General features: G+C 37.9%; 1 long non-coding RNA gene across 1 annotated transcript; it reads right to left on the bottom strand.

Moving 5' to 3' along the window:
• Positions 1–39,182: 39,182 nt before the first annotated feature.
• On the bottom strand, positions 39,183–42,691 carry LOC105443195. Its single transcript, XR_972670.1, has 3 exons — positions 42,649–42,691; positions 42,151–42,214; positions 39,183–39,282 (listed from the first exon to the last, which is right to left on the bottom strand). It is a non-coding gene; the product is annotated as an uncharacterized LOC105443195 (long non-coding RNA).
• Between the last annotated feature and the right edge of the window lie 29,398 nt (positions 42,692–72,089).

Genomic DNA, 72,089 nt, shown 5'->3' on the forward strand with positions numbered 1-72,089 from the left:
ACAGTGCAATTTTTATTAATTCAAAATTGTTTAAAGATAAACATCATATGTCTTTACTTTATGATCCTACCTACCATTAAGGATTAGTGGCAAACTTACCAGTATTCCTCTTTACTATCTCGATCCAAGGTTGGTAAAATTCAATTTGAAGAGGGCTGAAAATAAAAATAAGAAGATCCACCGATTCAGAATTGTTATTATTCACGTGGTGATGATTGAAGGGTTAATGATAATAACATGATTCTGCAACCCACCCCCACCAAAGGCCACCTCAAAGAAGATAACGTGTATGTATTTATTATACCCTACACTTATAATAATTGTTCATTGTGTTCTAACACGTTAACACTATACGCAAACCTTAAGCATATCACAATGAAATTGTTCTCGCTCCGTGGGTACGCTCCATCGAATGTTTGGAGATGCAATGTTTCTCAGCACCGTAAATATTCTGTGTAGTATAGGCATTGGATGAGTGGGCAGGTGCTTCCATTAATCAATGGATGGGGAAATACTTCTTGCGCCTAAATTACAATAAATAATGTTTAGTAAAGCTTCCAGTTATAACAGGTCTGAAATGCAGTTCCACCCTTCTTTCCGTATTGTACTTAAATGGATGCTACGATTCTTTACATTACACACGCACAACAAAAACAACAACAACAACAAAAATGATATGCGTATGTTGCATATAGACCCTGTCTTTCAGAGGCGTTAAATGCAAGGGCCATTATGTTGCCTTTCAGTAACATGATTAAGGGGACGGCTAAATCGTTTCTGCCCTGTTGCAGTATAACGAATATATTTTATTACTGTGAAAATACAACGCTTCAACATGCAATTATCTGACTTTTTGTTTCTTTCTTTCTTTGTTTCAAGTACTAATAATCGATTTCGACCCCTTCAATGAGCACCTTCTCAAGACAGAAAGAAATGTTGTTAAATGACGTAAAATGACGTTGATGTATATAAGACTAATGCCTTTTTTGGCTCTAAAATGTAAAATATTAACATTCTAAATATTCGGTCACTACACTCCCTCGCAAACCAAGTTATATAGTACTGCGTGTACATTATAAACCCTGTCTCAACATTCCTCGAAGTCAAAATTCGGGGCAAGTGCTAATCTTTACAAAACGAGGTAGGAACTTGTTTTTCTCGTACCCTTTTTTTTTACTTGTGTGGAATCTACTCTTATATAATATACGCTCGTACACCAAAAAATATTTATATATATAAACTGTTGTTTTATGAAAAATGTGGAATAAATAAAACTTCAAAAACTTCAAGACAGGACAATTACACTCACTATTAGGTAAGATGCTAGAATGTTGAAATTCCTTTTAAATGGTTAACCTTATTTGTGTACACTCCTGCGTCTAATTTGAAAAGAGCCTAATTAAACACATTTTCAATTAGAGCAAAGCGATTAGAATTAATGTGGACCCCTTCGTATGGACTATGCTATGTTGGGGCGCAAAACTACACGATCCCGAATCGGCATGATTATACGATAGATAAACACGACCATGATTTTGAAAACTAATTTGTTTTAAAACTTCAACAAGTCTTTTTCCAGTGCACTGTTTGCTTTGTACTTTGGTGCCTATTCTTATTCCGGAAAATCTTTTTTTCTACTTTTCTTCTCTTTCTTACCTTTTTACCTCCCTGCATCTTTTGCCTCTCCCGTATATAGCCTACACCATTGTTGATAAATGATTAAAACAAAAGTGAGTTCATTTCCTTTCGTTCTTTTTTCTTTCCTTTTTAATGCAACATGTTGTGTAACTTTAAATAACTTCGTCGTTCCAAAAAAAATTATCTTCGAGATTCCCGAAAATTACCTGCTTTTCTGGACCGGTTCTCGGGATCGCGCCATCACTCGGCTTAATGCGTATAGTCGTCGAATAAAACAGTCAATGAAAAGGGTCCAGAACTAGACTAAGCGTAAATTGGCGTGGGGTCTATAAGAGGCGGAGCCCCGGAAGCTCAGGGATTTTAGGCATTCATAACGGTTAGATGTATGGGCGGCCAAAGGGGCCAATATCAACAGTCACAAAAACAAACAAAGATGCATACAAACAAACAAAGAAGCATACAAACAAACAAAGGACAGAGCAAAATAGACAAAGTACCCAGAAGAAAGGACCAATTCACAAGAATAAATCAAAGGTCAGAGCAAAATAGACAAAGTACAGGTCAGAAGAAACAGAGGGCGTTATGGTTTACGGTAAGCAAATAGACATCAGGCACGAAAACGAGAAAGGACAAACTCAAACAGACATCACATCATCTACGAACTGACCCTCAAAGGACAACAGAGGGCGTTTTGGTTTACGGTAAGCAAATAGACATCAAGCACGAAAAACGAGAAAGGACAAACTCAAAAGGACATCACATCATCTACGAACTGACCCTCAAAGGACAACAGAGGGCGTTTTGGTTTACGGTAAGCAAATAGACATCAAGCACGAAAACGAGAAAGGACAAACTCAAAAGGACATCACATCATCTACGAACTGACCCTCAAAGGACAACAGAGGGCGTTTTGGTTTACGGTAAGCAAATAGACATCAAGCACGAAAACGAGAAAGGACAAACTCAAAAGGACATCACATCATCTACGAACTGACCCTCAAAGGACAACAGAGGGCGTTTTGGTTTACGGTAAGCAAATAGACATCAAGCACGAAAACGAGAAAGGACAAACTCAAAAGGACATCACATCATCTACGAACTGACCCTCAAAGGACAACAGAGGGCGTTTTGGTTTACGGTAAGCAAATAGACATCAGGAACGAAAACGAGAAAGGATAAACTCAAACAGACATCACATCATCGTACGAACTGACCCTCAAAGGACAACAGAGGGCTTAGGCTCGCAAGTAATAACAGATGCGTATGTATTTCATTTAAAGACCGTCAATACTGGGCCAGAAGGGATTAGACCACACAGCGATAACGAGGTCACTGACAGGTGGCTATCTCTTTAACTCAGCTCTCAACTAACATAAGAAAAAGAGGGTGGGGGACAAAAAGGCACCGATTGGGGAAGTTTTCTATATAGAGGAACAGTGGCGTACGCAGGATTTTTTCAAGGGGGGGGGGGGTTGGTAACAAATACACATATAATACACACATAACAAAAACTCAAGGGGGGGGTTAAACCCCCAAACACCCCCCCCCCCCCCCTCCCCCGCGTACGCGCCTGTAGAGGGAGTAAGTAGCTACAACATTACAAGTAGGACAGTGGGGCTTTAATCAATGATTATCCATCCAATTGCATAGACCATTTTGCCCAATTAAGACTGGGGCCAAAATGCCCTGCTGATTAATCATTATCGCTTTGTCTTCGATTATCTTTTTTTATTGTGAATGTCAGTCACTTGTTTTTTTTTTTTTTTTTTTTTTTTGGGGGGGGGGGTCATTTGCCGGCGCTAATTCAGTAAGGTATCCAAAATATAGCCTACTAAAACAGACCCCAAATTTCGGTGAATAAATAATCAAATGTCCAAATAAAGATAACGATTTAAAAGGCGTTATGTTCCTTACCTGTTTCGTGTCAATTTTGTTGTATTTGGGGGAGTATTTTTCGGAAAAACATTGATTTTAGTATGCACTTTTTCAAAAGTTTCACGCCAAACCGCCGCACATAACAAATGCATCATGATGGTGGATTGCGTGCGGGCGCGCGCCTGTGTGAAGTTATCTACCGTAATGAGGATCTCGGACAGAAGATAATAGTTGCCAATTTAAGTATATTTAAGTATAAAAGAGGGAAACGGGGGCGAAGGGCTCTTGCCTCCTCCTCCCCCCCCCCCCGTCAAAAATTAAATGAGAGAGAGAGAGAGAAGGGAAAGAGAATATTAAAATGAAAGAAAGAAGAGGAAGAAGAATAAGAAGAAAAGAGGGAAACGGGTGGGGGGCAAAGGGCTCTTGCCTCCCCCCCCCCCCCCCGCCCCATAAACAAAAATAGGAGAAAAGGAAGGAAATGGAAAGAAAAAAGGAAAAGAGCAGATAAAGGGTAGTAAAAATAGAGGAAGAAGAAAAGAAAAGAAGGGGGATATCAATTGCAATTTCCTGCCAACAAGTTGTGGATCGGGGGGGGGGGGGGGGAAATGGCCCTTGCACCCAGGCGCGGATCTACGGGGGGGGGGTTTAGGGGGTTTAAACCCCCCCCCCCCTTGGGCGGCCCAAAAAAAAAAGAAAAAAAGAAAAAAGAACGCACTCTGGAGAGGAACCCTTTCAAGTGCAAATATTGTGAGAAGATATTCAACTCATCTGGTAACTTAACCAAACACATGATAACTCTGGATATAACTGTGTATTAAACTGTTACTTGATTTAAAAAGACGTTTTCATGCACTGCTTTTTATGGTCTCCATTGTGTTAATAGATGCCAGGAAAAGATCACTTACGGGGTTCAAATAAACACCCCCCAAAAAATCGGATCGCCGCTTCGCGGCTCGTGCACGATGCTCCGCATCGTCATTATTTTGGTCAACCCCCCCCCCCTTAGCAAAAAGCTAGATCCGCCCCTGGCACCCCCTATCACCCCCCTTTCAGGATATTGCCGGTAAAATTGCGCTGCCGTCGGGAAAAAAGAGAAAAGGGGAGGGAAAAAAAGAGAGGGAAAGGAAAGAAAAGGGAATGAAAAGAAAGAAAGAAAAAGAAAGGAAAAGAATAGTTTAACTGCCAGAGTCACAAAATAATGAGGTATCAAAAAATGCTCATTTGACCGTGATTAAAAAAGACTAAAACCCCTCAGCTTCTGGGGGCTCTGCCCTCTTGATTCCGCCTAGGGCCCTGAGGCGGGCCCTTAGATGATCATGTGACCGTCATCAAATGCCTAAAAACCCTGAGCTTCCGGGGCGGTGGGGGCGGTTCCCCCAAAACGCCGGCCAAAAAAAGGAGCAGATAAAGAACACTTTTGAAATTCAGACAAGTATTACGAATCGCCTTCTTTCTCTGTAATAATTTAATGCAACCTCAAAGCTTCCGCACTTCGCGCGGGAGGGAGGGAGGGGGGCAACTGAATTCAGACTAAGATTAAGAGTCTAGAACGGTACCTGGAGTTGTCTTCTTTTCTAATAATTATTCTATGAAACATCAAAGCTTTCGCGCGGGAGGGGGGGGGGGGGGGAGAGAAATGAATTTAATCAAATATTAAGAGTCGAGAACGGTACAACGAATCGTCTTCTTATTCTCATTATTTAATGAAACTTAAAAGCTTCAACGCTTCGAGCGGGAGGGGGGAAACTCAATTCAGACAAGAATTAACAGTCGAGAACGGCACAATGATCGTCTTCTTTCTCATTAATTAAATTAAATGTCTAAGCTTCGGGGGGGGGGCCAAATTTGAAATTATGCGAGCCAAATATTGACTAGCAGTGACGTAATAGGGGGGTGGGTGCAGGGAGGGGCGAGTTTTTCCCCTCCCTCCTCCGCAAAGCGCGAAAGCTTTGACGTTTCATAGAATTATTAGAGAAAGAAGACAATCCGACGTACCGTTCTCGACTCTTTATCCTAGTCTGAATTCAGTTGCCCCCCCCCCTTACCTCCCGTGCGGAAGCTTTGAGGTTTCATTAAATTATTAAAGAGAAAGAAGACGATTCGTGATACTGTCTTGTCTGAATTTCAAAAATTCTCTTCGTCTGCTCCTTTTGTTTCCTACGTCCTCTTCCTTTTTTCTCCTCTCTTTTTTGTTTTTTGTTTTTGGCCCGCGTTTCTGGGGGGGGGGGATCGCCCCCACCACCCCCCACCCCCTCCCCCCCCCCCCCCCCCCAATTCCAAACTGCTTCCGGTGCGCCTGCCCTGGGCAGCATTCCAGCCAGGCGTTACATGACGCTTAAAAACTGTATGACCAACAATGACTGTCGCATCCTACCTGGTACCCATTTAACACCGGGGTGGAGAGTAGCAAGTGCAGGTTAATATCTTGCCAAAGGATATAGTGCCGCGTCGGGATACGAACCCTCGACTTTTTCATCTCCAAGTCAAGCAGGGGATGTCTCTATAAAATTATCAAAGATAGAAGGTATAATATACCTACTTAAAAACAAAGACAATTATTCAGGGCCTTGTGTCGCCCCTCCCCTCAGCTACGCCATAGCCGTGGGGGTGTTTTACATCCAATATTTCCCTTTCCATATTATGAATAGCGACCCTCTGCTCCTATTATGAACAGAGACCCTCATTTCGTATTATGAATAAAGGTCCTTATAGTGACCCTCTTCTCCTATAATAAATAGCGGTCCTTGTGAATAGCGAGCAGACCCCCCCCCCCCCTCCCACACCAACATTCTGATAATGAATGAAACCACTCTGTAATCAAAACCAGTCCGTTTTATGTAAAACTTTTCCACCCCCATGCTTTATTTTGTTTTATTGTAATGGCAATCAGTCGAGAACTAATTTTTTTCATTCTCTGTTTTATTCTGTTTTTTAAATATATAATGTGAATAACAGTATCCCTCCCTTTCATTTCCCTCCCTTCTCTCTTCTTTATTTTTGGCGGGGGGGTTCCCTCTTTTCCTCTTATCTTCTTCCTCTTCTTTCTTTCCTTTTATATTCTCTTCCCCTTTTTTCCTTCTCTCTGTCTCCCCCATCAACATAGTAATAACGAATAAGACCACTCTGTAATCAAGACCATTCCATTTTATTTGATACATTTTCGATATACTTAAATTGGCAATTATTTTCTTCTGTCCCACATCCTCATTACGGTAGATAACTTCACACAGGCGCGCGCCCGAACGCAATCCACCATCATTATGCATTTGTATTGTGCAGCAGTTTGGCGTGAAACTTTTGAAAAAGTGCATAGTAAAATCAATGTTTTTCCAAAAAATACTCCCCAAAATACAACAAAATTGACACGAAACAGGTAAGGAACATAACTCCTTTTAAATCATTATCTTTATTTGGACATTTGATTATTTATTCACCGAAATTTGGGGTCTGTTTTAGTAGGCTATATTTTGGATACCTTACTGAATTAGCGCCGGCAAATGCCCCCCCCCCCCCCAAAAAAAAAAAAAAAAAAAAAAAATAGATAAATAAGAAATTTTATCGAACGAAGGGCGATATAAATGGTTTACATTCATCAGTGACATCACGAGTTCGCGGCGGCTTCTCTTCTGTGATGACCCTTAGCGGCATCTTGATAGAAAACAATAACGTGCCGACACCCTTTGAGTCAGCCGCGCGGCTTCTTTCATGTACGCGTATTTATAAAAGGAATGTGCGCAATGTATGTTTCGAATTTATATATGGAATTATTTTAGCCGGGATATATTGGTTCTCACGGTGTTGGCGTGAGAATCCTCATTCACCTTGCAGATTTTTTAGAGGATGGTCATAGACATTATTCGGTGGCAAATTAATTTATTGGACTTTATTGAGGAAACATTGTAGTCGACAACTATTATACTTCGATTCCACATCGGATTTACAGAAGGGAACATTTTAATACAACTTGGTTCTTCAGAGTAATTATATACGGCGACGGGATCTTGAATTGTGTACATTTGGAGTTCATAATTGGTTAACTTTATATTAGCTACATAATTTTGTTAATTGTATCATCGCGTCGGGAATTATAATGCCGAAGGCTAAGCAGAAATCCAGTGACCAGGTGGACAACTGTTGACCGAATTGGGTCCTCACGTCCACGGAGAACTGCAACTGCAACAGCTCCGCCTTCCCAGCCCGTATCAGAGCCTCTCGTCCAGGCACCGCAGCCGAATCCCGGAGTGGAGCAGCGGGGACCGGGTCCATCCGCAAGTGAGTACGTTTCTAGGCCGTTGGTTTGCGCGGGTATTGATACATTAAACTCAATTGGAGGCCCTGAGCAGGCGCAGCAGGTGGGGCTTATGATCAATGCCCCCCCCCCCCCCCCCCCCCCCTTGTTGGCAACTCTTCGGGAGGTGCTGGGGTCAGCTGTTCCTCGCGCATTGCGGGATAGAATCTGGAAAGGCGAGTTTGTTGATTTAGGGGCCTTGCTAAAAAATGTCCCCGTTCCAGACGGCAGCGCACCCACGGTTATTGCCCTGTCGGGGTCGACATTGGAGGTACAACCGCAGCGAGGGGTGCCGCGAATAACCTCAATAGAGCAATGGACCAGCGCATTTTTGGTATTTGCGTCTATATACACCGAGCAGCATATAGTTCGGGCCTTAGAGATGTTTAAGTATATGGACACCGTCCGGACGGCGGCTAGATTTGGCGGCTACGGCTGGCGCACATACGATGCGCAGTTTAGGCTGAGGCAAGTAAGAGAATCCATTAGATCATGGGCTGTCATTGATAGTGAATTGTGGCTCATGACTGCCACAGCACCATGCACGCATTCAACCCCGCCTATTACGGTGATGCAATTCGTGAAAGCGACCCCTTCGGCCAGACAAATTAATAGTGTTTGGTCCTTTTTGGATCTGCCAGTAGCACGATTTACTCACATTTTTTTTTTTTTTTAGAAAAGGCGCGGCCACATCAGCCGCTATGACCGGTTTGAAGCAGGGGAAATTGAGAATACGGGGCGCTGGTCCTCGGACGCGCATAAGAGATATGTTCGTATTAATATGCTACCTGTTGCATAATTCATGATGTATTGTACCATATTATTTCTTTAATCATTTGAGTTGAAGGAAGTGTGTTAAGAAAAATTATCAGTTATTTGGGTAGACTTATATGTTTGAATAGTATGTATAATTGATTCATGTTTATGCACGAGGCAGTTGAAGATTAATAATGTTACAATTTATTGGGGATTTTGAAACGAGTAAATCATCAACAACAATGAGCTGCCGGAAGTTTTTCTTTCATTCCTGCTGTAGGTTGCCAGTCAAGTACGATCCTGCTCATACGCGATTCCATGATCCACTGGCTAGCCGCCTTCGCGCATCGTAAGGGAAAACAAGGTTTGGGGTCGTCAGCCAACGTCGTGTGGAGAGGAAGGAGGGGCCTTAAGCTAGGTCAAGTTATTGGACATGTCCAATGGGTGCTGCCCGGTATCCAGGTTTCCTCTCCGTCGCACATCGTTTTGCACGTGGGGACGAACGACGTCGGGCAAGCTAAAAAAGACGAATTATTCTTGCTTTTGGATACAACACTCGGACAATTGCACGAACATTTCCCCAATGCCCGCATCATTTGGTCGGATATTTTGCCTCGCAGGACCTACAGCGGCTTCAGTAAAGACGAGCAGCCCAAAATTGATCGGACGCGGCGAGCTCTAAACAAGCACGCCAGGCGCATATGCCGCACGATCGGGGGCAGTGCTTTGACTCACCTGGGCATCAGGCACGAGCGGCGCGAGCTGTTTAGGAATGATGGTATTCATCTCTCCGAGACCGGAAATAATATGTTTCTTCATAGCCTTATTAAGGGTTGGAAAACATGGCATAGATTTTCGTGGAGTTTTTTGTTATTCAAGTCATAATGAAACGTAGTAATCACGTTTGTTTCGGGTAATTGGTCTATTTTTATTTAGCTCAAGCTTTGTAATTACAAAACTCGTACGCTATAGCAAAAGAGACTTATCAGGCTAGCGGTTTTTATTAAGATGTTAAGTTGATTTATTTAACGTATAGATATATATATATATATATACAGTATATGTTTCCCCATTTTGATGTTTAAAGGTAGTTATTAGGTTTCGGGTAATTGGTTTATTTAGCTCGAGCTTTAAAAGCATAAAACTTTTATGTAACGCGAAAGAGACTTATTAGGCTAATGGTTACGATTAACATGTTAAGTTTATTACATATATATACCCGGATTTTGATGCTGTGTATTTCAGTCAATGAAAATTACAAAGCTTTCTCATGAGCTTGGTCACAGTTGGGACCATGAACGCGTTTTTCATTGAAGACTGCTTTTGGTTTAAGATGAAAGGTAGTTATCTCGTTATTTTGATTAATTGGTTGATTTAGCTTAAGCTTTGAAATTTCAAAACGTGGGTATTGAAAAGATATGGTAATTGGTTGAATGCATTATGTTCAAGTTCAAGTTCGCGTACTTTGTACATATATATATATAGCCGTTTTGTGGCTTTGTTTTATTTACCGATTATTGCAGAGTGTTTTCATGAGCTTCGTCACAGTCGCGGCCATAAATGTGCTTTTAACTTATAGTTTTTGGTTGGAAACGAAAGGTACATGTAGTTATCACGTTATTTTGGCTAATTGGTTGGATTCAATATGTTCACGTTCAAGTTTGTGTACTTAGTTCATATATATATATAGCCGTTCGTGGCTTTGTTTTACTATACTTACTGTTATCGCGGAGTGCTTTCATGAGCATAGTCACAGTCGAGGTCATTAAGGTATTTAATTTATTGTTTTTGGTTGAAAACGAAAGGTGGTTATCACGTTATTTTGGTTAGTTGGTTGATTTAGCTCAAGCTTCGAAATCGCACAACGTTGGTATTGAAATGAAATTAAGGTAATTGGTTGAATTCAATAGGTTCAAGTTCGTGTTCGCGTTTAAAACGCGTAGTGAAACGAAAGTAACCCATTAGAATTTAGGGTGAAATTACTATGTCAGTTTATATGCGTACATTACGCGATAAAAATATATACGCTCAGTGGCGGCGGGCGGTGCCCGTGTGGCGGAAATTGGCATTTTTGCCTCTTCGCATATATATATGTGTATGTGTATATATGTTAATATATACATATAAAGGTTATTATGTGTATTACACACTGCTGCAGAATACCCCATGGGAAGGTTGTGTTTTGGAGAATATGATTTGGATTATTTTAATTGGCCATTGTATCTTGCAGAGCTCAATATTTATTGGTTTCCGGTAAGGGCCCCGATGATAACAGGTATCCTGTTTATTTATAACATGTACCCGCCTGTAAAGTAGGCATCTGTTCGCCTGTTTAATGCAGTGGAACCGTGTGTCTTCTTTGTATGCAGAGGGGTGTTATACGTATAGCCCACTTTGTGGTACTCACAGTTAAATTCCATATGAGAAGGTAAACTCTGTTCGCCCTCTTTAATGAGGAAACAGTGTCGCCTTTTTACGGGCTGTGGGGGGTTGTACACAAGTTCTCGTCTGTTGACGGCCCTGATGCAGAGAGTACTTTGGATTGGACATGCCGGCTCCATCCAGTTTTTCAGAGCTCAATATTTATGGTTTTCCGGTAAGGGCCCCGATGATAACAGGTATCCTGTTTATTTATTTATAACATGTACCCGCCTGTAAAGTAGGCATCTGTTCGCCTGTTTAATGCAGTGGAACCGTGTGTCTTCTTTGTATGCAGAGGGGTGTTATACGTACAGCCCACTTTGTGGTACTCACAGTTAAATTCCATATGAGAAGGTAAACTCTGTTCGCCCTCTTTAATGAGGAAACAGTGTCGCCTTTTTACGGGCTGTGGGGGGTTGTACACAAGTTCTCGTCTGTTGACGGCCCTGATGCAGAGAGTACTATGGATTGGACATGCCGGCTCCATCCAGTTTTTCATGTGCAGATACTTGTATAAATTGATCAAAAGATTCGAAAATGATACCCGGGTCCTTCCCTGGGGCAGATTGGAGCAGTGTAACGTTTAAGTAAACGTATTTTATATTCAGTTGGGAAAGTTTGTGTCGTAGTTGTTATTATTGTCATGATGTTGATATTCAGGGTAACAAGATTCCATCCTCTATTAAATCTCAAGTACCCGCAAAAACGCATCCCGTTTCATTTGTTACTGTGAATGTAAATAAATAAATAAACGAGTGACTGACAATCACAATAAAAAAAGATAATCGAAGACGAATCGATAATGATTAATCAACAGGGCATTTTGGCCCCAGTCTTAATTGGGCAAAATGGTCTATGCATTAATTAAAGCCCCACTGTCCTACTAGTAATGTTGTAGCTACTTGCTCCAGGCGCGGATCCAGGGGGGGGGGCCGACGGGTCCGGCCCCCCCCCCCTGTTTTTTTTTTTTTTTTTTTGGGGGGGGGTCAAATACCAAAAAAAAATTATGCATACTACCCCTCCCCCCCCCCCCCCCCCCCACTGAGCGAGATATCGGTAGGCTCGATTTTCAAATTTTCGAGGACAAATACGAGAAGAAAAAAATTATGATCACTACCCCCCCCCCCCCCCCCCCCCCCCCCCCCCACTGAGCGAGATTTTGGTCGGCGCGATTTTCACATTTTAGGCCCCCCTACCGGCAAATCCTGGATCCGCCCCTGACTTGCTCCCTCTACAGGCGCGTACGCGGGGGGGGGGGGGGTTAACCCCCCCCCCCCCCTTGAGTTTTTGTTATGTGTGTATTATATGTGTATTTTTTACCACCCCCCCCCCCCCCCCCCACCCCCCCCCTTGAAAAAATCCTGCGTACGCCACTGTTCCTCTATATAGAAAACTTCCCCAATCGGTGCCTTTTGGTCCCCCACCCTCTTTTTCTTATGTTAGTTGAGAGCTGAGTCAAAGAGATAGCCACCTGTCAGTGACCTCGTTATCGCTGTGTGGTCTAATCCCTTCTGGCCCAGTATTGACGGTCTTTAAATGAAATACATACGCATCTGTTATTACTTGCGAGCCTAAGCCCTCTGTTGTCCTTTGAGGGTCAGTTCGTACGATGATGTGATGTCTGTTTGAGTTTATCCTTTCTCGTTTTCGTTCCTGATGTCTATTTGCTTACCGTAAACCAAAACGCCCTCTGTTGTCCTTTGAGGGTCAGTTCGTAGATGATGTGATGTCCTTTTGAGTTTGTCCTTTCTTGTTTTCGTGCTTGATGTCCATTTGCTTACCGTAAACCAAAACGCCCTCTGTTGTCCTTTGAGGGTCAGTTCCCAATAAACAGAACCCCAAAAAGTAACCTCTTTTGGGAGTGTATTTTAAGTGATTTTAAAGTATAGTGCCTTTTGAACTAGATTTAAACGTTATCGACACGTGCCTTCATTTAAACAAAAAGGGTACTCCTGTTCACGTTTTCATCTAACCTAAAAACCACCAGTTTATCACGCGACTGGAGTAACGTGATTCCACTTTACCTCTGTAAATCAAGTGTTTATGACCAAAAAACCACTTGACCAAGCAACAAGTTTTTTGTCAGTTAACCGATGGTGGCGATAAATACGTAATTATTTGGTCTTGTAAGCACTTTTTTTGATTGGTTTCACAGGTTATCCAAGGTTGATGGTAATAATCACGTTACTTACACCGGCTAATCGTCTTATTGTTCTGTCCGTGAATCTCTGGTTATAGTCAACTAGTAATTTTGAGGTGTCTTACACACCTCTTTAAAAGGTTTTAAAGTTACCATACATTTCTTGGTTATGATCACGTGGCTCAAGCTGATTACTAATCTAAGCTGTGAAAACGTGATATGTAGGTGTGAAAATTAGTAATTATTAAGTGTTTTAAAACACCTTTTTAAATGGTAGTCAAAGTTGCCATAAGTTCCGCGGTGATGATCTCGTGACTCAAACGGATTATTGATCTAAGCTTGTCATACGTGACTTTTAGGTGTGAAAAATTAGTCATTATTAGGTGTCTTAAAACACCTATTTAAATGGTTTCAAAGTTACCATAACTTTCTTGGTGATGATCACGTAGTTAAAACTGATTACTAATCTAAGCTGTGAATCCGTGATATTTAGGTGTGAAAAATTAGTCATTATTAGGTGTATTAAAATACCTTTTTAAATGGAAGTCAAAGTTGCCATAAGTTCCGCGGTGATGATCTCGTGACTCAAACGGATTATTAATCTAAGCTGGGCATACGTGACTTTTAGGTGTGAACAATTAGTCATGATTAGGTGTCTTAAAACACCTATTTAAATCGTAGTCAAAGTTGCCAGCAGTTCCGCGGTGATGATCGCGTGACTCAAACGGATTATTAATATAAGCTGGGTATTCCGTGTTTTCCATGTGTGAAAATGAGTTATTCTTGGGTGTCTTGATGGTTTCACAGTTACCATTTAAGTTCCGTGGTGATAATCCCGTGACTGTTGGCATATTTCTATGTTCACCAGTTGATAACTGACTGTTGGCATATTTTCATTGTACCAGTTGATAACTGGAGTGTGCATATTTCCAGTTGCACCAGTTGATGACTGAGCGTTGGCACATTTCGAGTTGACCCAGCTGACACCAATTCATTTGCATATTGAATATGGGGTGCGTGCAGATCTATGTTTTTTAAACAATTTATCTGAATTTACAGCATATTTCTTAATTACTGGTGATTTAGTTATATGCAATTCATTTCGAAAATACTACAAATAGAAATTACCAGTTATTAGGACATTTCGCTACTTCGTATAAATAGTTAAACATGAATAAGGGAAACATTAACTGTGAACTAAAATAATTTCAATAAAGTACAAGTATACGATTTTTTTTCGATTAAATAAATTATGTAAGTCTACTTATTACCAATGCCCTTACATTGGAAATACAGACGTACCAGTATTGAAGTATCGTTGCTGCTCAACTGGTTGGAAGTTTTACCAAATGGTTCTAATGGCTCAGCTAGACCAGTTGAATTATAACTGGCCTGGATCAACTGGATCATTTAGCCCATTTCAATTTCCAGGGTTACCAGTTGGCATTAAATGGTTCATCAACTGGACTAGTTGCAACTAGCTTTCTCTTCTGGGATGTTTGCACCCCCCCCCCCCCACCCAACCCCCTCTAATCCCAAACTGCTTCCGGCGCGCCTGGACGTAATTATGGAAGATCCAAGACACGATGTTCAGAAGCGGGATGAGAACGTCATTATTTTGGTTCATTTATTGTGTAACATTTGCGTAATTATTGGGTTGAACGCGGGTTACAGTAACATACTTCCTCTTCGACGTAAATTTCACGTGAATGAAGAACATGATTCAACTCAAGTCAGCCTCGTAATATTCACGTGAATTTCACGCAGATATTTTGACTAAAACTATCACTAACGCTTCACGTGTTTCTGTGACGCGATAATTTCGTGTATGAAGATGTAATTTCATAACCAAACAAACACGGGAGTATTAGGTTTACAAACCATGGTCTCCAAGGTAGGGATAATCACGTTATTATAATGGTGATATTGCAGTGACAATTGCGTGATTTAGTGTACGTGTGTTTTAAGTTACCTAATGCAAAAAACGTATTAACACATTTACGTAAATGTCCGGTGTTTGAAGAACGTAACTCTCCTCAAGTCGATACCTTGATATTGACGTGATTTTCACGTGATTTTGTTTATTGGGCATGTTCGAAAACTTGTTCCATAGTTTACATACACACGTGTATGCTTATACATAATACCGCCCTGGTAGTCTCTAAACTAAAATTACATCAGGCAGGTCAGGTATATAGTCATAGTCAAACGTACACATCCTCTACCTAATAATTCATTCACAGCTGCCATGTTAAATTATCAACGGCTCAAACATATCTGTTTGTTTTTATTCTATTCTTTAAACAAAAGTTATATACGGCGCTCCATGTGTTTGAAGTGCGCTATGTTATATGAATTCTAAGAGGTTCATTTGTTTACTGTTAAACCAATGACTTTATAAGAGAACGCAAGTGTTCACATGCTTCACCCTTTCAGATGATAGATGTTGGATGATGTCAATAGGCCGCCAGGCGTATATCCTGGTTTATACCTTCAATACACAAACAATTAAAATGCTGAAGACAACTGCAATTTAGCAAACATAATTAAACATTAAAAGCGACTATTCTTATTACATTGTTAGATAGCATATAATTCTGACAAGTTAGTGTAATCTACCAAAGTGAATACAATTTTGAGCACAGTTTGGATAATCTCGCAATTGTACCTAACAGCCATTTTTGGGGGAATTAAAAGACGCAAGTTGCAAGTTGCCTCTGATTTCCCTTATTTTAGGCAATTGGGCATAAGCGCATGTTCAGAAGGCGAAAATGAAGGAAAACATTGTTTTATCCGGCATATGTAGTATGGAGTGTTTTGAATTTCTACACAATACTGGTTTAATGAGGTACAAAGAGCATTGCGTTGTTTTTGTGATACCAAAGACAGAATTTGGTCATGAAATTCACCATTTTACCCTAAACCTATCTCTGATTCAACATACACACAAACAAATTAATCAACATTTGAGTTTCTTTCAATATACAAACCAAAGCAACGTCTCGTGATGACAGATATAGAATCGGTCAGATATTCCTCCTGATCCTCTGTATATGTTTGTCGTTTATCAGCATGCTTGCTCGGCTTTACGTCTCCATGAAGAGTGCGTCTCAGAGCAATAACTATGTCGGACGTAGACGCGAACGGATACATATCAATCATACCAACGACAAGCTTATCAAGAAACACAACTCGTTCCTCATCACAAAATACAGCATTGCCTGGTTTGTACGACAAGATTTCATGTCGTAATTAAGCGATCCTCGTCTTCAAATCCGCGTTTAGAGAAGCCATTTTGAATGACTACCTGCCTACGTATGAATAAGTACAACCCAATGCAGTCAATTAGATCATATATTTTTGCAAGGCAAATGTTTACTATTCAAAATATGCTTTTATAGACTTGTATAGGCTTTTATAGGGTCAATAGGCCTTGCACTTTGTAATTTGTTTCCCGAAAGTATCGCTACATGTGCATTAACAACCCTATAAATGTTATAATCTAATATTTTATATGAGTTTACGATTCGTTCTGGTGGCCTTTGATCCTGATGCATCCTTTAGTTTATTTGATCATATTACATTTACATGTATTTGCATTGATTTGACTCGTGATCACTGAGCTGCACTTTTCCAAGCCACACCCTCCACATCATTGTTTAATGTGTTAAAGCATCAGAGTGAAAACCACACAAACATAATACGTTTAAGGTGATAGGCTGAAACATACTAACTGATTATATGAATGAATATTGAATTTAATTAAAATCGTTTTTTAATAACATTTCATCGGGGCTAAAGGCCGAATTGCGTTTAGAAAAAATACAAAATACAAAATATAAACAATCATAACAAATAGGTACATACACAATAATAACAAAAAACAAATGCGACTGCGTCTCCTTTATGACTCTGCCCTAAATTCAGTTTAGGAAATGGATGAATATTCGTGACATATCACAATGAAAACAAAAAGGCTATTTCATATTTATTCTAATTTCAAGTGGGTCTCATTCCCAGCTTGTCTTATGCCCATTTCGTCTACAATCCATATAGTCTTATAATCATTTAATCATAAAAAAATGATAATCGTCAAGTGATTGTTAGACCTTATGGATCGTAGACGAAATGGGCGTTATACAAACTGGGTATATGACTAACTGGTTAGTAGTATAGCTAAACAATAGACCAAATGGGCATTACTATTAGACTTATTGATGATAAGACAAAATGGTCATTAGACCAATTGGCATTTAGCCTAAATGGTCATTAAACTAAACGATAAGTAGACGAAACGATTATTAGACCACAGGGATAGTAGATGAACCGGTTGTAGACCAGTCGGCAACAAACCGATTCATGCTCCGTAACACAACTTATATAATAGAAGGGAACTTATTAATACAAATTTACTTCAAGATCTTACTTCAATTTCAGAATAAAGCCGATATTACCTTTCCGGTTATTTTTTGCGATTTTTTTCCGATGAGTGAAGATGAAAACCTTTGGTATGTCTGTTTTCGTTGCTATTTTTTGATTTTTTAGGACCAAACATCTCTTCAGTTACCTCACTTTCACTTTTGAATCAGACTAACATTATGTTTACTTATCAATGGCTTGGGATTTGTCACCATTATTGCACGGTTTGGATGTACATAATGATGTTTACCTGATTTCAATGTGCTTTCATGGAGAATGAAATGGTTAAACTGAATTGAACTGAGTGTTTTGTTCCTGGCTTCATAATGTTTGGGCATGATCGTAAGATATTAATACAAAAACTAGCTTCCGCATATTGAAAAGCCATTCACCTTCGCGAAGTTTTTTTTCTTTGCAAATTGAAAAGGGTTGCAATTTCCGCTGCAAACAATTTTAAGTATTGCTACCATTTAGTGTCGCGTCAATTGTAGTTTAATTATTATATAAATCACGTAAGATATGCTAAATTTGCTACTAATACAAACTGATAAGATCTCATTTAGCTGATAGGCTCGTCAGGAGATATGCGTGCGTATTTCTTAATTTCTTGAGCGCATATAACCATAGAATACTGTAATGTGATATTAAACATGTATTTTAATAGTCTTCACGTTTGCATTGCTACTTATCATGCGTGTAGTGCATGTGAATATCAACCTACCAAATAATGCGGAATAACTTCTAATCTAATATTTCATACTCATACATCGTGAGCATTCTTCATTCATTCAAAAAGGTGCACTTTTAAGGGACTCGATCAGACATGGTAAAAATTATATTGACATCTGAATCAAGCGGTTCCATTGTAAGTCCCTAACAGCCAGACTCTCTGGTGAGAGAGAGATCGGAGGTGCATGATGATGATGATGGTGATGATGAGGAGGATGATGATGATGAAAGCCATCTTCACATATCTCGTCTCATGTCTTCTCTATGAGCCTTTTGCAGGGAGTGGAGATGGTGTAGAGGTGTATATATTACAGCGTGCAATCTCTCCTTGCGCGTGGAGGTGTCGCGGTCTAGTGAATACGTCAGCAGATTGTTGATCAAATTATTCTACATTTGTCACAATCGACTCATGTGAAATTATTGGTTTTACCTGAAATGAATTAGTTCTTTGAAACACTTGAGCGCCAAAATAGCAGTTTTACTGGATTTGGGGTAATAACTTTGAAGCGCCAATAGCTTCACGTCTAATATACAAGAGTGATATACAAGAGCCGACCATTGTTATTATTACTAATATTATCATTGTTATTACTTTTTTATATTATATTATTTGTATTACAACTACTGCTACTATTACCACTACTAAACTATTATCATTATTATCTCCTCAGTTAATACCATTAAAAATACAAGTATGATGTACTACTTCATGACCGCTGCCTGGCATAGTTTGTTTGCTATTTCAACATGTGAGTCGAGTAACCGTGTTTACGTGGTCCATACTTTGACTCTTGATACAGCATCACTTCATCTGTTTGAAGCCAGAAGGGTGTTATATCATTCTGTTTAAACCAAAGACGTTTAAATATAATTACTAGACGGAAAGCAGCACGCGCGGAAACCATGCAGACGAATGGGATTAGGCTCCGCCTCTTTTGGATCATTTGAAGACAAAATAAGCACCCGAGGCGGCTTTTTGATTGGATATGAGCCTCATGCACTGGCGTACCTATGGGGGGGGGCAGGGGGGCAGAGTGCCCCCCTGACGGGCTCCAGGGGAAAAAAAGAAAAAGGGGAAAGAAAAGAAAAGAAAGGGAAAGGAAAGAAAAAGAAAAAAGGAAAAGGAAAGAAAGAGAAAAAAGGAAAAAAAGGAAAGAAAAAAGGAAGAAGAAGAGAAAAGGAAGAAAAAGGGAAAAGAAAAGGAAAGGAATTTCAGGGGGACGAGGAAGTGAAAACATTTAATACAAAATAGGCTAGCAAGCAGTTCGCGCCAGCGAAGAGTTTCAAATTTGTTATATCACTTATATTTTCCTATTTTCATTTGTTTTAATTTTTCAGGGCCGTATGCGGAATATTTTTCTGATAGGGGAAGGGGGAAAGATGCGTTAAAAGTTTTCGAAGAATCTCAAAAGCAAAAGGAGTGAAGGGAGTTCGAGCGACCGAACTGGTCATGAGGGTACTTTTGCATTTTCAAAAGTAGAATTGAAGGATTTGGTATAGGCCTACACTACATTTTCAGGAAAAAAAATAAAGAACATGGCCGTAAGCACCAGGGGGGGGGGGGGCAGTTGACCCCAGATATTTTGAAATCGTACAGTTTTTTTCCTGAAAATGTAGTGTAGGCCTATACCAAATCCTTCAATTCTACTTTTGAAAATGCAAAAGTACCCTCATGACCAGTTCGGTCGCTCGAACTCCCTTCACTCCTTTTGCGTTTGAGATTCTTCGAAAACTTTTAACGCATCTTTCCCCCTTCCCCCATCAGAAAAATATTCCGTATACGGCCCTGAAAAATTAAAACAGATGAAAATAGGAAAATATAAGTGATATAACAAATTTGAAACTCTTCGCTGGCGCGAACTGCTTGCTAGCCTATTTTGTATTAAATGTTTTCACTTCCTCGTCCCCCTGAAAAAAGAAAAGGATTAGTATTGCCTAGAATACAATTGTGCCTGCCCCGACGGGCCCCGACCTGCAACCATGGCAACAATAACACACAATATATGTACCAAATGTTACTAAAAGAGACTAATTCATTTTTCTCGCTCGCTACACTCGCTCGCGAATAAAATGAATAGACATTGCCTTGGAAACAATTGTGCCCACCCTTGACCTGCAACAATATCTTTAAAAATGGAAGAGTTTTTTCGCCCTCTCGCCAAAAAGGAATTGAATCGCGTTAAACGCGATTGCGTCCATCCTGACCTTCACCAATAAAAACAAGTTTATTTATTAATTTCTATTAAAAGAGAATTGATTTTTTTTGCTTGCTCGCTATGCTCGCTCGCCAAAATGGAATTGACACCGCTAACGTGCCCGCCCAAACCTGCAACAACCAGTTAATAATTATGAACGAAACGTTATTCAAAGAAGTTTTGGTGTGCTCGTGCTCGCCAAAACGGAATTAACATCACCTTAGACATGATTGTGTAAGCCCTGCCCTGCAACAAAAAAATCTGAAATTATGAACCAATTATCATTACAAAAATTTTGCTCGCTCGCCAAAATAGAAATAACACCGCTTCTAATAATCACGTCCCTGACATGGAACAATTAAACCAAGTTTATATACCATATTTTCCCTATAAAGAGAAGTGATTTTTTTTTGCTCGCTCGCTACGCTCGCTCGCCAAAATAGAATTAACACCGCTTTTAATAATCACGTCCCTGACATGGAACAATGAACCCAAGTTTTATGTACCATATTTTCCCTATAAAAGAAAAGTGATTTTTTTTTCTCGCTCGCTACGCTCGCTAGCTCGTGGAATTATGTGCCCACCACTAACCTGCTACAATATCATTAAAAAGAGAAATGTAGGGGGTTGCCTGCCCGCCAAAATGGGATTGACATTGCCTTAAACACGATTGTGCCCGCCCCCTACCTGCAACAATGAAACAAATTTTATATAGCAATTCATTGAGAGAAAGATGTATTTTCGCTCGCTAGCTAAAATGGGTATAAAATCACCCTAAACACAATATTGTTCCCGCGCCCTGCATGGGACAATTGAACCAAGTTTAAGTGGCAATTAGTTTAAGTAGAATACAATTGTGCCTGCCCCGACGGGCCCCGACCTGCAACCATGGCAACAATAACACACAATATATGTACCAAATGTTACTAAAAGAGACTAATTCATTTTTCTCGCTCGCTACACTCGCTCGCGAATAAAATGAATAGACATTGCCTTGGAAACAATTGTGCCCACCCTTGACCTGCAACAATATCTTTAAAAATGGAAGAGTTTTTTCGCCCTCTCGCCAAAAAGGAATTGAATCGCGTTAAACGCGATTGCGTCCATCCTGACCTTCACCAATAAAAACAAGTTTATTTATTAATTTCTATTAAAAGAGAATTTATTTTTTTTGCTTGCTCGCTATGCTCGCTCGCCAAAATGGAATTGACACCGCTAACGTGCCCGCCCAAACCTGCAACAACCAGTTAATAATTATGAACGAAACGTTATTCAAAGAAGTTTTGGTGTGCTCGTGCTCGCCAAAACGGAATTAACATCACCTTAGACATGATTGTGTAAGCCCTGCCCTGCAACAAAAAAATCTGAAATTTATGAACCAATTATCATTACAAAAATTTTGCTCGCTCGCTACGCTCGCTCGCCAAAATAGAAATAACACCGCTTCTAATAATCACGTCCCTGACATGGAACAATTAAACCAAGTTTATATACCATATTTTCCCTATAAAGAGAAGTGATTTTTTTTTTGCTCGCTCGCTACGCTCGCTCGCCAAAATAGAATTAACACCGCTTTTAATAATCACGTCCCTGACATGGAACAATGAACCCAAGTTTTATGTACCATATTTTCCCTATAAAAGAAAAGTGATTTTTTTTTCTCGCTCGCTACGCTCGCTAGCTCGTGGAATTATGTGCCCACCACTAACCTGCTACAATATCATTAAAAAGAGAAATGTAGGGGGTTGCCTGCCCGCCAAAATGGGATTGACATTGCCTTAAACACGATTGTGCCCGCCCCCTACCTGCAACAATGAAACAAATTTTATATAGCAATTCATTGAGAGAAAGATGTATTTTCGCTCGCTAGCTAAAATGGGTATAAAATCACCCTAAACACAATATTGTTCCCGCGCCCTGCATGGGACAATTGAACCAAGTTTAAGTGGCAATTAGTTTAAGTAGAATACAATTGTGCCTGCCCCGACGGGCCCCGACCTGCAACCATGGCAACAATAACACACAATATATGTACCAAATGTTACTAAAAGAGACTAATTCATTTTTCTCGCTCGCTACACTCGCTCGCGAATAAAATGAATAGACATTGCCTTGGAAACAATTGTGCCCACCCTTGACCTGCAACAATATCTTTAAAAATGGAAGAGTTTTTTCGCCCTCTCGCCAAAAAGGAATTGAATCGCGTTAAACGCGATTGCGTCCATCCTGACCTTCACCAATAAAAACAAGTTTATTTATTAATTTCTATTAAAAGAGAATTTATTTTTTTTGCTTGCTCGCTATGCTCGCTCGCCAAAATGGAATTGACACCGCTAACGTGCCCGCCCAAACCTGCAACAACCAGTTAATAATTATGAACGAAACGTTATTCAAAGAAGTTTTGGTGTGCTCGTGCTCGCCAAAACGGAATTAACATCACCTTAGACATGATTGTGTAAGCCCTGCCCTGCAACAAAAAAATCTGAAATTTATGAACCAATTATCATTACAAAAATTTTGCTCGCTCGCTACGCTCGCTCGCCAAAATAGAAATAACACCGCTTCTAATAATCACGTCCCTGACATGGAACAATTAAACCAAGTTTATATACCATATTTTCCCTATAAAGAGAAGTGATTTTTTTTTGCTCGCTCGCTACGCTCGCTCGCCAAAATAGAATTAACACCGCTTTTAATAATCACGTCCCTGACATGGAACAATGAACCCAAGTTTTATGTACCATATTTTCCCTATAAAAGAAAAGTGATTTTTTTTTCTCGCTCGCTACGCTCGCTAGCTCGTGGAATTATGTGCCCACCACTAACCTGCTACAATATCATTAAAAAGAGAAATGTAGGGGGTTGCCTGCCCGCCAAAATGGGATTGACATTGCCTTAAACACGATTGTGCCCGCCCCCTACCTGCAACAATGAAACAAATTTTATATAGCAATTCATTGAGAGAAAGATGTATTTTCGCTCGCTAGCTAAAATGGGTATAAAATCACCCTAAACACAATATTGTTCCCGCGCCCTGCATGGGACAATTGAACCAAGTTTAAGTGGCAATTATTAAAAAAGAAGTGATTTTTTTTCTTGCTCGCTACACTATAGTTTGCAAAAAAATGAAATTAACGTCGCTAACAAGTGAATGTTCCCACCCCCAACTTGCAACAATACCAGTTTATATACCAAACGTTACTTAAAGATTTTTTTTTGCTCGCTCGCTCGCTCGCCAGAAGTGAAAATTAGCACCGCCTTTTTTGTTTGTTTCGGTCGCTTGCCCCCCCCTGAAGGAGTACCCAAGGTACGCCACTGGCCTCATGAATATGTATTTTATCGATAGTATTGTTTAAGAAACCGGATAATATATTTGACCTCATTGCGTCACTTTAATTATGCAGATTTATGCATGACGCAAGCTACTCGCACAAACTGAGAAGATTTAGTTCATTGAGAATGGGTGAGTAATTGATTGAAACATGAGTAGATTAAGTGAATTTAGTCATCAATTTTGAAAAATCTGCAATAGTCTTCGTGATCTACGGTAATTTCGTTACATTTTGAGACAGTTCTCAACAGATTTTTGGGGAAAAGACTAGGAAAATATTGCTCTTGAAATTGCACTTTGATTTTCATCGTCATGAAGTAGTTTGACTGCGGTTTGCCGTCATTACACCCTAGTATACTCCAGTTAGGGCCCCGGGGTTTCGGCAGGCCTACCCCGGGAAAATTCGGTGCTCATCTTTATCAGATAAGACTTTCTAATCGGGTTTTATTTCAGATTTGATCGTCATCATGAGTATAATTCACCAATCATCGATTGAATTTAAATCTAGATTTAACGTTACACCTTAAAATAATCTATGAAGCATGATCGTTTTGATAATCCAAGTGGATTAATTCTTGTTAACATCTTTAGTAGATGTGGACTCTGAATCTGATGGCTCAGTGCCATCCGTTCGCTCAGTTGCATCATCGGTACGCGGTGCGTGTCAACTTTATTTAGACCAAAATTATATGTGACCATTGATAATCAACTCCAAATCCTATTTCATTTAGATGTAAACCTGGAACTTATTAATACAAATGTTAAAAAACAACAACACTAGGATTTGCTTATTTAATATTTAGATTTTGTGTGGGTCCAGCGTGCTTGTCAAGTTGTCATTAGCATATGGAAACGTTTGCTTGTATTTGTCTCATAAAATAATTTGACAACAAACTGACTCCCACACGGTGTTGAGTGCTCAGGGGTCACAGGCCACTGGCTTCATCGGGCAGGTAGTTCCATTATGTGAATGGGTAAATTAACTATTACAAAATGAGGGGACACATTATAGTGTACAATAGGGACACACATTGTTTTTATTGTGCAGAACATACTCTTTTATTGACTTACTTATTGCATGAAACTATAAAACCAAAATGCATTTTATATTCTAACAATTGGAGTACAAAGAATAATAACAGGTGAATGAAATGCATTAAACATCACAAACACCCGGGGAGGAAGCATTCATAAATTTGAATACATAATAGTTGATAAACGACTCCGATGAAACTATAAAACCAAAATGAAATTTGCGTTCTGGCAATTGGAGTACAAAGATTGATAGCAGGTGAATAAGATGCTTCTACAGCAACACAAACACCTGGGAAGCTAGGAAGCATCCATAAATTTGAATAATTTAGTTGATAAACGACTCCGCATGTGAACGTTTGTTGGAGCAGAAAGCAGTGGATTCTTAAAAGGAAAGTCCACCCCCGAAATAAGTTTGTTTCGATAGAGGCAGAATAATAAGAAAATCAGGTGAGAGAAAGTTTGAGCAAATTCTGAATGAAAATAAGAAAGTTATGAATTATTGAAGTTGTGATCAATCAAATACAAATTGGCAACTCTGTGACTTATTATACGAGCTCTTCTTCATTTGCTTTGTGCATAATATTCCATAAAATCATGTTTTCTTCGTTATTGATGACGGAATATATATTTGTTCCTTGCAGGGGGAGTATAGAAACATATTTGCAATTATTATATTTAGGGTGCATGTATGGTTGAAATTTTTCTTGAGGGAAAATGAAAATTTTAGATTTTTTTAGTACTGAGCAAATGGAATTTGAGCTCGCATGATTCGTCATAGAGTTGCCAATTTGTGTTTGATTGATCACAACTTCAAAAATCCTAACTTCCTTATTTTTAATCGGAATTTGCTCAAACTTTCACTGACTTGTTTCTCTCATTTTTCTACTCCTATTAAAACTAACTTAATTTCAGGGTGGACTTCCCCTTTAACAACACGAACCCATTTAACAGAATGTCGGAACGTAAATTAAATTTGGCGCGGTTGGAAATGCATCTTTCTACCCTGCGACTTTAATGGTACGATCCAGTAAATTAAAACAGTAAAATGGCTCTTATTTTAAAATTACTCATTAAATAAAACCCAAAACTTCGGTGATATCAGAAAAAATATGTTATATCTTACTAATAATTAAAAAAAGATGTATAAACATTGTGAAAGTGTCGCATTTTACGATAAAAGACACCGATTTAGCGTAGATGGTCCTCATTAGTGGGCTTGCATCAGGGAATTCAAGGTCAAAAGGTCAATTCAGACGCTGATAAGTTATTGGTCGAGCCTTTTTGTTTCCTTTATTCCGACATAATTATACAATCAATCAAAACAAGTTTAATACTAGAAGAAAGCTAACGATTAGTATTTTCATTAACCGCTTGCCCCAAAGTCGCTTGACCACAGTGAAACGAGTGAGAGCTTGCAAGAGCGGCCAAAGTGTGATTGAAACTCGCTATTTGTTATTCTTCAACGCAAAAAGAGACGTCATTGTGCTGGATAAATGTATTTTTTCCGACGAAAGTACAGAACATTTGCATATGGTCTTTTTATATTATACTTTATGAAATGTTACCCGAGTGACTTCCGGGCGCCCCAATGCTGGAAAGAAACGCACATTTTAGAAAACTTCACTTTTTCATGGAAAAATGCTTATTTGTTCTATGCACGCAAGTCAGATTGAGCGGATGATACAACGTTTCCATATGGGCCTAGATCTAGACCTTATAGATCTAGATCTTGACCCCTATTATTAATTTTAATGTATAAGAGAATTTTTTTTCTCCAAATTGTGCAGTTCATGTTGATAAATCTATTTTTGTTTGTGTGAGAGAAGACCCCTAGTCCACAATTATGTTTACTTATGTAGTCCACCTCTTCTTGTTTTACTTAACCAATTCTACATAGAGTCTAAGGCTACTTTATATTCATAATCATAGGCCATATAAAACACTTTTTGAGGCACGAGTTCAATCTTCCATTTAGTTTTACTTTGTACTGTGGTCCATTAAATAGAAATGTTGATTTCCACACCATATTTAAATTAAGGCCAACCATGCCACGAAAAGTAGCTTTTATGCTACATCTATTTCTATTTTGTTACAGAAAAAGGGACGCCTTGATTGTCATATTGTTTTTGTTTTCTTTTTGTTCCAAAAGATTGAAACTGATGAAGAGCTAGAAGGAGTTAACTGATTAGTAGACTTTACAACATTTTTTATATTTGCAAGATGAAGCTGAAAGTCCCATGCAGGTAAATATTAAAAGACCACCTATTAATTCACTAAAATGGAAATGGAACTAAGTTTATGTTGCAAGCGTAAAGTGTGGAGGGTATATTTTGTTCTAGTTCGGCACTTAGCACACAAATATTGATATCTTTCCTTTCTTTGTTAACAAAGGGAATTGGTCCTTATTTACAGGAGGTCCTGTGTGAAGAAGAACAATGTCTAATGCACATTCAAAGCACTACATGATCATACATGTAGGGTAAACACAGGAACCTTCATCATTTTTTTTGTAAGTGGTCTTTTTACTTCTTGAGCAATGCAGATGAAGAAGAACACAAAATAAAATTAATGAACGTCTGTTTATAGGATGTATTATGGTTGATGTGTATCCATTATTATCACTTTTAAATTGAAGTAACTACATTGTCTTCTCTCATGTAGGATGATGCTTCTCTGTAGTGGATGATGAAGGCATGCTGGTTTACAAATAACAGATATTGACAGGATCATATCTAGAGATGCGAGCCTACTATACACTTCATACGAGCAAGTATGCTAATAAACATGCAGGTACCCCAAATAAACTATTGTGGAACACATATCATGTAGAAAGTTATAGATCTGACAAACATATTTTGTATTGTCCATTGACTTGTAAAAGCATACTTGACTGAATATCACAATTGTGATTTAGATTAAAAATAAAATGTCAATACCGTATACATGAAATATAAGTCTACATAACGTATGTTTCAATAGCATTATTTCCAGTACATTCTCTGTTCCAAGTTGTTTGGTCATTTTATGGCCCATACTTAACCGAGTATTATTCAATTATGACCATGAGTTTACATTACAAGTACATTGTACATGTACCGGTATTACTTATTTCATACTTGTCTGATCCAAGCTCCATCAGGCCCTTTGTCTTAATGGGATCATCAGAAATAATCTAACATGTGGTCAGTACCTAGTCTTGAAGGAAAAATAGTTTAGGTTTGCCCCCTAGAATCCCAAGTGAATATTAGTCCTTCCTCTTTTTGTCAGAGCAGGTATCAGGGTGTATGTTATTAGTTGTTGTTTATTTTATTATACACTGTATCTTATTTCATTTTTCCATTCAACAGACTTGGATTATCATCACAGCCCTTTCTTCTGAAAACTAGGCTACAACTTCATCGATGAATGCAGAAGACATCTACATGGGACTACGTCTTAAAGATGCCACCCTCATTTAATGAAAGAGGACAGTAGAGATGGGTTTAAACTTGAATATTTACATACTATTTATTTATTAGTTGTATTATATGTTTGTAGAATACCACATTTAAACAAAGCTAATGAATTTATCATCTTGTCAACTTTCAAATAATTAAAGATAACTAATCATCAATGAATAAACATTAACATTTTAACAATTTCAGCTTCCATCTTATAGGATGAAACTGAGGGCTGGGCAGAAAGAAATTTCCTTGAAATTTGAGTGAGTGATAAAGATCTATTAGTCTATATCAAAGACTGAATTAATCAATGATATTTCAATTATAATTATACATGTTAAAATTCATTTACCTCGGTCTATGGACTTCTGTATTTGAAGTTTTGTAGATTATTACATTATTGCTGCTTCAAGTATTGTATGTAAGAAGGTTTGAAAGACAACCCTCTAAATGCACTAAATATGGAAACTGCTAATCATCATTGCCTTTGTATCTAAACTGCTAATTTGAATAGAATCATGTTTGGTACTTTCTAGCTTAAGAAAACAGTGGGGGGGGGGGGGGCTTGTTATCCTCTTCCTGGTGCTGTTTCTACATGGACCGTGTAACGGGTTGCAAAAGTGTAAACAATATTATATTTGTTATATGTTTATATTAGAAGGATTTAGAAAATGAAAACGCTTTGAATTATAGAATTACTGTTGCTAGAAGTAATGGTAGTATTGATGTGTAAGGGAAGGGGGTAGTTTTCCCAGTGAAATTAACGGTATACCATTGTAAAATTAATAAAAAAGAGAAAAATATTCTTAAAAATAAAATTATAAAGAACATGGGCCTCCTAACTAACTAACCCTGGTACCACTTCTGGAGTTTGTTTGTTTTTTTGTTTTTTTTTTGAGGGGAGGGGGGAGGGGGGCAACCCAATTCAAAATTTCCAGTGTTAAATTCCATTGTCTTTAAACGAAAATGATGTCAAGATGTTGAAAAACAATGTTTCACTTTCCATTTTCAAGTTAGAAAATTTGAATAAAATGATTAACATATTTTCCGATCTCTCTGGTCTCTACATTAAAAATGTTCAAAGCTCCTGCAAAGGCTGCAAAAAGGAAAAGTGAAGATAATCCAAGTGAAATGTAGACAGTAATGGAGTGAATATGGAATGGTTGATCGTAGTTGATAACGAGTAAATGTAAATGAGTGGTATTACGACTGAAAGTGAGACAGAAAGGAACTGCAAGAGGTTGTTCAGTCAAGACAAACCGTTAGTTGCAGAAGATAATTTACGAAAGACAGAGAAAGACAGAGAAAGGGAATCATTAAGGTACGATGGGAGTGGGTGGAGAAAAACCATCCACTTAGCCACATAATTTGTTTGTCTAAAATAAGGAAACTTTATACATAAGCATATTTGAAATGTATAATCGTAGCCAGAGAATGTGTTGTTATATGGCTTATAGCATGTTTGATTTAATAAAACAAAAACAGACCCAGTTATTGACAGACTAAAAAGGGAATAAGATCGAGACATTAAGAATATCAGTATTTCTTATTCAATGAAGTTAAGGCCACTCCCCCATATTAAAAAACAACAACACAACAACGAGAGGAACTTTTAAAGTCCACTTCCCGATGCATCCTGGGTACACCAGCTGTTATACTGGTGATCGATGATACGAGTTCGAGCGCGTATTTCACCTAACGGTGACCGCATCAGAATAATCCACGCTGATTCGCTGAATCACTTGCGTTGCTAGCGCGCAGCGTGATGAATAAATTACCCATAATTCCGTACAGTAGATTATTTGACCTCTCTAATTGCGCTGATACGCGTATTGTCTTTTACCATGTAGTGAACATCATTCCAGTACACTTTTCGTGGGGAGGATCCTACAGAATGCATAATTCATAAGGCTTATGAATTATGCAAGGGCTTATTTTGGCTTCTAATGGATCCGGACAAAATGGCGGAGCTTGGGGGGCCTGGTTTAAACACTGATTTAACGTCCTTCTGGCTCTAAACACTCAAGTATGGGTTGAATGAGGTGCTGCGAATAAGGATCATACGCACGTCATATCCATGTTAAAGTACATAACATAACAAAACTTAAATAACTTTTCAGCATAAAGCGGATATATACCTCTTGGCGCAGAGAAAATTCAAGAAATATAATTGATGCAATTTTATGTAGCGTAATTACTATTGTTCTGCATTGTTCAAGCAATGTTTGTTTTTAATATGTTATCAATATTGAGTCCAGGAGGTCTAATATATGAAGTGTTTGTTTGTTCTGTCATGATTGAATAACGACTTGCTCTTATCTTCCCTAGGTAGATATAAACATATTATCTAAAATCATATTTCGATCATCCAGTCAGAGTAAACTCTTGAGCGTACGTAAGGGAGAGAGAGAGAGAGAGAGAGGGGGGAGATAGAAAGAGAGAGAGAGAGATAGAGTGGGGGAGGGAGGTTGGAGGGGGTGTCTGTGTAATGTTTATATTACGCAATGATTAGCTTCGCCTTCAGGTATCGATGTATACCTTTTGATTTGTCTTAGTATGACGTTGCTATTTCAGAGTTTCCGGCCTATATTCACATGACCTAGACATATCTTTCCTGAACCCAAACGAGGACCCCCCCCCCCCCCTCCCCTGTCTCACTCCCTCACATTGAAGACAATAAAATAAATTAAAATAATGTTGTCTGCCTATTGTTGTATAGTTTACAAAGATTTTGTATTAGTTTGGTGGAGAATAGACTTATATTTGCTGAGAAATAGGGTAAAATGTAAGCACATAATTCACAAACTATAAGAAAGTGTGCAAAACACAAAATACTGATATTTTTACATATCTCCAAATAAGGGGCAAAAAACATTGTCCAAATGAGTTTTTTTCAAGGAGTCTAACGGGCCCGCGAGTCAAGGGGCGACTGAAACCCCACGGCGCAATGGAGGTGAAGGTCGATTCGGTCGATCGAGGTGGGATCCTCTCCCTCGGGGGAGGCGCACCACCGCCCCGCCATATCCGCTCCGTTCGGTGTGGCGGAGGCAGAGCGGGCACGCTAGGACCCGAAAGATGGAACATCTTTTTTCTGATAAAATGGATCCCAATGAACAAAATGACACCCAAAAAGTAGGATCATAGGGGGTGCACGGTAGCCCCCTCTGGCCCACGGACTATAGCGAGTTACCTCTCCCAATTTCCTCCATTTCCCCCCAAAAAAAATCACGAGATACATTCATAACCCACACGACAGTCAAACCACTTCCACACTCCTCGAATGAGAACAGCTTTCGCACTAAAAACAATTGTTTACACCGGTCCAGTATTTTGGAATAACATAGATCCATCTTTTAAACAAAGTATCAGTCTATACACTTTAAAAAAAAAAGTTAAAGATTAAACTTTTAAACACATATACATAATCGAATCCCGGTTTGTTTGACTCACGACTCAATCTCTGTCTCAATCTCTTTCTCCCTCATTCTACTGATCTAATTTCCTTTTTCTAGAGCTTTTGTTTTTGTCTTCTACTAATTTCCTCCATTTTTTCTCTTTTTTCCTCTTTGTTTTATCCCCCCCCCCCCCCTACCAATTAAGAATTTCTTAGCTACATATTTGTCTATTTATTGATTTCTATAAAGCAAACTTAGTTCATGTTTTATTGTAAAACAGCATCTGAGGAAATAACACTTCAACAAACTCTGCTTCAAGTCAGTTCCTCTTTTCACGTGCTATTTCCATTATATTTATCGTTTCATTGCATATTTGTTGTGATACAATTATTATTGTATTATGCTTTGCATGAGAAACAAAATCATTTGAATCATTTGAATCAATTTATGTTTCTTGAAAATATGACATCATAGAAAAGGGTCCTAACTTCTTACCTTTAATTCTTGAGTTACAAAAAAAAACACAGAAATATCTTATTAACCAGGGGTATGAATAATTGAGTTGTTCACTATATGCGACATGGACTGTAATGTGACTAATCAACTTGATACGTCATACGCATGTGAAGTAAAACTTCAATACAGCTCATAATTGACGCGTCAGCTAACGTATAAATATGCTTACTAGACCGGCTAGGACTTTGAAACAGATCATTGATATTTACTCAATTTCAATCTCGGATACTAAAGGTCGAGTACATGAAGTGTGTGGGCGTATAAGTTCGGTCGGTGATGGAGGGAATATTAACGAAGATATATTATAAGAACCGGCAAGATTAATGCTGGGTGTACGAGTTCGTCGATAACGCCATCTTCGGCGGCAAGAGTAAGGAATATTTCGGCCAGATTAAGCTGGGCGTACGAGTTCGTTGATAACGCCATCTTCGGCGACTTGCAGCACGTGTAGGGACTATTACAGAGATAAAATATTATACGAATCGGCCAGATAAAGCTGGGCGTACGAGTTCGTTGATAACGCCATCCTCGGCTTTTTGCAGCAATTGTAGGGACTATTAATTACAGAGATAAAAATATTATAGGAATCGACCAGATTAAGCTGGGCGTACAAGTTCGTTGATAACGCCATCTTCGGGGTGGGGGGGGGGGTATGGGAATTCAATGAATTATTGATAATTTATTGCATTTTCTTCTTCTTTTATTTATGGGAACTGCCCCCTACCTAGCCCCCGCTGTGTACAGTCATGGTTCAGTGGCAAAGCAATGGCCTCGTAACTGTGAGGCCCCAGGATCAAAGCCGTGTTGATGTGCTGTATTAGTGCCCTTTTGTGGGGCATTAATCCTCATTATTGTCATTTATGACTTAAAGTGACTTGGTAACATTGTTGAAGGTTGATGAAAAAAATTGCCTATTTTTGTATAAAAAGTTATTTACTATCTTCCTTGTACTGTACTAACCCTCTGACATGCAACAAATCCTGAAAAAATTCTCAAACCACGAAGATATCTATGGTTTTCTTTGAAGGCGTCGATGTACGACAGCCTCTAGCAGTGATTAATAGTAAATTCTTCCAACCATTTTTGAATTTTCCCAACCGTTTTTCTATGAAAAAAAGACATAAAACAGGCTATACACAAATCTGCCAACACTTAAATGTCGGGAATGGAATGTAGAGCCATTTTGTTGCTTCGTGAGATTTCTATTCACCTTAAATGTAATTAAATTGTAATGATATAGTTGGGAGAAATAAGGAATCGATCAGATCAGTTTTTCCCAATTTATACCATGAATGATTGTCCGTTTTCACTCAAATTTCAGATTATCTTTAATTGTACATCTAGCATTGAAGTCACTACCTTAACACCACTATCTCTCATCTGAACAATGTTACCAAGTCCCTTTAAGGGCGTAGAACCCCTAGTTAATAAGCATAGTAGCATACACATGCATTAGCAGTCAAGCAAAACAAACATTATTATTCAATAAAATCTGAGAATGTATACTATTATCTAGATCTATTAGGAATAAATCATTTTCAAAATATTTCCATAAATTGGGGTAAAAAGCAACTGTGTATTTAAGAACCAGACCATGTAGGCGTAAATGGTTAACTTTGATGGAACGACAAAAAGTACAACCAACAACATCAATGTGCATGGGCATATCCTGTTATCTCGAATTAGGCAGAGGCGCGAAAAAAAAATAGCAAAAGCAAAATCAATGTATTGTCTAATAAGCCATTACAAACTTTGTAAAGCTTTTGCACTGTTTTGCATCTTTTCTTGCTTCAATGCAAGTCAAACTTTTAAACTCTGAAGAGAGTAAACACCGATTTAAGGGTACCTAATCATTGAACTTTATGATGTTCTTTTGATAACGCGTCAAGTAAATATTTGCACTCGATTGGCATAAAATACAACTACATTCGCGAGCCTTCAAACCATTTAAAACGTAAACAGCTTGTTTGTTGCTTGTTGCTATCTTCGTCTTGATTTTTGTTTTAACTAGAACTTCAAGATACAGCTTTAAGCATCGCTGTGAAACCCGGTCTAATATCTGCGAATCTCGCCATGTCGAATAGTGAATTGCATTTTTCAACTTTTAGGATGCTTCAGACATGTCAGCGATTGATAATGACATTTTGCTTGCCTTCAAGTCGAATTTGCGGTGATTCAACATTTACTCCAAAAAAAAAAATTGGCTTTATTTTGTTAAAATAATTATAGCGGTAGGGATAGGGTTAGTATTGGGTTTTAGATTAGATTTAGGGTAAGGGTGAACGTGGAGTATAATTTGGGCTCCAGGGCTGAACTGAAAATTCACTTAGGGCAAGATATTAATACCCAGTATATCTCATGAGCAATGGTCGTTTAACTTTGTTTTGTCGTGCTTTGTGCATTTCCTATATGTTGATGAACAGTTTAGAGAGGCACTTTGATCATGTTTTAAGTAAATAAAACAATAGAAGTGAACAAGCAATTAATAATTCTGTCAACTTCACATTAAAGTTTTGAAGTTGATCGTTATGTTTTTGCACTTCGGAGAGCATTTACCATTTAACTCTTCATAATGCCTTGATTTAAACAATGCAAGTTGTAACATGTGCATGCATGCTCCCACCCCTTCCCCCTTCTCTCTCTCTCTCTCTCTCTCTCCCTCTTCAGTTCTCTCTTCCGTACTCCCTCTTTCTCTCTCTCTCCCCCTCTTTAGTTATCTCTGCATTATTCTCTCTCTCTCTCTCTTTCTCTACATTTCTCTCTCCAATACCCCTCCCTTTTTTAAAAATACTTCTCTCTTCAATACACACAAAACAATTCTCTCGCAAATGCTCCTCTGTTACATGTAGTGTCATTTATGTGTAATCCCCCTCCCCTTCAAACCCGCATAATCTGCCATTAACCAATGTTCAAGGCGAGGATGAAATCTATGTCCCGTCCCTCTGGTGTTAAATACATACTTTTATACCCGTTGATGACAATGGGTTGAATTATGACTGTAAAATAATTATACACTCCCCGCACCTCGATTAACTTTCGAAAACACTTTACGCAGAGAGAGATATCAACGCCAGACGTTTATTCCAATAATTTATTAAACATTTTGTTGCAAACTCTTTGATTCTCTAGCAAGTAAAATTATATTAAGCTGATGAACGATCTGGTAGAGAAACACAACATTAGTAATTTGTTGAGGAAGACAAAGAAATGGTATAAGTAGCATACATATTCGCAAGAAGAAAAAAAGTCTTGTCACTTTATTTCTTGCATGATTTTCAGAGTATCATCTACATACATTTTCCCCGCCATTGTGATATACATGATGACAAGTGTATATGACTTAAAATATAAAATATCATTTCTAGGTTCAACTAAATTTGCCAAGTGCTATACAGAAAAAACATAAATTTGCAATTTTGAGGATACAAAAAACACAAGAGTTGCTTGATTTGAATAGGATGCCAGCTTAAAGCTCATATAATATTTGCCCACAGATAGGTCTGCATACTGTACATACGATTATTGTTTAGTTACATTCAATGCGAAGAACATTTCTGTTTATACACAGTACTAACGATTGATGTAACAAGCGCATAGAAATATGTTCATCTATGTTTTTTTTTAACATATCAAGAACTTACGGAAGTTCTTTTCATTGTGAATATTTGCAGTGTATGACTACATCTATGTACAGCCAAATGAGTTTCTGCTGGTAATAAGCCAACTGGTAATATGTTTTCACCATATTGGCTTACATTTACACCATGTCTAAGTAAGTCTTCTTATGTAATCTGTGTATTTTTCCGTTTAAACTAAACATTTAAAAAATATTATTTTTAGGAACTGTAAGGTCGGAATAGCATTAACATTATGGTCGGAATATCAAACACGGTACTATGGACAACGACATAAAATTAAACATATAACATATGAAAAAATATAATGGATGAAATCAGAATTATAATCCCAACAATTACAAAGGACATTATTATATATCATAAGAAAACATGTAGCAAATAATATACAGAATACAATGTACTAATGGTAGAACGCCTGGTATGCTTCCACCAGGGTATAAAATGTTTTAGAAGAGATGCTCTTAAAATAAATTCATGATATAATATTTAAAAAAATCTTTTTCCCCCTTTTTTTCTTTTCTTTTAGTTTAACATGCATTCAAAACATTAAAACAAAACAGTTACAAATACTTTTTTGTTGTTTTAGATCTGGTTAAACAATAATCTAAAACAAAATCGAGAGCTGATTGTGTTTGATATAAACAGCTTTGTATACCTTAGTTTAACGGCATCACCAACATGAGAGGAAATCGACTCACTCATTCTTGCTGAAAGTCACATGCTCAGCCCACACGGACGCACACATACACACACGCACACGCGCACGAATATACACGCAAGCACACGTGGCAAGACATTTTGGTCCGAATTCTTTAGCTATATCATGTCATATTTCCAATTTGAAGAATTTAAATATGTATTTTTGTTCTTTGTTATATGCAATTTTAGGTGCAACGCCTATTAATTTTTAGTGAGTGTAGGTCATCTATTTCCTTTGTTGATCGATCCGTCTGATCTTTCATATCCTTACGATGTACATCGATTCGCCTATAATTCGTTCCATAAAAGACTGTCCATGTGGTCTAGTCGTCAAATTTCCACGTAGTTTAAATGCCATCGACTACGTAATTTAGAATAACGCTTTTTACTGCTTACCATCCCAAGTTGTTACATTAAAAAAAAACTATATGTTATACTTTGCGGACAATAAATTGTGTATGTGGCCACAAAAATATGAAGAATAAATCGATAACATTTCTAACAGACACCTGGAAAATTACAAGTTTACCAGGCGCATCAAAGACCAAGACTATATGAGACCGAATACAAGAATAGAAACAGGTTATATATGCATAGACAAGGTTGGTAAAACTGAAAATGGCCCGAATGACAACTAACCAGCCTTAATAAACAGATATGTTTAGTTCGTCTAGCTATACACGTACGTGGACAAATAAATGCAAACGGAGACAAACAAAACTCTAAAGAAACTGTGATAGATATACTTATGTACAGAGTGTTGTGTATTATACAATCAATGTTTATACTCTTTATTTAAGTTATTTATTATTTCATATTCATTATTCATTCATTGACTTCGTTATTGTTTCATGTATTCGTCTATTTACTGATCTATTTCAAAATGGCGGTAGATACATAAATAACAACGAGCGTTGCAGCTTTTTTAATGGAAATGGTTCGATTCTTCTGATTCATATACAGATTTCCTTTAAAATATACAATGAAATTTAAAAGATTAATATTATAGGATTGATCAAACCTAATATTTGTTGACAGATTAAAATACAAGAATAAATTAAAATTGCTCCGGTTTTAATAATAGACTCTTGTATAACTACTAGATTTGATTTAACTTCTATATCCAGTTATCTTGCCAAAAAGAAAATTAAAATCTACATTAAAAACATCACGCTCTGCATGCTATACTTGTAATATTTCAACAATTCACATTTTTGAAATTATATATGCGGTGTTTGGATGCAATATGGTGTACTTAATGGTCATAAAGGTTATGTATATTACTCTTTTTAACCACCCCGGCAGTAGATAGTGTATACAAAAAAAAATAAACTGGATTTATTTTTTCTCGCCTGCGACGTCTCATGTCCACAGACGCTTCATCAGGCCGACCATGATGACGTTCCTCGACCACGTCACCGTGTTCATGGGTCAACAATTATTTGGTGCTAAAGACCAGTCATCCTGATAAAGGGTCCCGGAGTGGACCTAAAACATCGTAAGCTAAAATAATGTAAGTAAACCTGACATGATGAAGATTATCTGGTGATTCCTTATAAACTGAATGCTTTCTGGGAAGCATCCATTACTATCTTTACGAGGAAAATTAGCAATATTTTCTCTGGGGATGTATCAGTAAGAACGAGTTGAGAAATCAGATCTTCTTCGTTACTTATGATTCCGCCTACATGGCTTGTATCCAAGGTGGTGGATTCCTCGTTGGGTTTCCCACCAGGGGTAATCTCAGACATGTCTTCAGATAGGACTTGTATTTCATGGCTTGGCGATCGTTCAGAAGGTTGAATGCTACTAACGTTGTTCATATCATCTCCAAGATGAACTTCTTCAGAGGACACTTCTTCAGAAGTCACCTCAGTTTCATCCAAGTCCTCTGTACTGCGCTCCGGCGATTGGTCAAGATGTTGACTCCTACTTGCATCTGTCAAGTCCTCCTGAGTTTTGGTCGCCATGTCTCCTGTATGCCCATCTCGAGGAGTGTGGTTACTAATTGCTGTAGCTCCCTGAAGTACCTGGATATCAGTGTGTCTTTTGGTCCGGTCCTGTTCTAGAGAGGTGTCATCTGTATTAGAGAGTTGCTGATCATTGTCGTCTTCGTTGGCACATTCCGAATCGATCTGTTCTTCTGCTACACCTGACCGGCAGCAAGAAAGAATAGAAATAATTGTTTTTTTTTCATCTCAATTGGCATCGAATTGGAATTATCATAATTGTGTAGAACTTATCGCATTGAATTTCAAATTGCTTGTATTTTTATAGTAGTAGAAGAGAACTTGATGTTACTAGTCAGCATCTGTTTGAATTTGTTTGTGTGCACAGCTATTTTTTCTGCATTACGTCACCTTGGTATCTAAAAACATGGGCCGTATTGTACACCAACTATAACAGTATGTTGCTGAAGTGTTGAATGGGGTCCTTATTACGAAACTACAATCGTTATTAATGAACATAAACTTTACCTTCGCTGAGATGCAGGTCTGCAAGGTTGACCAACTTGGCAGCGTGCAGTGCCTTCGTAAGCTCAATCCGTTCATCTTCCCTGGACACACCTCTTCTCCATTGTTTCAGCATATGACGAGTTCCATCACTGGTAACTCGGTTGAACTTGACATTGGTCATGAGCGCTCTCTGTTCATCATTATGTAGGATTCCCAGCTGACCAGCAAGGCTGTCGATCTTGGCTTCATCGTAAAGATCGTCAGCTATCTGCTGCAATATGCCTGCAAACTCATCGTCTGGGGGCTCCTCTCTAGAATGGTACACGGTAACAAAAAAGACAAACATGGGGTGGTCATAGAACGTAGGTATGACGTATACACTTAAAAAGTAATTGAAATCTTTACTTCGGTGAAAAAAAATAACGGGAAAATGCGTTCTTCCAGTGATGAGACCATGCTCAAATTACTGATTATATATTCATGAAAGGATTTCACTTTTAACTATAATAATAATAATAGATCACACTTATAACGCGCCTAATACATTGTTTCTAGGCGCAGTGGTGCTGTTGTCCCAGCAGCCATTAAGTGAAGTAATATCCTTACACGAAATAAAGCCGGGACGACAGCACCACAAGTACACAATATTATTCAGTACACAATTACAGTATGTTATGCTATGTTACGTTACAAAATCAAAATTACAGTTTGTTACAAATAAATGAATAAATCAGCTTAATCTAACTTAAATTCTGCTAAAGATGACTTATTACATAACAAATAGAAGTACAACATCATTTATATATTTGACATGTTTAGAGAGACAAAATTCATGGTATGTTTTTGAACAGATGGGTTTTTAACATTACTTTGAAAGTGGATGTAGAAGGAGCATTTTGAATGTAGGACGGGAGGCTATTCCACAACTGGGGGGCAGCTACAGAAAGCGCTCTATCCCCGTATCTGGTTTTCACACGAGGGCCAGGAATTAGTTGAAGGTGAGAGGAAGTAGAAGCACGCAACCTGGAGGAGGGGGGTTTGGATTTTACAAGACTGGAAAGGTACGTGGGGCATTCACCGTTACGGATTTTAAAGGCAAGGAGAAGAATTTTAAATTGGATACGTTGAATTATTGGCAGCCAGTGGAGATTGCGGAGGATTGGAGTAATATGTTCATAAGGTCTTGAGCGGGTAACTAGACGAGCGGCAGCATTTTGGATACGTTGAAGAGGAGCAAGGTTTGAGGGTGGCAAATTAACAAGGAGGCCATTACAGTAGTCTAAGTGGGAAGTGACAAATGCATGAATCAGTCGTTCTGTGGTGGGTTTATCTAAAAATTTCCTAATTTTGCCAATTTTGTGGATACCATAAGATGCAGATTTACATACTTTCCTTATGTGAGCCTTCATATTGAGAGCAGTGTCTATGGTAACACCCAGGTTTTTGGCCGATTCAGAGGTACACAATTTTGTGTCATCTAAAACAAAATCTGGCAAGGGCAAGGGTTTACGAAACTGAGATGTGATGTGAAGTAATTCAGATTTGTCACTGTTGAGCTTAAGATAGTTTTTCTGTGCCCAACATTTCACATTACTAATACATTCTTCAAGATTTGTTAAGCTAACCGACCGGTGACGGGGTTCAAGGATCACATACAATTGTGTATCGTCCGCATATGTTACATGGTGTATGCATCCATGTCCATTTATTACATCGCTGAGCGGACTCGTGTATAAAATAAACTCGAGCGGCCCGAGGACCGAACCCTGGGGCACGCCATGCAAAAGAGGGAAAGGGTTAGATATACTTTTGTTGATTACAATTCTCTGTTCTCTATGTTCAAGGTATGATGTAAACCACTTTGAGGCTGTGCCACCAATCCCGAACGTGTGGCAGAAGCGTTCAACCATAGAATGATGATTGATAGTGTCAAACGCTGCTGAATAGTCTAACATTACTAAGGCTACTTCTTGACCCTTATCAACTGCCAATAGTAAATCATTGTACACTTTGAGCAGTGCAGTCTCTGTAGAGTGAAACTGCCGGTAAGCTGATTGCATGTCAGAAAATAAACAATTATCATTAAGATATGCTTTCATTTGATTAGCTACAATACGTTCCATGATTTTAGCAACAAACATAAGATTCGCTATAGGGCGATAATTCTTTAAATCATTACGATCTAAATGGGGCTTTTTCAACACCGGTGTTACATGAGAAGTTTTAAACGCACTTGGGACAATACCAGTACATAATGACTGATTAATAAGCTTGGTAATAAACGGAACCACTTCATCAATAGAATCCTTGAGGAGAGTTGTTGGTATAGGATCAAGCCTGCATGACTTGGAAGGACTCTCCTTAATAGTTCTTTGTACAGTTGCCTCGGATACTACATCAAATCCATTGAAGGAGTGGTTGCAGGGAGACGAGCTGTCAGCAAGATTGCAATCACCACCTAAGGAAGAGACGATGCCTTGAACTTTCTGGTGGAAGAACTGTCCAAAGTCATTAGCTAGCTGCACATCGGATGAATGTTCAGGAAGGATATGTTCAGACGCAGGTGCAGTAAGTTTCTTCACAAATCTAAAAAGCTGTTTAGTATCACACTGTTCTTTGGTTGATGTTAAGTAGTGTGACTTAGATTGTATCAGAAGTTGGTTGTAAGAGCAGCACTGATCCCGATAAAGCTGACTATGTATTTCAAGACGAGACTTCCTCCATTTACGCTCAGCTTGACGACGATGCCGTTTCGCCTCTCGAACTTCATCATTGAACCAAGGGGCAGACGGTCGAAGAGAAACGGGGATTGTGCGCTCTGGTGCGTGTTTGTCCAAAAGTTCACGCATTAAATTACAAAATTTGTCTGCGAGCAGTGATGGATCCTCAGAGCAATATTACCATAGACTTTAATGCAGCCAAATTCTCATTTTTTTTTGTTAATGAGTTTTAATCTTTTACTCACTTTTGGTTCTACATAATCACATGTAGGTGGTCATAGCATTTATAAACATGATTTTGCATCCATAGAACATAAGCGCTGCCGTACTTGTATAATTGTTATTGACATTTTAGCACCACTCATTTTACACACAAAAGTACATTCCATAATAGTGTTGTCACAATAAGATAAATAATGCGTCCATTGTCATGTTAAGAGTAAATATATTTCATCTCACCCTGCTTGTAATGTATCACTCCTTCCCAGTCCTCCGGTTGAATTATCCTCAAATGATGATGTGCCTTTCATGAAGGAATGAAGTCAGTTTGGATGAGCAAAAACAATAAGATAAATATTTTGAATGATCTTTATCGTTCACTACATTTCTATGTTTTTTTTATACTTCTAAAGTGTCTATAATAAACAAGCATTGCATAGCTCCAGTTTTCTTGGATAATTTAATCGAATGGCGTTATTTCTGACATAATGACAACAAAAACAAACAAGAAACATATACATTTATGTTCAGGATCATTATGGACTGTGATAAACTCGATATTCGAAGTATTTCAAAGTAGCAGAATAGGGTATAGGGAGCTATATAGACCATATTGGACTTGATAAGCTTCAAATTATAAATATTTTAAAAAGTGACAAAAATAGAATATGAGTTATATAGTATTATGTATAATAGACAAAAAAGGAGTTGAAAGGGAGAATGAAAATAAAGTCTTACCACCCTGAGCTTGTTTTCCAGAAGTTACCCAAGGAATGAAACTCCATTGATGTGACTCTGCTTTCTTCATCTGTTCTGCAGATCGAATCTCACTTTCTAGTTGGATTTTGGTTCTCAGCCTCCAGGTCTCACGCTCAAGTTGCTCCAAAAGTTGTTCCTTATAATCATGCTTCTTCTTTAGCTCTTCAACTTGCTGTCTTAGAGTCGTCTCATTTCGTTCTTTCTCCCCTACGGTTTCTATTAAAGTGTCTACGCGTTGTTGCTTAGACTCGAGTTTCTTCGTCATATCTGCTGCCAATGAGCGCTTCTCTTTCTCAGATCTTGCTTTCTCTTCCTTTCTTCCTGTCTTTAACTCTTTAACTTGTTGTGTCAGCGTTGTCTCATTTCGCTCTTTCTTCCCTACGGTTTCTGTCAAAGTGTCTACATGCTGTTGCTTAGAATCGAGTTTCTTCCTCATTTCTTCTGCCAATGAGCGCTTTGCTTCCTAAGATCTTCCTCTATCTTTTTCAGCTTTTGCTCTGTCTTCCTCTCTTCCTTTCTTTAGCTCCTCAACTTGTTGTCTTAGAGTCGTCTCATTTTGCTCTTTCTCCCTTACGGTTTCCGTCAAAGTGTCTACATGCTGTTGCTTAGACTCGAGTTTCTTCCTCATTTCTGCTGCCAATGAGCGTTTCTCTTTCTCAGATCTTGCTCTGTCTTCCTCTCTTTCTTTCTTTAATTCCTGTTTTCGCTCTTCGACCTCTGTAAACATCTTCTGAATCGCTTCTTTCACCTCTTTCTTGGTTTTCTCATAGAACAACCTACATCTTGGATTCGTGCATATCTTCTTCAGATCATCAGCTGCTAACGTTATGTCACCTTCTTGGAGGCATCCACGTAGAAGGTCAAGCCACTGCAGCAGATTCTCATCTGAGTGAATGTCACTATCGTAAGGTACTTCGTGCATACCAGTGATCCCGAGCTGCTTCAATCTATTTCTCGCTTTGGGGATGTCTCCGTCATGTCCGTCAGAAAGAATAGCACACAGAGGGACGCGGCCTATTCAATCGAAACAAATTCAATGAGTTAAACTCGACATAACGTCCAAACTCATGATATTTGTATGACATCTACATACCCCACCTACGTCACATAATATCCTTTTTTCTTCCAGGGGGGGGGGGTAACACAAACGAATGGAGAAAATCTGAAAATCTGAAATACTTCACTCAAAACTCACATCTTCCTTTAGACATTTAAATTATGCTAACTTTATTGGAGGAGCTCGCGCATTTGAATGTTTTTTAAACAGATAAATGGCACCATACAAATGATGTGAATCATCATCATCATCATCATCATATATGTGTTTTTATCAGTATTCTCAGTGGCATATAATTTCCTGCCATATTTAAATTTTAAAAAGAATGGGCAAAATCGAGTGAGAAACGTAGGGAGGGGGAGAGAGAAATAAGGGTGATAAAGGAAGGAGACTGAGGAGGAGCCGGTATAGGGAGTAAATGAAGTGAGTAATGAGATAGTAATATATTTAAAACTATGATGATGTAAATGAAATGTAATATACTTGTGGTAGGAAAATCAGTCGGGACAATAATGTTCTAATAGACTGATGATGTTGTTTATGATAAAAAAAAGGTTGAAACATGATTGGGAAATTTAAAGATCGGTAGTTAGTGAAAATTAATTGATAAATAAATGAATGAAATCAAGACCAAGTTGGACTAGATTAAAATAATATCGGTATTGGTGTAAGCATTGCCATAATTATATTTAACTTTAATCACCCCCATGTCTCGGCTCAAAATTAGAAACCTGTATCCAGTACAAGGAAAATGGATATTAAGCACCTAATTGCATGATATAGTATACAAGCAGATAAGTGGAAGGTATATTTCTATTTCATGCTTAATTTATGTTACATCCAAATATAATGTCAAAGTCGTTTCAGATATATTATTTATGTTTAAATTGTTGACTGTGGATCGTCAGATCATGGCCGTATGTCTCACGTAGATCCATGTTCAGATGATTAAGGTCAACCATGTCAACACGGGAGCGGGTAGATGTTGGGGGAATGGTACATAGTACACACCATGCCTGTTTCAAATGAATTAACAGAATGGTCTCAAAACCCCAAATCTTGTAAAATCACCGTGATTATTCGATTGGTTACCAACCGAGGATATGAGATGATATGAGCATGCATATTAACTCTAATAGAAAAAATGAATCTTGTTCAAGCATTTCAATGGATGGTATGATAATCAAATTAATGGGGAAATAGTGTTATCACATCGGCCTATCATACATATTAACACAGGCCTACACAAGCAGAGGTAAGTATTAACATGCAATTTACGAAGAAAGGAAAACGTATATAATTTACAAAATGAACGGAAAAGGGGCTTGTAAGAGTCCACGATATCAACGTGATCAGAATTAATGGTGTGTAATTCATATGGATAATATAGAAAACTTAGATAAATACTAGATTTCAAGGTCAAATCATGTACTGTGGCATATTTAACTCTACTCTCGATCTATTTTTCGTTATTTCTTGACTTTGACATAATCCCTTTGATCCTTTTTCTTTCCCATCTGTACATAAACCATATATTCCTACTTAACCTCTGCACTCAGAGAGCGTTAACTCATTTATGTCTCGATTTGGTGTCAGCTTGGGTTTGTCCATATTAGATCGCCCTCCCATGGATGGGTTGTTCGTGCTCATATGACATATGACAAACCTAGGTCTTCGTGCGTCATATGACGCGTTTCGACGCGTTTTTAGAAACCAGGGGGGTGTTTCACAAAGATCCTAAGTTGAACTTATCTTTAAGTTGGACATTATGGAAAGCCGTTAGCATAAACGAAATATTTTTTAAAGGTTATTTTAAAAGGCATGAAATGTTAATTAAAACCTTTCATATTTTCTATTATCAAGGAGATTTCATGTTCTTGATGTGGAATTTATAAAAAGTCTAAATTACTTGAATTTTTGCTTTTGAATATATTTCATTTAAAGGCTATAAATGGCTTTCCATAATATTTAAGTCCAACTTAGAGTTAACTTAGGTTAACCCCCTGGCTTGTAAAAAAACGCGTCCAAACGCGTTATATGACGTACATAAACCTAGGTTTGTCGACAAACCTCCTTCGTGAATTCGGGCCGGTGAGTTTGTTAGTTTACCAGGGGCGTACGCAGGGGGGTGGGGGGTGGGGGTTGGGGGTTCAAACCCCCCCTTTGGTATTTTTATCTGTGTTAACCCCCCTAAAAAAAACTAAACCCCCCCCCCCTTTGTTTTTTTTTGTTTGTTTGTTTTTTTTAATAAAAAAAAAAAAAAAAAAAAATTATGCCCACGGCTAACGTAAAGTGACCTTATCACCCCCCCCCCCCCCAAGAAAAAAAATGTCAAATTTTAAAATTTCGAGACCGAAAAAAAAAGGGTCCGCTTACCCCCCCCCCCCCCCCCCCCCCCCCCCCCCCCCTCCCCCCACTGAGCGACTTTTCGGCCGGCGCGATTTTCAAATTTTTGGGAGCAAAATATTTTGGGCCAGATTTTAAACCCCCCCCCCCCTTGAAAAATCCAGCGTACGCCCCTGGATGGGGATGTGCGGATATTTGGGTATACTTATTGTGGTCATCCATGCTGTGGTCGATGCATCGTTGGGTAGTTGTTTTCTGAGAGTATTTCGTGAATAGTATATATTCCATATTTGTTGTTGTATTCATGATTCAGTTATCTTTGTCACACCATATGAGGGGGCCTTAACTTAAAAAGCTGTGCTTCAACCAAGGTCTCCTCGTCTTTCTTTATTCTACATTGTACTGTAATATGATTATACTCTATTATATTTTGTCACATGTGTTTTCTGGAAGACAAATAAACTTGATACTTGATACTACATACTTCATTTATTGTATATATGTCCCAACTTTCTTAAATTAGACTTCATTGTGTATATGTGGATAGGGCATGTTTTTTTTATGTATATCCTTAATTTCTTTCTCTCTGTTTGTGTAAAGGGCTTTATGGTTGAACACGATTGTGAATGAGCTACCCTGTTTTTTAAATATGTGAATAATGATTAACAAAAAGAAATTGCTTGTCGAAATTTGATTATGATATTAATTGAATAATATTTGTTCCTCGTTTCTTTTATGTCCTATTCATTACTGATGAAACATTATTGTGTAGCAGGTGTCATTATTGTTAGATACCTACACATTTAATAACAGTGTATATAACACAAAACACCATATACGTAAACATAGTTAAACAACCTACATAATGATTCATGCGTTATAGGATTTTGGCTAGTAACATTATTTATTTAATTAATCATTCTTTTAACTAATACGGTGGTGTAAATCAACGCCTTGTGGTGTATACTGTGTGTATCAACAGTGCAATTTGTATTAATTCAAAATTGTTTAAAGATAAAACTTCACATGTCTTAACTTTAGGATCCTACCTACCATTAGGATTAGTGACAAACTCATCTGTATTCCTCTTTACTATCTCGATCCACTTTTGATAAGAATAAATATAAAGCGGGCTGAAAATAAAAATAAGAAAATCCACCGATTCAGAATCGTTATTATTCACGTGGTGATGATTGAAGGGTTAATGATATTAACATGATTCTGCAACCCACCCCCTCCAAAGGCCACCTAAAAGAAGATAACGTGTATGTATTTGTTATACCCTACACTTATAATAATAATTCTTGTTCATTGTGTTCTAACACGTTAACCCTATACTCAAACCATAAGCATATCACAATGAAATTGTTCTCGCTCCGTGGGTACGCTCCATCGAATGCTTGAAGATGCAATGTTTCTCAGCACCGTAAACATTCTGTGTAGAATAGGCATTGGATGAGTGGGCAGGTGCTTCCATTTATCAGTGGATGGGGAAATACTTCTTGCGCCTAAATGACAATAAATAATGTTTAGTAAAGCTTTCAGTTATAACAGGTCTGAAATGCAGTTTCCACTCTTCTTTCCGTATTGTACTTGAATGGATGCTACGATCCTTTTATTTACATTACACACGCACAACAACAACAACAACAACAGAAATGATATGCGTATGTTGCATATAGACCCTGTCTTTCAGACGCGTTACATGCGAGGGCCATTATGTTGCCTTTCAGTAACATGATTAAGGAGATGGGTAAATCGTTTCTGCCCTCTTGCAGTATAACGAATATATTTTATTACTGTGAAAATACAAAGCTTCAACATGCAATTATCTGACTTTTTGTTTGTTTCTTTCTTTGTTTCAAGTACAAATAATCGATTTCGACCCCTCAATGAGCACCTTCTCAAGACAGAAAGAAATGTTGTTAAATGACGTGAAATGACGTTGATGTATATAACACTAATGCCTTTTTTGGCTCTAAAATGTAAAAAATATTAACATTCTAAATATTCGGTCACTACACTCCCTCGCAAACCAAGTTATACAGTACTGCGTATACATTATAAACCCTGTCTCAACATTCCCCGAAGTCAAAATCCGTGATAAGTGCTAATCTTTACAAAAGAAGGTAGGAATTTGTTTTTTCTCGTACCTCTCGCTAGACAAGATGATAACATTACACTCATTATTTTGCCCCAAACTCCCCTTTCCTCCCCCCCCCCCCCATTTTTTGTTGTTGGAAATACCAAATTTCATTATTCAAAATCCGATTTATGTTTTTAACTTTGGCGTTACGTTATCGAGCATATTTCCAAAAACTACGCACTTTATGCCAAGGCCCTGGAAGTGTGCAGGTAGGGGCTTTGAGTATAAAGGTGGAAAGCTAAACTCGTGTTTGTTACCCAGCACGCGTAAGAACATTATTATACATGTAATACATCTAAAAAAAAATGCAGTTTATCGACAAATAAATCTATTTCTTGTTCTTCGCAACTATGTAAATCACATTTCAATGATTGAAATATTTCTTATCCGTGTTTTACTGTATTGAAGGGGGTAGGACACGATCAATTTCGCCACCCTCTCACAACACACAAAGCTTTATCTCGCTTCTCTTTCTGCTGAGCATGGCATATGCTCAATGTCATTATCATAATTTTGAAGTAGGCTGTGATTTGTCTGTGTGTGTAAATGAAGTCTTGATTAAAATTAATTACAATGCAGTAGAAGCGAGTGAGGGTGTATTTTCAATTCGTTCGCTACGCTCATTCGTCTCCTAATAAACTTACTTTAAAGTTATAAGATCCTAAGTACTGTAGAGAAAGTAATGTTCTGCCTCATGTAAATCGAGATTCTGGATATTTTCTTCTTTGCTTGCTCAAGGGAAGTGTGATTCAAAACCCATTGGGTCCCTTTAGGCCTGTGGATGCTATTCTTGGCAGTGCTCCTTTTCTACATTCCACCTTTATCCCACCCTATTACCTTATCATGCCTAATATATAAGTGATGAACACAACAACGGATAAAGATGTACATATAGGACGGCAACGTATATTTCCTTTAACGAACATATACAAACATTGCTCTTTGGAAATATTATTATTTAAGCAAGCGAATATTAGCTTTCCATGTTTCGGCGGGTTATGGGGTATATGCAGTTAGTAAGCGTAGCTTTTTTCCTAGTTTAAAAACATGTTAAAATCGATTTGGAGGTGGTGCCTCTCACAGTTTCTACCCCACCTCCTCCACCCCCCCCCCCCCCCTTCAAAAAAAAAAGGTGGAAACGTTTCATCGTGCCTGAACAAAATATATACAAAAAGCGTAGAATCTGTAATTATTCGCAATGGGCATTTAAGAACTTCCTTCTCCTCCCCCCTTCCCCTATCCCTCCCCTCTCTCCCTCTCCCCCTCTCCCCTTTCTCTCTCTCTCTCTCTCTCGCTCTCTTTATCGCCTTCTATCACTTTTGTTATGTGGAAATATACATTTGCATGTTCGTTCCGAGTCGTCTTAGTTACGTAGTGGTATGAAGCACAAGAACATCGACAAAAGTCTTAACCCTAAAAAGGCCGGGCTATTTGAGGTGTTAGTACGGTGGGGGGGGGGGGGGGGGGGATTGTGCCCCCTTAAGATCTCGGCCGTGAAACGACCGATCGCCGCGATAATTTGCACGCATGTCAAGTGAAGTGTATAGAATACTATGATACTTTCACATATTTACTCTTATTCACGGCTAACAAAAATAACAAACAACCAAATTTGCGTTTATGTCGTGGCTTTATTAACATTTTGAGATGGACGCTTATTTTGCACATTTTGATTTTCTGGGTGTCATAACAACATAACACAGATATATTGAATCATAAAAAATGCTTACAAATGCAATGCTAGGCCCCCCGCCTATGAAATCGAGTGATGCCTAGGCTAAACTTATATACATTAAGTCATTATATCAGCCCCCCGCCTATAAAATCGAGTGATGCCTAAAGTTATGCTAGGCCCCCCGCCTATGAAATCGAGTGATGCCTAGGCTAAACTTATATACATTAAGTCATTATATCAGCCCCCCGCCTATAAAATCGAGTGATGCCTAAAGTTATAGAATATAGATGTATATATATACCAGCCTCTCCGCCTGTAAGATCGGATGATGCCTAAGATTAAAGCGTGACACCCTGAGTTTGAAAGTGTGTAGGTACAACTAGGTCCCCCCGCATTAAAATCGAATGGGGGCCGGAAAACTAAGAATTGACATGCGAACAAATTCGACTGAATATACATTGGCAACCCCCTCGCATGTAAAAATTGAGTGGGGTCGAAAATTATCGGATGACAATTATTGATCAATAAACTTATCAGTACCATGTGATTAGTGATTTGGAGGCATAATTTGACAAATTACCGCCAAACGAGAATATATTTATATATGATCGGCCGCCAAATCACAACGTTGTCATCACATTACAATAAGTTGAGGGACATCTCCATAGAGGCCAAGCGTATTCAAAACGCACCACAAAAGGGGCGCACAATCAGGTATGGGCTTTTACACACACTGTCCATTTTACGACCTCATATCTCCCCGAATATATCTTGATGTACAAAAGAACCCGATTTTAATGAAAATTCAGGTATAAGACTTGCTGTAGATGCCAAATTTGTCTACTTTTGTGAAAGTTTTACATAGGTACCTTTCGAGTTGAAAAATAGCTTACAGGGCACTTTCTAGGGCAATTAGCCTGCCACAACACGCGTTTTCACATTGACGCGAGGTGGAATATTTCCAACCGGATTTCCAACTTTGGCGGGGCGTTTCACTGTCGACACGTTGTTCATTCACAAAAAAACCTACATAGGTAGTTGCAACAGATCCTTATGCATATTCATGAGAAATTTCGTGGCAATTTGCAAAAAATTCGCCATAGGTACCTTGTCAATATTCATAAACCTTGTCAATCCGACTAGCTAGCAAGGCCATTTTGCCCATGCCATAGGTGTACACACAATAGCATGTGCGTGCAACAATTGTAATACGCGATGCTGATTGGATAACTATCGTTAGAGTATGATGTCGCATAAGGTTAGCGCGTGATCACTTCGTAAATATTCATTCCTTATGACCTCCCAACGGCTCTCAACGACTGGCGCGCGCGTATGCAATGTGCACACTACGCGCTAATTGGTTTAATCTGTTTTATATTGCGCGTATGCGAATAAGGTCAACTCGTGATAGTTATATGAATATTCATTAATCAGTACCCCCAATGGGCTCTGATTGGCTGGATGTAAATGAAAACAAATACGTCATACCTCATTAGGTTTTGTCCCCTGACGCGTATTAACTTGTTGTAATGAACGATTTCTGTGCTCTAAGGGAATATCTATGCTTAACTATTTACACTTTGGTGGAATTAACATTTCAATTGGCCAAATTAACCAATGTACATGTACAGGCATGTACTTTTTCGCCCTTAGCTAATTTATAACCCTCTAACAGACTACAGAGTATCGTAATAAACTTATCTCGACAACACCGGCACATCATTATGCCTAATTCATTCCCCTCAAAGAAGTGACTAAACCGTTAATGCCCATTTCGAAATGAAGCATTCGCAAAACTGGTCATTTACCAATGTCCACCTAAACCTGCCCCATATAACCATTATTTACTCTCCACAACTTTGTTACTAGATAAGATAAGATAAGATAAGATTTTATTCGTCTTTCTTTCAAATGACATACAGAGCATAACATAAAAAATACTCCCAAAATAAGGCACTCTTATCCCAACAACAAAAACATGATCTTGCGGTGCCGGACTCAAACTTTTTTGCGGGATTTACTTTGCTACCCGAACAGACTTAAACATTGAAATATGAGAACGCTGAAATATAAGAACACTGAACTATAAGAACATTGAAATATAAGAACAAACAACGTGTTTTGTAACATTATCATTGTTTAACTACTTGGATGAACCGAGATAGGACAGGCCCTCCTTCAGGTCAGTGATAAACCTGTCCAAACCCTCATTGGAGAGATGCAATCCGTCCGGCCTATATAAAGCCCTATCCTTATGCCTTATGTCGGGGTGTGGAATGGCCTTTCCCCCATTCCTGCCGGCCAAGGCGCGAGCGTATCGGTTCGTGGCCCTCCTTCTATCGTCTAATTTTTCCTGCTCTCCGGACTACAGCATTTATATTCTACCCGTTCTAGGATGTCAGACCATATTATTGTCGTCTCAGTGTTCGATGTGATTAATCTGTTCACCGCATTCGCCATCGCCCTCTTCGAACATCCCTCTATGTCATTCGTGCCCACGTGTAACACTAAAACGGTCGGCTTCGTCAGGCCACTGGTAATCGACTCTAGCCATGCGTTTGTTTGGTCCAAGCGAAGGCCCCGCTTTCCAGCCCAATGGATGACCGTCCTCAAATCCATATCGGCGCAGCCAGTCCGCTCCGCCCTGCGATGGGCCCAGAAAACGATAGAGTCGCCTACTATCCATATTTGTTCTGTGGACAAAATAAGAAAAGAGGACTGGGCAGCATTTTGTATTCCAAAGAACATGCGTTAATGTGAACTTGAAATCCCATTGTTGCAATGACGACCTTCGTCATTGCCTTGTTTTCGTTCACATTCTGCCCCATTAATATTCTCCTGGTTTTCCTTATCGTCCAGAAATCCCATTCGTTTTGCACGTAGTGCTTGTCATCACTAATTATGCCCTTTCCTCATGTCCGTTTCCTTTCAAATTTTATAGGCATAGTCTCTAACATTTCATCAAGGTCACTACATTCTTCGATTTTCAAAATCACTCATGCATAACCGTCCAGGCGCCATTTTGTCCGTTTCTGGTCCATTTTAAGGCCTTTCTTTCTTCCTTCCTATCTCCACTATCCTAGATCCTACAAACTTCTAACAAATTCCTCTAGATAGTCTAAGAGATGTTCTTTTGTCTGCGACATATAACCTGACCTTCTAAATGCCATCTTCGTACTCAAAATTCAAATCTGAAACCGACTTCGTCAAAAATCTCTCAAGTTCTTGAAAAATGGACCCCTAAATAATCTAAAACTGCCATAACTTTCTCATATGAATTCCGTTTTGTATTTAAATCTCACAGTATCTTTATCTCATAATTGCATATAGCCATGCCAAATTTCACGCTCCAATGGATTTGCACAACATAAATAGCGCCCTCTAAAGTTTTGGGAATTGGCTTTCTCTCTGTGGCCGCATCTCCATAATGGCTTGGCAAACCCGTACCCTTTTTTTTTTGGATTTAGATACTTGATGATATGCCCTTTCCAGCCATTTACAAAATTATATACCCTATCACTGACCAAATTTGAGAAAATTGCCCTCCAAATTCGCCATTTTCAAGAAAATTCTGAAATAACTTCAACTTGCTCTAAAATGGCGATCTTTATACCTAAATCAATGAAACTTGGCAGACATATGTATCCTTATACGTGACAACTGTTTACCAAATTTGGTAAAATTCGAATATGTCAGCGCAAAGTAATCGCCAAAAATGATGAATTTACTATGCATTACATAATAGCGCGTTTAATGCGTGCAATACATTGCGCGAAGATAACAATGGTGTCAAACTGACCGCAATGAAGTGCCCTTTCGAATGATACCAAGTATAGTATATGTTCACACAGAAAATTGTGAATAAATCGCATTTGAACAAAGGTCACTACACGAATTCCGCCGAGTTTCCGCCCGAATCTAACACGTATCGGCTATGACGTCATTTTTTCAGACTGCTTTTCGCCCCTTAAACATCCTTTTTTTTTTGTTGTTGAAAATTTGCAGCGACATGCCGAGTTCCAATACGCAGGGCACCTCTTGGCCGGATTTTTAAAATTGGTCGATGGGGCTATTTAAGACGCCATTTTGTCCTATAAATCTATTTTAAATCACGTGTTTCGATAAGATTATCATAGAAAGAAAAAAAAAATAATAATTTACAATAACAATCATGAAATTCTCTTTCTAATAATACCAAATACGGCCCATAAAGAGACATAAAGAGAGAGAGAAAAAACAATTTAACTCCGGTCATAATACAGATCCTGTACGTTTTCCGCTCATGCATTACACGCATATTCTATGGGGCATATCGGGTTCACGCTTTTGACCCCAAGAACGATCTTTATTGCAAAGACGAACATGCATCAAATCCCCTTGGTTTTTGCATGCAGTGCTTGCGAGCCCTTACGTCCTTTCCCCTATCCCAATTTCTTTCAAACTTCGTAGGCATAGTCACTACCATCCCATCAAGGTCGCTATTAAGGCCTTTCTTTCGCCCTACCTATCCCCACTATCACAGAAGCTACAGACTTCGTACAAATTGCTCTGGATAGGGCGAGAGAAGCTCATTCGTTTGACACGTAGAAACACGGCGTCATTGCACGCACATCATTGTGACACGATTGCATTTCTAGTGTTTTCTTGCTCTTGTTCTGCATGTATGTTTGTTGTCTGCTTGACTTCGTTTTCATTTTCATGTTGTAGCACCATTATTATTATTATTGCTATTATTATTATTAACTTATTTAACCTCTCGAGGCGAGGGACTTATTCCTCTGTGTGTTGTACATATATTCATTCCTGTGTATGCCGCCTCACCCTTACATTATTGGCCCCGGACACGTTCACTCTGTTATATTTCGTACGTATACCTGGTGAATCAAATCAAATCAAATCAAATCAACCCCAACGGTACTTTGCAACATTGCTCATATTTAAACAACAATTATCTGCGATGCGCGGAGGAAGCCCATCGACCCATGTGCTGTATTTGGGCGTCCGAGCAGCCCGCCATAGCAGCGGTTGTAGCCGCACCTATACGAAAAGAATGGGCGGAAAACTTCGCCGCCAACATATCTCTGTATGACATGCATCCCTTTATCATGGCACTGAACTCATGCCTGGTGAGAGGAAGCGAACCATAATTATGAGCAAAAGAAAGCCTCCCCACTTCCCGGGCGCATTTTCAAATATCTAAGGACCGGCTTTACGGGACAACTACCCGCCTCAATTTCGTGTATTGAAATGGTGCAACCGTTTCCCCTCGGATCAGTTTTCGATTCCCTTAAAGAGAGACTCACCCGGCGATGTGGTGCACTGCCGGTGACTGCCACGTCCGTGAAACGCAGCATTCGATCCCGCCTATGCCGTGATGCCACTGTGTGATGTGCGACCAGGCCAAAATAATGATATGGACTCTCCTTTCTAATCAGGCCCAACGACAAAGGCCAGCCCAAAACCCGAGTATAATCCCGCTGGTCGCTCACGAGAAGAAATAATTCAGCGTTATATATCCAACTAATTATTCCAGTGCAGTGCTAACTTTAGTATTAATCCAAATCCTCTAATAATGTTTTAGACTCCGTAAATTTTTCTTCTTGTCCATTCAAAATGAAAGCCATAACTAGAATGAAAGCCCCTTCGTGCTATTTTTAATTTGCTGGCGGTATTTTCCGCGCTTGCTTGATAAGCGTACATACGCTTGTACATTTCCTTCCAATGTAATACAAAGTATTACATTTCCTAGCGCGTGAATTTCCCTCAAAAATGTAAACAACCTCTTGACCTACATTTTGTCAGCCTGTCAATAAACCATTTTAAATAGTTGTCTACTCTTTAAATTTTAATAAATCATATATTATACCTATTTAAGCATTCTTTTTCACTACATATATTCATTAGACCATTTGTAATAATAATACGACAAAAAAATGGAAGAGCCAGCTTAATCCTTACGTTAGCTCTTGTTTTGATCATTTCTTATGTGTTTCATTGTTTTTCAACTTATGTAATTTATTGTTTTTGTTATTTCATTTCATTTTCAACTACAATTCAACTATTTTGACTCCCAAAACAACCACCTAAACTTTAAACGAGACCCAATAACCAATGTTTGATATATGCTTTTGTTCGTATTTCCATATGTTTTGTACACAAATCACGAAAATGAGCGATTTTCGGGCTGACATGCAAAGACAAAAGTTCACGTGACCTTGTAACTGTATGTCCGATTTTCAAAATAAATCTTTTAAAAGATGCGCAAGACTCAAAAGAAAAAAATCAGCGAGCGGTGAGGCGCCATCCATATTAGGGTTTAGAGTTGATCAATTTATCGAAGATCATAATATTTTGGAATAAAAAAAATCATGTAGGACTACAATTTTTTTTTTTTTAGAAGTAAATTACAGACTTATTTTCAAAATTCCTTTCTAGCTAGGGGCTAACATTTTTGTTTCTTACTATTTGTCTTCTTATGCAAATATTCACCGATTTTTTTTTTTCTAATAATTTTTTTATTTTGTTCCCATTATACTTTACTTTTTTGTAGGGGATCTTTTGTTGTTTTATTAGCAGTTTTGCACAACCTGTGTCATACCCTTACTCTGCTCGTTCCCTTGCTCTTTCAAATATTTCGATAGGCAAACACGCCTTTAATTCCATTCTTATTATACTATCATCATTGTAGTTATTCATATACTAATTATCTTATAGTTTGTAGTGTGGTCATATAACTAAATAAAGCCACTCAATTAAAACTTGACAGAAATCTAACAACTCACGTAGTTTTGAGGCTATATATCAGCATTTTTTTTTTACAGGGACCAAGATCTTGAAAATTAAAAAAAATTTATGAGGTCATGTGACATTCGACCAGCTCGAGTCATCCAAAAACGGGTGCTTGCTATGGCTAATGAAAATTAATTGACTAATAATTAATTTCTTTGTAAAATCATATTTTAAAAGACGAAGCCGATAACAAGTTGGGTATATAAATATTATAAATCCCCCCCCCAAAAAAAAAATACTATATAAGCGAGAGAGCAAAGAGAATGAGCGTTATATTATGATTTTAATCGAGACCCTACACAAAACACAATTTCAATGCATTTTACGCATTGAACTATCCCACGGCACCGTCCTACAGATGTCATAGGCGTACCAGTATTGTCATGAGGGGTGAGACCATCCCGTGTATACATATCGCGGAGGAGTGACTGATTGAAATGGAACTTCCAATTTATTGCTATTTCATCATTTAAAAAAAAATCGGGCACTTTGCTGCCCGAATAATGATGAGGTGATGGTTGCCCGAATAATGGAACGTCCAACCCTGCAATCAAACAGTAGACTTTCAAGTTTTGAACGTTAATAAAAGCAGTCCTCCATTTATTTCTTCCTCAAATAGGTGCGAAGATAACGAACCCTCGCGGTAAATATAGACGGGAAATTTGGTAAGATACAAGAATGTTGAAATTCCTTTTAAATTGTTAACCTTATTTGTGTACACTCCAGCGTAAAATTTGACAAGAGCCTATTACATTTTAATTAGAGCAAAGCGATGAGAATTAATGTGGACCCCTTCGTATGGTCTATGCTATGTTGGGGCGCAGAACTACACGATCCCGAATCAGCATAATTATACGATAGATTAAAACGACCATGATTTTGAAAATGATCGTGCTTTAAAACTTCAACAAGTCCCTTTCCAGTGCACCGTTTTTTTTGTATTTTGGGGTCTATTCTACAGTTCTTCTTCTTCTCTTTCTTACCGTTGGAATTCTCTGCCTCCTCCGTATATAGGCCTATACGGCATTATCGATCCATGATTAAAATAAGTGATTTCATTTCCTTTCGTTCTTTTTTCTTTCCTTTTGAATGCCACTTGTTGTGAGACTTTAAATAACTTTTTCGTCCGAAATTTTTTTTATCTTCGACATTATTCCCGAAAATGACTTGTTTTTCCGGATCGGTTCTCGGGATCGCGCCGTCACTCGGCCTAATGAGTATAGTCGGCGAAAAAAACAATTAATAAAAAGGGTCCAGATCTAGACTAAGCTTGAATTGGCGTGGGGTCTAAAAGGCAGAGCCCCTGGAAGCTCAGGGATTTTAGGCACTTAATCACGGTCAGATGAGCATATTTTAAAATCTTATTCGTGACACTGGCAGGTCACTATATTCTGCGATAAAGGTGTTTAATTTTCTGTACCAATTAGGCTTCTACGATCGATTTTACGGAACTGATTTTATGAATTTGGAAGCCGACATGCTTGACGATGCCCTCCGCGTATGTACTTCTCGCATTTGCTATTTTTTCACGTTTTTTTTTTTTACTGAATTAGGTTTGGTAAATCGCGCTTTTATTTGCAAGGTGCTATGAAAAAAAAAACAATTCAGAGAAGCAACCCACCCGATAAAAATTATAGCAATAAACTTGTTCTTGAAATTATTATTTGATATCGTGTTGTGTATGACGAAATAAGAGGACCTAGTGACTGAGTTTTCTGTTAAATTTTAATATCACAATCCCTGTGTCAGTCCTAATTGATTAATTGATTAATTTGCAATAATTTTTTTCTTTTTATTAATATGCGCGTTAGTTGAATTTTGATCAAAGTGCTAAAACATGTGTCTTCTATTTTTGTAAATGGTAATGTTCTTCAGATTTGCGATGAAGAGTTATATGATTTGGTTTCAGTCAAAATATATACTGTCCATGTGAATATGAAGAGCGAAAAAAAATAATACTCACTTAACTAACAGCACCATACATCCAACTTTCTCAGCAAGGTCTTGTACATCACCTTTTTGTAAATCTGGTAAGATGACAAGAGAGAACGTGTTTGATACATTGTGCATGATGAAAATTTTGAATACTATGAACATAATACTTAGCCTACATGAAGAAGCAAAGAGGGAACAAGGTAGAAAACTTGTGCAATATGCCAGAATAACACAAATGCATGAATTTTTGGTGCAATAACATTTAAAGAAACCACACAAAATAATATTATGTGATAACAAAAACAGTGAACATAATGCGTTTCATGAAGAGAATCTTACATGGGTTTGAAAGTAGTGGAATCATACTAAGAAGAGGGAGACACATTTATGATAAATCTACGAACCTATGTACGCCAAGAACATGTATAATGTTATGTGATAATTTTGTAATAATTGCAGTGGTCAGTAATAGTACCATTCCAAAGCCAGTAATAGAAACACCCATAAATGACATCAACAAAATGAGGATGTTTGAAAAGCCCAATACATCACTCTCTTTAATTGTATGTGTTCATCTACATATCAACACTGTTTGAGCTTCATGATATTGAACAATTATTTTGGAAATGCTTCTTAGGGCCCCTTATTTGTATCCCCATATGCTTTTGAGAGAGAAAAGGCTTAGTTATATAAATAGTAAATAGTAATGTCAGCGATTTGATAATAACATTTTGTTTGGCTTCCAGTTCGAATTTGCGGTGATTCAACATTTACTCCGACCAAAAATGAGATTGACTTCATTTCGTTAAAAAATTATAGCGGCAGGAATAGGGTTGGTTTGGGGTTTAAGATTAGATTCATGGTAAGGGTGAAAGTGGAGTATAATTTGGGCTCCAGGGCTGAACTGAAAATTCACTTAGGGCAAGATATTTACACCCAGTATATCTCATGAGCAATTGTCGTTTAACTTTGTTTTGTCGTGTTTTGTGAATTTCCTTTGTTGAAGAATAATTTAAATATTTTTAATCAAAAAACAAACAATAGAAGTGGATATGTAATTTATAGTTCCATCAACTTCACATTAGATTTTTGAAGTTGATTTTTATGTTTTTGCCCTTCTGGGATTATTTTTCATTCAACTCTTCATAATACCTTGATTTGGACATAATAAGTTGTAACGTGTGTATGCTCCCACCCACACCCCTTCCCTCTCTCTCTCTCTCTCTCTCCCTCTTTAGTGTTTTTTTTGTACTCTCTTTCTCTTCCACCCTCTTTAGTTCTCTTTTCATTACCCTCTCTCTCTCTCTCTCTCTCTTTCTCTCTATTTCTCCCTCCATTTTCCCCTCCCTCTTTTTAAATACCTCTCTCCTCAAAACAAACACCTTGAATAACTTTCGAAAACATTTCACGAATGAGAGAGGAATCAATGCCAGACGTATATTCCAATGATTTTTGTGTGCAAACTCTATGATTCTCTTTCAAGCAAAATTACAATTAGCTGATGAGCGATCTGGTAGAGAAATAGACATTAGTGATATATTGAGGAAGAAAAGAAATGGTATTAGTAGCTTACACATTCAAAATGAAATCAAAAGTAATATCACTTTATTTCTTACAAATCAGAGTATCGTCTACAAAAATTTCCCCCGCCATTGTAATATACATGATGACAATTGCATATGACTTAAAATATCAAATATAATTTCTAGGATCAACTAAATTTGCCAAGTGCTATACAGCAAAATATACATTTGCAATTCGAGGATACACAGAAATCAAGAGTTGCTTGATTTAGTTTGCCAGCCAAGCCCATATGATAGTTGTTTGTTTATTATAAGTTTTGGTAAATAATTGTTAAGTCAGAATATGGTGCGCTTAGAGACACCAGTATTAAGCGCCTTATAAATATTGTTTATTATTATTATTATTATATGATATTTTGCACGCAAATACGTCTTCATACTGTACATGCGATTATTGTTTATTTACGTTCAATGCGAAGAGTATTTTTGTATGTACAGAGTACTAACGGTAGGTGTAACAAGCGCAAAGTAATACATGTTCCACGATTTAGTATTTTTTATTAATATTTCGAGAAATAACGGAATTTCCTTTCATAGTTAATATTTGCATCCCTAGTGTATATCTACATCATTATATGTACAGCCAAATGAGTTTCTGCTAACAAGCTAACTGGTTATAATGTTCTACCGTATTAGCCTACATCTATCATGTCTCCATTTAAGTCTTCTTAGATATTCTGTGTAATCAAAAACATTAAAATCAGTAAGAGATATTTTTGAGATCTGGTCAAGAAACTGTCTGAACAAAATAATTGACTCTTGTTTTAAGTACTATAATTTCAAAATGCCGGTATATACAGAAATAACAACGAGCGTTGTAGCTTTTCCACCTGAAATAAATCGATTCTACTGCTTCAAATCAAGATTTCTTTTGAAAAGTACAGTGAAATGGAAAAAAAAAATTATAGGATTGATCAAGCATAATATTTTGTTGACAGATGTGTAAAGATAAATTAAAATTGCTCCGGTTATAATAAATGACTATTGTAATAACTACTAAAATTTAATCAATTTCTATTTCCAGATATTTTGCCAAAAAGAAAATTTAAATCTACATTAAAATACATCCCGCTCTGCATGCAATTCGTGTAATATTTACAAAAATTAACAATGCTGAAATTATACATGCTGTGTTTGGATACAATATGGTTCGGTTAATGATTATGAAGGTTATGTTTATGACTCTTTTCAAATATGCAGGCAGTAGATAATGTATTTTTAAAAAGTCAACTGATTTACTTTTTTTTTGCTTGCGACGTCTTACGTCCGCAGACGCTTCATCAGGCCGACCATGCCGACGTTCCTCGACCACGTCACCGTGTTCATGGGTCGACAATCATTTGGCGCTAAAGACCAGTCACCCTGATGAAGGGTATGGGAGTGGACCTGGGCCCTGTTTCATAAAACTTGATATCAATAACAAGTTACAAGCTACTGTTATAAGCTACTGAATCCTGGCATCTGATTGGCTGAGAGCAAACTTGATATAAATAACAAGTTACAAGCTACTGTTATAAGCTACTGAAATCGTGGCATCTGATTGGCTGAGAGCAAACTTGATATAAATAACAAGTTACAAGCTACTGTTATAAGCTACTGAAATCACGGCATCTGATTGGCTGAGAGCAAACTTGATATAAATAACAAGTTACAAGCTACTGTTATAAGTTACTGAAATCAAGGCATCTGATTGGCTGTGAGCAAATTTGTCATAGAAATTAAGCATTTGTTATAGATAAAAAGTTTTATGAAACGGGCTCCTGAAACGTCGCAAGCTAAAATAATATTGTTTTCTATATAGAGGAAGCAAGTAACTTGACTTGATGAAGATTCTCTGGGTATTCTTAAAAACTGAGTGCTTTCTGGGAAACATCTATTATTATCTTTACGAGGAAAAGGAGCAATATTTTCTCTGGGAATGTATCAATAAGAACGAGTTGAGAAATCAGATCTACTTCGCTATTTATGATTCCGCCTACATGGCTTGTATCTAAGGTAGTGGATTCGTCGTTTGTTTTCCCAACATAAGAACTATAGAGGGGCTATCTCAGACATGTCTTCGAGTAGGACTTGTATTTCATGGCTGGGCGATTGTTCAGAAGGTTGAATGCTACTTATGTTGTTCATATCATCACCATGATGAACTTCTTCTGATGACACTATTTATACATTTTGTTTTGAGAGAATGGTTTACATACATTTTATTGCGGGGAAGTTGATAAGAGTCACAAGCTGTCTAGGTCTTCTCTGCATCTAATGATCTTATTCGGATTCTGCTGCCTGGCGCTAGCCAGGTTTTTTCCATTTTTAATACCAAAAAATACAAAGATATAAACAATAAAAATTATTTGCAATATATAATAAAATGAAGTTAAGGAACTAAACAAAAGGCCAAATTTCCTCGTGGAGGCATAGTTCTTCGAACAGTAGTTAAGACATTTGCTTATACAAACACAAATGAAAAGGACACATACATGACAAAACATGACAGGGGCATCGTTTATCTTCAGAATCCACTTCAAATATAGTGGAGTCCTCTGTACTGCGCTCCTGTAATTGGTCAATATGTTGACTCCTACTTCCATCTGTCAAGTCCTCCTGGGTTTTGGAAGCTATGTCTCCTGAATGCCCATCTCGGGGAGGGTGGATACTGCTTGATGTAGCTTCCTGAAGTACCTGGATGTCAGTGTGTCCTTTGGTCCGGTCCTGTTCTAGAGAGGTCTCATCTATATTAGAGAGCTGCTGATCATTGACGTCTTCGTTGGCATTTACAGCCTCGATCTGTTCTTCTGCTAAACCTGACCAGCAGCAAGAAATAAAACTAATATTTGTTTCCCCTCAAAGTACATAGAATCGGAATTATCATGATTGTGTAGAACTTATAGCAATGAGTTTCAAATTTCTGTTATTTTATGGTACCAGGAATAGTAGAAGAGAACTTGACGTTATTAGTCAGCATCTGTTTCGGCTTGTTCGTGTGCACAGATAACGAGGAAAATGCTTAACGAAAGTAGGACCTAAGCTCTCTTTTTCTTCATTTTTTTGCATTACGTTACCGTAAGTTTATATATCAGCAGTGTAAATGTTGGAAATGAACTTTCAGAAATACTATCAATCGAACTCTAAACATATTGGCCATATTGTACACAAAATATAACAGCATGTTGCGGAAGTGTTGAATGGGGTCCTTATTACGAAACTACAATAGTTCTTTATGAAAGTATATGTTACCTTTGCTGAGATACAGGTCTGCAAGGTTGACCAACTTGGCAGCGTGCAGTGCCTTCGTTAGCTCAACCCGTTCATCTTCCCTGGACACACCTCTTCTCCATTGTTTCAGCATATGGCGAGTTCCATCACTGGTAACACGGCTGAACTTCACATTGGTCATGAGCGCTCTCTGTATATCACCATGTAGGATTCCCAGCTGACCACCAAGGCTGTCGATCTTGGCTTCATCGTAAAGATCGTCAGCTATCTGCTGTAATATGCCTGCAAACTCATCATCTGGGGGCTCCTCTCTAGAATGGTACATGGTTACAAAAAGAAAAACATGGGGCGGTCATAGAATGTAGGTATGACGTATCAACTTAAAAAGTAATTGAAATCTTTACCTCGGTGAAGAAAAAATTACGGGAAAATGCGATCTTCCGGTGATGAGACCATGTTCAAATTACTGATTATATATTCATGAAAGGATTTCACTTTTAACTCTAATTACCATAGACTTTAATGCAGCAAAATTCTCATTTTTTTTTGTTAATGAGTTTTAATCTTTTACTCACTTTTGGTTCTACATAATCACATGTAGGTGGTCATAACATTTATAAACATGATTTTGCATCCATAGAACATAAGCGCTGCCGTACTTGTATAATTTTTATTGACATTTTAGCACCACTCATTTTACACACAAAAGTACATTCCATAATAGTGTTGTCACAATAAGATAAATAATGCGTCCATTGTCATGTTAAGAGTAAATATATTTCATCTCACCCTGATGGTAATGTATCACTTCTTCCCAGTCCTCTGGTTGAATTATCCTCAAATGATGATGTGCCTTTCAGGAAGGAATGAAGTCAGTTTGGATGAGAAAAAACAATAAGATAAATATTTTGAATGATCTTTATCGTTCACTACATTTCTATGTGTTTTATATTTCTAAAGTGTCTATAATGAACAAGCACTGCATAGCTCCAGTTTTCTTGGATAATTTAATCGAATGGCGTTATTTCTGACATAATGACAACAAAAACAAACAAGAAATATTTACATTTATGTTCAGGATCGTTATGGACTGTGATAAACTCGATATTCTAAGTATTTCAAAGTAGCACAATAGGGTATAGGGAGCTATATAGACCATATTGGACTTGATAAGCTTCACATTATAAATATTTTAAAAAGTGACAAAAATGGAATATCAGTTATATAGTATTATGTATAATAGAAAAGGAGTCGAAAGGGAGAATGAAAATTAAATCTTACCACCCTGAGCTTGTTTTCCAGAAGTCACCCACGGAATGAAACTCCATTGATGTGTCTCCGCTTTCTTCTTCTGCTCTGCTGATCGTATCTCACTTTCTAGTTGAATTTTGGTTCTCAGCTTCCAGGTCTCACGCTCAAGTTGTTCCAAAAGTTGTTCCTGATAATCATGCTTCTTCTTTAGCTCTTTCACTTGCTGTCTTAGAGTCGTCTCATTTTGTTTTTTTTCCCCCTACGGTTTCCATCAAAGTCTCTACATACTGTTGCTTAGACTCAAGTTTATTCGTCATATCTTCTGCCAATGAGCGCTTCCCCATTTCAGCTCTTGCTCTTTTTTCTTCTCCTACTTTCTTTAGCTTCTCAACTTGTTGTGTTAGAGTTGTCTCATTTCGCTCTTTCTCCCTTACGGTTGCCATCAAAGTGTCTATGCGTTGTTGCTTAGACTCGAGTTTATTCGTCATATCTTCTGCCAATGAGCGCTTCTCCATTTCAGCTCTTGCTCTATTTTCTTCTCCTACTTTCTTTAGCTCTTCAAATTGCTGTCTGAGAGTCGTCTCATTTCGCTCTTTCTCCCGTACGGTTTCCGTCAAAGTGTCTACATGCTGTTGCTTAGACTCGAGTTTCTTCGTCATATCTTCTGCCAATGAGCGCCTCTCTTTCTTAGACCTTGCTCCGTCTTCCTCTCTTCCTTTCTTTTGCTCCTGAACTTGTAGTTTTAGAGTCGCCTCATTTCGCTCTTTTTCTCCTACGATGTCGGTCAAAGTGTCTACGCGTTGTTGCTTAGACTCAAGCTTTGTCATTCCTGCGACCAATGAGCTCATCTGTTTCTCACACCTTGCTCTGTCACCTTCGTGAAGGCATCCACGTAGAAAGTCAAGCAACTGCAACTGATCCTCTTCTGAGCGCATGTCATCAAGGTAAGGTATTTCGTGCATACCAGTGATCCCGAGATGCTTCAATTCATTTCTCGCTTTGGGGAGGTCTCCGTGAAAAAATATAGCACATAGAGGGACGCGGCCTATTTAATCGAAACATAGTCAATGAGTTTACTCGAAATAACGTCCAAAGTCATGATATTTTTTATGACAACTACATACCACACATACGTCACATCATATTTTATTTTTTCGGGGGTTGGGGGGGGGGGTGGAGTTGACACGAAGGAATGAGAAAATCTGAAATGCTTCTTCATCTATGTGTATTTGTATCAGTATTCTCAGTAGCATAGCATTTCCTGCCATGTTTAAGTTGTAAAAAGAATGAATGGGCAAAAATCGATTGAGAAAAGTAGGGAGCGGAGAGAGAGAGAGAGAGGGAGAATGATGATAAAGGAAGGAGACTGAAGATGAACCGGTATAAAGAGTAAATGAAGTAAGTAATGAGATAGTAATACATTCACAACTATGATAATGCAAATGAAATTTAATATTCATGGGAGGAAATTTAGTCGGGAAAATCATGATAGAATAGACATATTTTATTGTTTATGATATTGTTTAACCACAACAACTTCAACGGAAACAAGATGAAACATGATTTCGGAATTCTTAAGATCAGTAGTTAGAGTAAATTGATTAATACAAAAATGAATGAAATCAAGACCACGTTGGGTTCGATTGATATAATACCGGTATTTGGTGCAAGCATTGCCATAATTATATTCAACTTTAATCACTCTAATGCCTCGATCGGCTCAAAATTAGAAAGCTACACGGAGATGGCTATTAAGCACCAAATTACATGTTAAAGTATAAAAGCAGATAAGTGGAGGATATATTTCTAAGTTATGCTTAATTTATGTTTCATCCAAATATAATGTCAAAATCGGTTCATATTTTTTATGTTCATTTTTTTTTTACTGTGGATTGTCAGATCATTGGCTTATGTCTCACACGTAGATCCATGGTCAGGTGATTAAAGTGAACCATGTCAACACGGGGGCGGGTTAGATGTTTTGGAGGGAATGGTACATAGTACAGACCCTGCCCTTTTTTCAAATGAATTAACAGGACGGTCTCAAAACCCCAAATATTGCAAAATCACCATGATAATTCAGTTGGTCACCAACAAAGGACATGATATGATATGTGTATGCACATAAAATTTGATAGAAAAATGAAACTTGATCAAGCATTTCAATGGATGGTATGATTATTAAATTAATTAGAAATGCTGGTACCACATAGGCCTATATACATAATAAAACAGGCCTACACAAGAAGAGGTAAGTATCAACATGCAATTTACGGATAAAGGAAACGGTGTTTAATTTACAAAATGAACAAGAGAAGGGCTTGTAAGAGTCCACGATATCAACGTGATCGGAATTAACCGTGTGTAATATGGATAATATAGGAAACCTAGAAAACTTTTTGATTTCAAGGTCATATTGCTTGTAGAAATTTGCATATATTATAAATTGAATGATATTTGTTCCTTCGTTTCTTTCATGTCCTATTCATTACCAATGAAACATTGTTGTGTAGCAGGTGTCATTATTGTTAGATACCTACACATTTAATAACAGTGCAAATAACACAAAACACCATATACGTAAACAAAGTTAAACAACCTACATAATGATTCATGCGTTATAGAATTCTGGCTAGTAACATTATTTATTAAATTAATCATTCTTTTAACTGATACGGTGGTATAAATCAACGCCTTGTGGTGTATACTGTGTGAATCAACAGTGAAATTTGTAGTAATTCAAAATTGTTTAAAGATAAAACTTCATATGTCTTCACTTTATGATCCTACCTACCATTAAGAATTAGTGGCAAACTCACCTGTACTCCTCTTTATTATATCGATCCAATGTAGGTAAAATTCAATTAAAAACGGGCTGAAAAAAAAAAAAAAAAAAAATACACCGATTCAGAATCGTTATTATTCACGTGGTGATGATTGAAGGGTTAATGATTAAATTGAATTAAATTGAACCAAGGTTTATTGAAAAAACATGTGTTGCAGCCCAATGGCTGAATTGATCATGTGTACAAATAAAACACTCATTGCCTATTTCAAACATAAAATACAGTTACAATTAATTTGTCATTATCGAAATACATGCATATATAGTTACTAAGATACGATTGCTTGTGCAGCAAAAATAAGAAAACAGAATATAACATGAAGTCAGGAAAACGTAGAGGAGAAACATGAAGAAAAAAGTATAAGACGAAGTTGTAGAAAATGCATGTACATCAAAAAATATAAATTGCATACATTTATTTTTAATGATATTAACATGATTTTGCAACCCACCCCACCAAAGGCCACCTCAAAGAAGATAACGTGTATGTATTTGTTATACCCTACACTTATAATAATTGTTCATTGTGTTCTAACACGTTAACCCTATACGCAAACCTTAAGCATATCACAATGAAATTGTTCTCGCTCCGTGGGTACGCTCCATCGAATGTTTGAAGATGCAATGTTTCTCAGCACCGTAAATATTCTGTGTAGAATAGGCATTGGATGGGTGGGCAGGTGCTCCATTTATCAATGGATGGGGAAATACTTCTTGCGCCTAAATTACAATAAATAATGTTTAGTAAAGCTTTCAGTTATAACAGGTCTGAAATGCAGTTTCACCCTTCTTTCCGTATTGTACTTATAAGGATGCTACGATCCTTTACATTACACACGCAAAACAACAACAACATAAATAAATAAATAATAGGCGTATGTTGCCTATAGATACTCTGTCCTCCAGAGGCGTTGAATGCGAGGGCCATTATATTGCCCTCCATTAACATATAACGGGGCGGCTAAATCGTTTCTGCCCCCTTGCAGTATAACAAATATCTCTTATCCCTGAGAAAATATATTCCAAGACAATCCCAAATATTGAGATAATTACATCAATAGAAATCTTTTAACCCCCAGAATAACACTAAATGGTGTCAAACTGACAAAAACAAGTTTAGAATGGTGAATTTATGCGACTAAACTCTACCAAAATATCTAAGTCTGAAACCCGGAAGTGCATGTAGAGTCGGGCCTCTATCCGTAACGTCACGAATGGGACTCATGGGCTTAGTGAGAGTGAATAGCAGTGATATCCCTACGTAAATGCTATCCTGTCAGAGCTTAGATTTGTTGTTGTCAGGGGCGTACGCAGGGGTGGGGGGGGGAGGGTTTGGGGGGTTCAAACCCCCCCCCCCCCTTTGGTATTTTCATGTGTGTAAACCCCCCTAAAAAAAAACTAAAACCCGCCCCCCCCCCCCCCCCTTTGTTTTTTGTTTTTTTTTAATTAAAAAAAAAAAAAAAAAAAAAAAGCGACTTTTCGGTTTGCTGAGTCGTTGCGATTTTTGTTTGGACTACCAAAAAAAAAAAAAAGTGTCCGCTTACACCCCCCCCCCCCAACTGAGCGACTTTTCGGCCGGCGAGATTTTCAAATTTTCGGGAGCAAAATATTTTGGGCCAGATTTAAACCCCCCCCCCCCCTTGAAAAAAATCCTGCGTACGCCCCTGGTTGTTGTTAATGAGCATATTTGATGGATTTTCTGTTTTTATTTGAATGAAGAATAACGAAGCAACATTTTCCAGTCGCTGATTTCTTTTTATATCCTCATATTCATCTATTTGGTAGAGATTTAAGACGAATTTACTGCTTGGAAAACAAAGTTAAATAATGCATGAATAGCCGGATGCATTATCTTCTCATCAGATAAGGTACATGAGCAATTTGTAAAACGAATAGGCCTAGAACTATGATAATACTTATCATAGATATGTGTGACTGCCTCAAAAAAGGATACAGTACCAGTTAATCACATTATGTTGTCAAATATCAAACTTGAACGAAATCATGCAAGCGCTTCCTCTACAGTGTGAGTCAAAAAAAGAGTTTACACCTATAGAAACTTGCTAATTATTTTAAAAATCATCTATGAACACTAAATTACTGGACATCTTATGAAAGTGTATCCCATATCATTTGGTACCATTTTGTGTGGTATATGTTCACGATTGGATGAACAGGAGGCATTGTTTGCTAGAGTGCAAAAATGGACCAAAGTTGCTTATGTGATGTTTGAATAAAACACTTGGAATTTGGGTATTAATTCGGTCTTTGTAAATCCCTAACAGAATTAATCATGTCACACATATCAAATATCTAAATATCTAAATATCAACAAACATTTGTGCTCGTGTGTGTGACTTTGCTTCTGCAAAAAGCATATATGCAATGCATTTCGTTAGATACATTCAATTCGTTCTCTCTCTCCGCTAATCCCAACATAATACATTACTGTAGGCATCACTTTGGCGCAAATCATTTTTTGCAATCTCTCAAACAATGCCTCCTGTTCATCCAAGCGTGAACACGTACCACACAAAAATGATACCAAATGATTTGGGATAAAACACTCTTTCATAAGATGTCTAATAATTTACTGTTCATAGATGATTTTTAAAATAATAAGCAATTTTCTAGGTGTACACTTTTTTACTCACACGGTATAATATTTTGACAACTTCTTAGATTAGTGATCGAACGATATTCATCCGCGAGTGATGCGGCTCTTGCACGAACGTTCATGAAGCGAGCAGAATCGGGATGTAAGACCAGGCCGCTGCTCCAGGCGCGGCTTGCTTGTGATGGAACGTACATGCGCTAGTTATACGTTTATCGGCAATTGCAAGAGAATGAAAGCGACGTTACCAGCTAAGAAAAACAACTAACAAAGATCTGCTCCTCAGTGACTACCGGTGTCAGAATTGGCAGATCGCACAATGCACAGCATGGAAGAAGATGAAGGATTTTCAGGGCCAATGAAGGTGAAAGACATGGGAAAAGGGAAGAAGAAACCATCGCGAGATCGTTGTATGGTAATGAACTGTGGCTCCACATGGTAGTACAGACAGCTACTGTTCACTCCGTGTCTGGGCCGATTTCAACACCAAAACAAAAATTACATGGTGAAAATATCGACTAATAGCTCATCGTTAGCATGTAATATGTCATAATTTTTAAAAGGGGAATTGATATTAATACTATGAAATGTTAGGGGAAGGTAAAGAATTGTACACATAATTATGATTTATTAGACTTTTCAGCCTTTGAAACAAAATAAGCAGAAAATCGTATCTCTCTGCACATGCTTTCTATGGAACATCCGGGTACGTGAATATACTCTTTCCCGGACGTGATGTCATAAATAGTAGCCCAGCGCCGTGACTGATTTTCTATGCAAAGAGAGGCGGATACTTTTGACATTTCAATGAAGGATTTCGAGTAGCCAGAATTATTTTGTGATAAACTATGTAATGGAAAAACTTATAAATAACATATGCTTGCCGAAGGTACCAAATTAAGGGACATTTATTTGCTTAGAATATCAGCTTTAACGTGCAATTATCAGATTTTGTGTTTGTTTGTTTCTTTGTTTCAAGTACTAATCGATTTCGACCTCTCAATGAGCACCTTCTCAAGACAGAAAGAAATGACGTGAAATGACGTTGATGTATATAATAATAATGCACTATAGTTGGCTCTTTAATGTAAAATATTATCACTCTAAATATTCGGTCACCCCAAAACCAAGTGGTGAAGTATTTCTTGTACATTACAAACCGTCTCTTAAAGGTACTATGTCCCATTTGCAGGCCAAAAAAATGAAAAGGTTAAATTCCGATGGCATTTGAAAGATAAAAGTAATTTAGAACTCCCCTTAAAAAAGAGGGGCTTGAAAATGTCTTTAAATGGGAAAATAACGACTTTTAGTTGTCAAATCGACTTAGGAGCTATAGAGCCAATAAGTAATAGTCTTGATTTTCAGAATACTGTACCGCATGGTCGTACGTTCTATGCTGTGCAAAGATTCAATCACTTTAATTTTGGCCATTACAAGAAGTGGGTTATTGGTGTAGACAAACCCTTTACAGCTCATTTTATGTATGTTATTACCAAAGAAAAAAAAAGCCAGTATGCCACTCATTAGTGTCTGACAGTAAAGTCTAGCAGGTAAACGGGTTTCCTTGCATAATTTGAATATTAAGACGCTGCTAACGTTTAAATTTAATAGATAGGACATACATGACATATTCATAATTCCTACAAAGTTGTACAGAATTTCAGGAAGGCTGCAAAAGGGACATTGTACCTTTAAAAGGCCCCAAAAGTCGAGGTTCGGGGCAAGTGCTAATCTTTACAAAAGGAGATTTTTTTTTCCTCGTACCCCTCGCTAGACAAGATGATTACATTAAACAACTTGATATTGCCCCCCTCTTAGGAAAACAAACAGTTGGAAATACAAACTTTCATGATTAAAAATCCGATTCCCCCCTTAACTTTCTCGAGCATATTTCCAAAAACTGTACACTTTATGCCGAGGCCCTGGAATTGTGCAGGTAGGGGCATACCGTATAAAGGGGGAAAGGTAA

Source organism: Strongylocentrotus purpuratus, unplaced genomic scaffold, assembly GCF_000002235.5.
Source record: "Strongylocentrotus purpuratus isolate Spur 01 unplaced genomic scaffold, Spur_5.0 spur5_scaffold_4, whole genome shotgun sequence".
In the NCBI taxonomy this organism is placed as follows: domain Eukaryota; kingdom Metazoa; phylum Echinodermata; class Echinoidea; order Camarodonta; family Strongylocentrotidae; genus Strongylocentrotus; species Strongylocentrotus purpuratus.